Raw genomic sequence first — 72,089 nt, forward strand, 5'->3', positions numbered from 1 at the left:
TCTAAGTTACAAAAAAAAAAGAAAAAAAAACCGGGAACCCCAAATAGAACGGGTGTTCAAAGTTTAAACTCTATATAAACTCTATCTTTGCAAAAACACTAAAGATTTTAATGAGCAAGCCGTACCCCACGATCAGCAGCACCCCAAAGTGTAGCCGATTATAACCAATACAGAACGCAAGGGGCACGTCTTTGGATGCCCCATTTACACCCCTTAGACGGCTTGCTGTATATAGTTGTAGTCGAAAGTTTACATACCGCAATGGATATGTATAATTGATATTGGGCTTACTGTAAGTAAAAAAGCTACAGTAAAATTACATCATACTTTGATATATGAGAGAGATGTTTTGTACATATAACATATGTACAACACATCTGCAGTGCAATGAGGTCCAATGCACACACACACGCGCACACGCACACACTCGCACGCACGCACACACACACACGTTCTCGGTCAAATAGCAGCAAAAATGTCTGCTCTCAATAATTTAAACAATATAGAATCGTTCTTTGACTGTGTTACAATAAGCTATTAGTGAGATTTCTTTCATACTTATTAAATGTTACATTTGTCATTCTTTTTGAAAATGTATGAAAGTGTATACATTATTTCTCTATATTGTAACGGCCCTGAGTCTGCTGTAACTGTCTGTATATTTATGTAAATATCTCATTTAAATTATTGCAACGAACACAACACCGGGATAAAAAGCCTGAAACACGTGATTTGCCACGGATCTTTTATAGTTTGCATTGATGAAAACAAAAAATAGTTAGTGTATGATTTAAAGTCAACCACAGATAGAAAAGGTCCTGCAGTGATTTAATCAAATGTCTAAGGTCAATGTGATCCGGTTTATTTGCATGCCACGTATATCATATTTGAAGTATTTATATCTGTAATTTATACATTATAAGAATTGAACCATTAAAACGGGTTGTAGCGTGTAAAATAACACCGTGTAACACATTTTTTTTTTTTTTTTTGGTTCCTGGGTAGTAAGTGTTATTTCCTAATTGCTTATGCCTCAAAAGTATAGAAAATGGCTATTATTCCCCACAAACTTTGCTTTTGTGACCAGGACAGTGATATTTTGAAATTTACCTATTTTCCAGAACATTCCAGATAGATTCAGTGCTGAGTAAACTTGGAGTAACTTCTAGAACTTTCTAGAACTTTCCAGTAATATAAATAGTAGTATAAATACAGGGGCCTTAAGCCCACCAGTTCAGTTTAGTTCCAGCTGCCTAAGTGGATACATATCTGCATTTTTCTGAGATGGCATCAAGGTCATAGGAGACTTCAAAATGGTGGCATTCCTGATGGGTCTCCAAGGCGGTTTTACCAAGTTTCCCTGCTATCTTTGCCTTTGGGACAGCAGGGACACCAAGGCGCACTACCACAGGCGGGACTGGCCACAGCGGACCGAGTTCTCTGTGGGGAGGAACAACGTCAAGTGGGAGCCACTGGTGGACCCCCGGAAGGTACTGATGCCACCACTGCACATCAAATTGGGCCTTATGAAACAATTTGTCAGAGCTCTAGATAAGGAGTCGGCAGCCTTCAAGTACCTTCAAGACTTCTTCCCTAAGCTGTCTGAGGCAAAGGTCAAAGCCGGTGTCTTCGTCGGACCACAGATAAAGAAGATCCTGGAGTGCAATGAATTCCCCAAGAAGCTCACTAGTAAGGAGAAAGCGGCTTGGAACAGCTTTGTCGCAGTGGTTCGGGGCTTCCTGGGCAATCACAAGGCCGAAAACTATGTGGAGCTGGTTGAGACTGTGCTGAAGAACTACGACACAATGGGCTGTAGGATGTCCCTCAAAGTCCATATCCTTGATGCTCATCTTGATAAATTCAAGGAGAACATGGGAGCGTACTCGGAGGAGCAAGGCGAGCGCTTCCACCAGGACATACTGGACTTTGAATGCCGCTACCAAGGACAGTATAACGAGAACATGATGGGAGACTACATTTGGGGGCTGATTCGTGAAAGTGATTTACAGTATAATCGTAAATCTCGAAAAACTACTCACTTCTAAATCTTTTGTAGTCATTTTTGTATTACTTTAGTATAAATACATGTTAATTTGGATTCATATGTTGTTTTTTTCTGACTTTATGTGAACGAAAAGACACAAATTCTCATTGGAAATAGGTAAATTTCAAAATATCACTGTCCTGGTCACAAAAGCAAAGTTTGTGGGGAATAATAGCCATTTTCTATACTTTTGAGGCATAAGCAATTAGGAAATAACACTTACTACCCAGGAACAAAAATTGTGTTACATAGTGTAATTCCATGCACCCTCATAAGTTTACTACAGTAAATGTGCATTTTCCCCATGATTTTCTCTATTTTCTCTAATACTATGAAATTACCATACCATGGTTTGCCACGTTTTTTTTTAAAATATGTTTTACCATACCTCTCAGGGCTTTACAATGCGTGGCTGCGTTTTCATCGTGTTTTATTATGCTGTCACTATGATAAGCACATGAGTGAGGAAATGTATTTTCATTTTAAAATGATATCTGGTACTATGCCAGGTTTACAGTCAGGTAAACCCTTCTCCTTCCTCATGTCACCTCAGCAATGCTTTTGTGTCAAAGCATGTCACTGGCTGAAAAGCACGTCAGTCATTAGGGGGAAGTAGCTGGTTGGTTAATGAAGAGAAAGAACGGCATTGAAGGGGCGAAGGTGAAAATGAAAATATGTTTGTTATAACATGTGGTTCTTTCAAAACTGCACAGTGACCAGAAGCACACAATGGATAAGCCCTTTAACTAGCAACATATGCTGAGCCCTACATCAGAATGACTCAGGCAGTGCACATAAGATAGTGTTTTTTCCGCATTGCGTTACCAGCAGTATTTATCCTATTACTTAGTTTACATTGTCCTACTAGGAGAACAACAATGCTGAGTCACTCGTGGTGGTAAAGTAATTATGAGCACTGCTTCCCAGCACTTTGTGACAAGCTGCTGTGTACCCCTTCCATTGAGCTTCCATGATTACTGTGATTTTTGGATAACCCCATGGCCACAGCAATTGAAACAGATCTCAATCATACACCTGAAAAGGATCAGCCTGTGCTGGTTTGTGGTGCTGTAGGGTTTCCTGATTCATTTTCCAAGCTCAGTCCACTTGCTTATAAAATACCTTGCAATCTATGAATAGATAAGTGAGCTCTTCAAATCCATGACTCGTTCATCAACAAGCTGTCCCCCAGCACACTGGATCCCTCACATGCCATGACTGGGTGGAATGAAGAACGAATATAGTATGTCACTCAGTCCTTTTGCATTGAGAGTTAACTGGATAACATGTAAGGGCCAACACAGGGTTTGATGGACATCTTGTGGGTTCAAATATTCTTCTTATTTTTTGAAGAGGTGATCAATATCTGCTCAAGGGTACCCAGATATTTAGTGAACAGGGTTTTGATGGGGGAATACACTGGACAAATAAATAATATGGCTAAGTTGTTTTCTTTAATGGTGAACTAGGATAAGAAACGTTTTAGCATTTCCTAAAACAAAAATGCATCAACAGTACTGCTTTCTGACATTCACCTTGGCAGCTAATGACTGTTAATTTCGGTTTGTATCCAGCTTTAAACAGACGACTCCAGCTCCTCTGGTGGACAGGATGGTTCCTTAGAGGCCCCTATTTGTTTTTGAGCTAATGAGGTAACTGATGATAAGACAAGCTGGTTTATTGCAAACCCAACCAGGTGCCATATTCCACACACTGTCATGTGACGATCTGGCAGAAACAGGTGGGGAATTGACCCTGTATGTGCCATTCCAACTCCTTTTTGTCATTCTCCCTATGGGCCAGGTCAGATATTACGGTGTTGTGTGCATAGCTTTATAAGGTATTGTACAGATACTAATATGGTAATATGACAAGAATATATAAGGTCTAACAGAGTTTGGTTGATATACAAAGTAAGTACTGCATCATTCTAAAATTACGTGAGTTGTGTACAGGATCACAAACGACATTTGAACCAAAACAGAAACTAATAGTAAGATTTAAAAACAACCAAAAAACATCAGACTTTAAAGTCGTGCATCCAACCACTCTAATGTGCATCGTATGAAAAGGGGTTTTGTGAAACTTACTTATTTTTAACAAAACCGAATTCCAACAAATGGGCGTGAATACTTACAATCACGTTACTGTTCTAAAATAACCAAGTATTCAATCCATGTTCTAAACTTTTTTTTTTTTTTTTTACTGCTAACCTGTGATACGGCACATGCAGTGTGTTATGCCGTATATAAATTTATGTTGCTCTGTATTTAACACGTTTGGGTCGTGGTGTATTCTTATAGTGTAATTCCAAAAGCGTCTGAATGCCCTGAAAACACAGAGCGAAAGAATCCCGCCTCCTAAAACTTAAATAAAACCCTACGGTGACGTAAAAAGTCAAGTCTGCTTCCTTCATGAGCACTGGTACAAAGTGTAAACAGAAATCTGAGTGTGCCACGGAATAAAGTATCCCGTGTTTGTGTACTTCCCAAACATCTCTTGCTGCGCTGTTCCCTGTTACAGTTTCAAACCATGTATTTTAATATAGTTGTGCGTGGCGGTGTTTGGTAACTTAAGGTTGTTTTCTGTGGAAAACAGAAAAACTCTGTTAAACTCCGCTAGATGCTGTTCTTAAAAGTTGTGCTTGATAGAAACATGGAATATTTCAGCACTACGAAGTCTCGCATGGACATTTGGACGACTTCGTTAATTCTTTACATTATTTGCGGAATTCTGACAGCGGGTAAGATTGCATTTCTTTCTTTCTTTCTTCGTTTTTTAAATACATTTTTACTTTGCTTTGGTTTTCAAGTTTTCGGACTTCTCACATTTGCTGAGACAGCTGTTTAAAGTTCGAGCTAACGCCGGGAGCTGACAAACGTTGATCAAACGAAGTCAAATCGCTGGTTGTTTTACAGACAGGCATTTATTCAGTGCCAAAGTAATGCCAATATTATTTTTTTGTTTTGAACAGATTTGAATCGTACATATTTGCCAAACATGAATGATAATGCATCTGTGAACATTTATTGGGTATATGAATGCATTAATTTATTTTATGTTAACAACTTGCAAACTTTTTATATTTAGCAGTTTTGCAAAGTTTTACTGATTTATTCATTTTTATTGAAATTTTCACATAACTTGCAAAACGGTTCTATTACTAGTTGTTTACTAAATGTTACCAATTGTTAATTTTAGTTTAATACACACTGCTGAAGAAAGTTATTTGGTCATATTGAAACAATGTTGCATCTTGTTTGACTTGCCGTTGTCTCCATTTATTTAAACTCTGCTAAGTCACAAAATAAATAAGCGTTTGTCCTATCAGCAGCTGTTGATTCCATGATTAGACAAATGAGAATGCATTGACATGTTAAAGGATACAGTCTCCGTAACAAATCAAAACTCCAACCCCTATTTAATATGCACTGACTCTCAATGAATGAAACGTGTGTTCAAAAATAGAAATATGTAGGTATTTATGAGCAAAGTTTAGGCGTTTATTCAGTAGTTAAATGCCATTAAGACCAGGGACCAGTCTAGTGGGGAAGTGGGACTGATTCATTCCAGGTTAATATATGAGCCTAATTATACACATCTGTGCTTGTGACTGCTATGGCGTTTTCCTAATTAATCACAGGCCAGATGTGACAGAAGTTGATAGTAAAACAGCACAGCTGTGACAGGCATGTACAAGTCATTTACTCAAACCCCTTCCTGGGACCACATGTTCAGGACCAGCCTGCCCAGGGTTATTGCATTTAAAAACGTGAGACATATTTGATTGTGCAATGGACACTGATTTATGTGAAGAGGATTCCTATTAGTCTCCCTAAACATAGCTTTTGCATGTTGTGAGTCATTAAGGTATGATATATTTGAAAGTGGTACAGTAAAATAATTATCTCGGCTTCCAAGAGTTAATTAACAGTAGATGACTTTTTTAACAGAATTCTTTAAAGCTGCCGCAACATCATAATTCAAATTTAGCATTTTTTAAAAAAAGGTTCACATTCATCAAGGTACAGTTAAGCTGAATTAGTGTTTTGTCTAATTTTACTTTACCAACACAGTCTATAGAGCACACACTTCCAAGGCTGTAGCTTTCACAGCAATGTACTCTCAGAGTTGAAGTGAAATGTTAGGATCAACAGTGTTAAAGCCGCACTCAGATCCAATAGCAGTGAAGACAGGAAGGGAACCTGAATCAGAGTTGATTAGTTAGGGCTATGATTTGACTCCATGTGCACTAAAACAGTTTGGGACTGCTAGCGTACACTGAGTCAAATAGTAACCCTAGGTTCTTCACCTTCCTCACCAGGGCTGTCTCTATGCTATGATAAGCAAAAAAAAAAACAGATTGGAATTTTTCCAGTTAGTCGAGAATTCTGCAGCTGGTTGGCCACTACACGTTTTAATGATTTAAAAAGCGACAGTATTTAGATCTGCCACCATTCAGACCCCAGTGTCTTTACAGTGCGTTCACTGCTGTATTCTATGATTCTCAATAAAAGAAGTATCTGATATAGCATCCACTTTAGAGTATGCCATTTCTAGTTTAGTATAATTAGTGGAACACAAGTGTACATTCCTTTAACCAGTGACGTTGCCCGTCCGTCTCAGATTTTCCTAGAAAAATTCACCTGGGGGTTTTCAGACATGCTGAGTTCAGAAATGATAGCCCTTTTTTTTTTTTTTTTTAAATGTCCCCTTCGACCTGTGCCCTTGCAAAGGTCAACCTAAAGTGAGAAGGGGCCCTTTCCCAGAAAAATCACCCTGGGTGCAATTTAGATGCTACCATCATGTGTAGCACCTTGTTCTACTCGTATTGAATAGGGCTTTTCAGAAAAAAAAAATACTAGGATTGAACGGAATGATCCATTTGCCAAATAAAAATGGAAAGGCTATTAATAGCAACTAGATTTAAAAAGAGGAGGAAAATTAGGAAATCAAATGATTACACAGTTTTCTGCTTGGGAATTGAATGATTTTATCATCAGTACTTTTTGCTTTCGAAAACAAAGCATTTTGAAGGATGAACATATCTGATGGGCATTGTTTCCTGCACAAGCAATATGTTTCCTATGATAACGGTTTATTTTATTAAGTAAGAATTTGTAGAATTTCCATTATGTCCTGTTGTGCATTTTGAGATGACTGCAACAATGCAATACAATGGTTTGTAGGAATGGCTCTTGTCTTTAGTTATTAAGAATGTGGGGAGGGGTTGTGGAGTACTGCTTGGGCAGTGCTTGCTGTCGAGTAATTGTTTTAAATAAATGGACAAACTTCTCTTTCTGAAATCTGTTTGTCCTGTCATGTTGTAATAGTGTACCCTGTGTTTAATTGTTGGAGCAGTTTGTTTCCGCTTACACTAAGTTGTTTATTTTTATGAATGCTTGTGAGGTTTGTAACTTTTGAATGCCTTTCTTGATTGATCTGCAAATGTTTATAATGGTTTCATATTGATAGCGGAAGAAACCAGACTCAGTGTACTGATGTTTAATTCCCTTAAAATATAGACGGGCATTTCTCTATGTGAAATGCATATTTTAAATAATAATTTTACCTAATTTCTCACCTCGAATCCAAGCTATGCCATTGTTGACCGTGGACGGGAGTTCCCGGGGGCAACGCACAATTGGCCAAGCGCTGCCCGGGTGGGATAGGGGTTAGGTCGGTTGGGGAGTCCTTGGCTCACCGCACACCAGCGATCCCTGTGGCTGACCGGGTGCCTGCAGGCTGGCATGTACACAATTCAGAAGTTGGTGCGGGGGTTGCAGCGGTAAGCCAGGTTGAATAATAATTGGACATTCCAAAAATTGGGAGAAAATCAGGGAAAAATTAATAAAAAAAGAATAAAAATAATTGTTAAAAAAAGGAATAATAATAATAATTATAGTGACTGTCAACATGTATTCACTAATAGTTATTCTATTGATTGAGGACATCTTAGGATATGTTTATTTACACTGCAACAATACAAATTGTTTGAGCTGATCACAAGTTAAACCCTGTTGCATATCTCAGTACCCAGTGCAACGTGGACACAAGTACTAGTGGAAAGCTTGCAAAAAGCTTCACTGCTGAAATGGGAAGTGGGAAGACACTTCATGTGGGCTTCTTGAGAGTTATTGGGGGTATCGAGGCCAGGTCACGAGTTGTGGACTCAGCTTGTTGGACTAGTGAAGGCTGTGCTTTTGCTTTATCATGGAATACTACAGCAAACATTTATAGGGCTATTCAGGCAGAATGAAGCAATGCATGGTAATAATCTCAAGGCAGTAATTGGGAGTTTTTCTTATTTCCAGGTATTGCTGAGAAAACCGATGACCCAGCTCTATCGCAGGACATCTCCCATGCTCCTCATATCGAGCCACACCACACTACTGATGCCAATCAACTGGCCACAACCATCAAGCCACTAATAGTGTCCGGAAAGGTCCCAAAGGTTCACCTTAAGCAAGAGGATATCGAAAGACTGAAATTCAAGCCCACTGTGGGAAACATCCATCTCTCCGAGGGGATGGAAGTGAATTTTAATTGTTCCATCGATGTCTACGACGTCTCCTTGGATCTGTACATCCAGTGGTGGAAGGATGGGCAAGAACTGGTCGTCAGCCAGCAAACCAGATTAAATTACTTGCAAGCGATGGACAAAGGGGTGTTAACCACTCTGTCAACCTTAAGGTAATGTCCATCTGTGTTTCATGTAAAGCCAAGTCAGTGGTCAGTGATTGTTATTCTGGCACCCAAAAAAAACTGATGCTGTTACAGTTGGTCCAAACTAAATCTACAAGAAACTGGGTCAAGTAGACAAATGTTTATTTTGCTTACACTGACAAACACATAATTAGACCGATCCTATGCAATTTCTGTCAAGCTAATGCTTTATGAACAAAGTCTCTCTGTAAGTAAATGGCTAGAACAGTTTTTTGTTGTTTGATCTATTTTTCTGTAGCATGAAGAACGTGCAGCGTTCCGACGGTGGGGAATACCGATGCAGAATAAGGGTCAGCAGTACTCTTATAGAGTCCGATCCTATCCTGATCCGAGTCGAAGGTATGTGTCCCGCATGCAGTAAACTTCTAACACTGGAACAATGATTGAACCTGGCTGATCTGGTTTATTGGCACTGATTTCAATATCAGATGGTATCCCTGCTATTTAGGTGATAACATTGTTGCATAGACACCCAGTTGCCGTAGCTTAGTGTTTGTTTTTGCTTTCGCATTCCCTCCCAGTTTCTTGTTTTACTGTATGAATGCAAAGTAATGTAATAAACTCATCTTAAGACCATTTAAAAAGGGCAAGAAAGCATCATTTTCATACCTCTCACTAATCCCTTATCTCAGATAATTTAGTTTTCCATATTGTTTGGTATTTTTTTTACTTCCTGTTCAATGTGTCTTAGGATCAAGATTGGGGGTCCTACTGTAATTCCTGCTGTATAGTGAGTAGACAACTACAGACAAAGTGACAAAGTAACAAAGTAAGGGACTTGTAGAGATAGTTGTCATACTGAAGAAAGGTAAGAAAAAATGGGTAATTCTGGCATATTTATAATGTATGTTACGGGCAAACCCCAAAATATGGCAATCTGCGGATTGCCCGAGCAAAGTCCGAAACGAATCACAAATATCTTTCATTCTGGGTTTTGCCCGGGCAGATCTAGGAGTGCCCAACAATGCCCGGTCAGTCTGAAAAGAATCTGAAAGATCTTTAATTTTATATTTTCAAGGGACAGAGACAGAGCTACGATTGAAGAGCTTGTTTGACCCGTCTACCTGAGCAGCGTCATAGACTCACTCACTCATCTCATTCATAAAAACTACACGGGAAGTCTGGTTTCAGAAAATAGGCATATATTTAAAAATGTATTTAAAAAGTATTTTTATTGACGACATGACTATATAAAATTTGAATACTATATCAGACTAATTTATTTTAAACAAATTATTAAAATCTAGATATGTAAGTACAAACTGTCACTCCACTGAGTACGCTGTCCAACTCTTAGATCGCTTGCATTAACCCTGTCAGACGTGAATCAGCTAATCATTCATGTTCCACCCAGTAACTGCATCCATCTCTCTGATTAGACAGTTCAATACAACTTCTTATTATTAGGCTTCCAAGCTGGCTTGGGAAACCTATTGTTATTGTAAAGATTTTTTTTAATTTTATGTTTATTTATTTATTTATTTATTTATTTATGTATTTATTTATTTAATTTATTATTATTTTTTTATTATTGTCGTTTTTCCTCCCAAAACTTTAGACTGCTCCTGTTCGCACGCGGTGTAACCAATCAACATGAAGCTTGGCAGGTATCATCCTGTGTAGATTACAGTTCAGATGCAAAAAAAAAATTGTGCTCCTGCGTCAACCAAGATGGCGGCCTGATGCATTTTTTGGAAAAACCTTTAAAAATCTTCTTCTTGGGAACTGGTAAACTGATTGATCTGAAACTTTGCATATGTCATCAGCAACCAAACCCTTCTCAAATTGCATAGCATAAGTTGCAGCGATACATTTTACATCAAACTGCTTCTGTTTGAAAACCGTTTAACCAGCTAATTCTAAACTTGGTAGGCGTCATCCAGTGGACAATGGAGTAGGGCAAAATGGTGATTTTTAGTAAAACAAGATGGCGGCCAGACCTATGTTTTGTTCTTAAATTTAAAACCGCTTCAGTTGAACACAGTTTAGGTGATTAACTCCAAAGTTGACAAGCATCATCCTTGTGTCATACAATTGACTTTTTCAAAAATGGTGTTTGTGCGTAAACCAATATGGCCACCTGACGTATTTCTTTAAAAACCTTTCAAAATCTTCGGTCAAAAGTAAAACTAGCTTATAACTCCTTACAGATTGTATATAGGTTAATGGTTACTATAGAACATATTTAGGAACCCATGTATGCTCTCTTCAAAAATTGTCTTAATCGTGACCTTTCCTTAAGGTTAAATGTAAAATTAGCTTATAACTCCTTACAGTGTGTAGATAGGGTTATTGTTACTATGGTGTTTAAAGTTATAAAGCATTGTAAAATAATGAACTAATTTTAATTGAAACTGCTCCATAAAACTGATCTGTTGCTGACACTTGTGCCTTGAAGCCATAAAACTGGCTGCAGTTGTACTTATTATTATTATTATTATTATTATTATTATTATTATTATTATTATTATTATTATTATTATTATTATTTTTTGTTATTACATTATTAAAAATACCGTCCTTTTTATACGCAAGTGTCAATGGGGTTTCTCATGTTCATTTTTGTTCTGATGTTGCAGGTAATGTTGTTTCTAAGTGTGGCGTTGGTTTTATATATATATCTCAATTCCTATCCGGCTGTTGCCAATGGTACTACACAGGTGTCAATGGGGTTTCTCGTGTTAATTCTTTGTTCCGAAGGTCTGCCTGTTACTCAACAGGAATGAAAGAACAGAGGGAGTGATTCGGACTCTGAGAAGCAGTGGACAAAGCTTGAAATTAGCACTGGCAAAGCCTTAAATTATTATTTTTTATTTATTTATTTATTTTTTATTTAAGGCTTTGCCCAAAGTCAGTGGGCAATTTGCGAATTATATATATATATATATATATATATATATATATATATATATATATATATATATATATATATATATATATATATATATAATGAATATGATATATTGTATTTATATTTTTGTTGTTTGTCTGCAGGGCTCCCGGCATTTATCAAGGAACCAGAGTCCCTGAATGTCAGCAGGAACACCCCCTTTAACCTGACTTGCGAGGCCGTGGGTCCTCCTGAGCCAGTAATGATCATCTGGCTTCGCAACAACGTGAGGATCGAGCACAGTATCTCTGTATCTCTCTCATACCTGCCCGTGCAAGGTAAGAGTAGACATTGGAGTAATAGATTTAATACATATCTCATTCAGCTTGAGCATCAGTGGGATTCATAGCTGCTGCCCTTGTTGTCTACCTCACTGGTTGCAGGCTGTACTGGAGGAATGGGTCACACTCCCACCTTACACATCCCGTGGAGTCAGCCCTTCAGGCCATGTTGCTCAAAACAACAAAAAACTGATATTTGAGTCTGTTGTGAAGCATGGATGTATGAAAAGACACTTTCTAGATTGGGAGTCCATTCAGTAAAGTCACAAATGAGGAATTTTCTCCATTAAGGAGCACATTTCCCTTTTTCCCCATTGTTTGGCATTTCTTTTAACAGACCTAGGTTTAACTGTTTTGTGCTCAAGAAAATCTACAAGAGTCCCAACATATCTCCAAACACTTCATCATAAATGATAAGATATACAAGATTACAAGAAAGTGAAGTATGTTTGAATGTTTATGTGTGTTCTTCTAAGGTGAATTTGAAAGTGCTGTTCAGAGTTCAATTGTTGTGGCTTCCGCTCTGGTTGCAGCTGGGAATCATGGCTGCCCTTGATTGAAATGTTGTTGTTGCAGTGAGGGAACGAGCGTGTTTGGGTTTTCTGCATTTGTTGTTTCCATTCTTTGTGTTGTTTTAGTACGTACATTCCTAAGCAGTAAGATGAGTTGATTCTTAATTCAAGTTTTCAGCAGTGCAGATGCAGGCACAGCGAGTTTCCTGCCTTGTAACCTAGTCCTATGATGAGATAAGAGGGGGCCAGTGCCCCATAAATGTTAACACATGTTTGGGCCTGAGAGATCCAAATAGGGAGTGGTGGATCAAAGATGCTGCAGACAAGACTAAGTATTGTGGTAGCCCATTGTGAGATTCCGAATGCCCTTCTCGTTTCAATCTGACATAAAATTTTATACATATAGAGGTTGGTCAAAAAATAAGAAACGCCTTCCACAATACTGTCGGTAGAATCCTGGGCAGACCAGAGTCTGCAAGGTGCTTACGTTCTTCCAAGGGAGATATGTGACAAATTCAGTCCAATTCGAGCACGTGCTGTCAGTCCTCTGTGAGAGTCTCTCAGATCTGCTGTCTACTGATGGAAAAGTTTCTGTGTTTGTTCAGCCCCTGTATATTCATGCTGTAATTATAAGCAGAAGGAAATCAAAGCATTTCAAGCTACAATTTGTTTTGCTCTACAAATAGGTTAATCAGTGTACACCCCACCACCCCTCACCCACCCACTACCATAAAAACAGCTTCTGAACACATGGAACTTTTAGCAGCTCTGAACTTTGTTTATTTCCTCAGGTGTTGCAGGTTTTTGAGGAGGGTTGCAGTGCTGAATTCTGCTGCTCACAGCACTGTGCTGTGTGTGCCAGGGGGAATAGCAGGGAACAAAAACTTCATTCAGCTGCCTGCCCACAACACTGCTCCTTAATTCATGTGGCAGGAGTTATATTCAGTGGAAAATAGCCAAACGCACATAGAGAAACCTAAGGGTGTGTGATGGAAGATAGTGTGATACTCTAGGGTTACAATAATGTAATCAATGGCACTGTTGTCTCACATAGCAGCTATTAGAAATGGCCAAATAACAAAAACTATGATCATTGTTTGCACATTTTTTAATCCTAATGCTGGATAAAATACTAAAACCCACCAGTTGTCCTTGTATTAGCTGTGTTATGTTATGAAATAGCTCCTGTAAGGATAGTGGTGCTATTATTAATATGGGTGTACTTGACCAGTTTATCAAGTCCTTAATACTGAGGAGTCCAAAAGTTCCACACCAGGTCTTTATTTCTGTATTTTTCTTTCCACTAAACATAAATGACTGTCCCCACACTTCAGCTGTTTTATGTCTTCATCATTATAACACGTGGTTTCTTCTCAAAGTGTTTCTACGACCTGTATAACTATAATGCACCAGGTTTGACACACTGGCAGCAGTGTGGAGTAGTGGTTAGGGCTCTGGACTCTTGACCGGAGGGTTGTGGGTTCAATCCCCAGTGGGGGACACTGCTGTTGTACCCTTGAGCAAGGTACTTTACCTAGATTGCTCCAGTAAAAACCCAACTGTATAAATGGGTAATTGTATGTAAAAATAATGTGATATCTGTATAATGTGAAATAATGTATAATGTGATATCTTGTAACAATTGTAAGTCGCCCTGGATAAGGGCGTCTGCTAAGAAATAAATAATAATAATAATAATAAAGAATGAATTACGGTGGTATGTAACTTACCACTGTGCAGCTTGGGGGTGGGGGAGGTGGGGGTGGAATGTGATTCTTGATACAGGGAGGTACACTTGAGGTAAGAGAAATACATACAAGTAAAGGAAATGTGGTTCAATAATGCTGAACTAGGAAGGATTATGTGCTCCCCTGCCTTGGGGCTTCCAGTGAAGGATTGTAATAGATACTGGGACAGATTTACTAAGGTTTTTTTTTTTTTTTTCCAGTGCAAATAAGAAAACTGCTAATGTTTCAAAACTAGACCTGAAAACTCTGAATGTTATTTTAATGGTTTCTACACACACCAGTGTTGTGAAAGGTTCTGAAACTTGCAGGTTTTTAAAAAAAAATTCACTCACTTGTTTTTAGCATAGCAAAAGCTTAGTAAATTTGGCCTGTTGTTGTCTATTCCCTTGTACCTACCAAAACATGTTCCTGATAGCCACAAATCAGGCCTGAAGATTGAAATATAGACTTATTTCATGAAGAATCCAATATGATGCTTTAGTTAAGATTTATTGCTGATAAAAGTGATGAATGCTTTAAAAAAACAAATTGGCACGGAGCTGCTTAATACCTTTACAAAGTTCTTAAGAGTTGCTTACATAGTGGGAACTTTTCTTCAGGCCAGTTTACTTTTTGGCTGATTTTATAATGAAACCTTGTGAATCAACATCTTGTGGTTCCTCTGTGTTTATAGTGCAAATAAACAAACTCTGTTTTTATTTGTTTGCTAATGTGCTTCCAGAAACCAGAGGGTGGACTGAATCCAACTTGTGTAACAAAAGTTGCTTCCCAACTTCCATTTAAAAGGGAAACTGAAGCCTTGTTTCATACTTCAAAGTTGTCACTGCCAAGTCAAGTTCGTGATGCCAATAAGAGTGCACCACATTATTGGAGATCTGTGACGCAGCCCTGTATATTTGAACGGATCTCAAACCACAGGGCCTCATGCAGTTCTGGAGTAGAAGCTGTTGTTGATTTTGAGGCCAGCACCAGATTCAAACATGTGTCTTTATGACTGGGTAGCAATCCGGACCAGCTCCCAGTGTTTCATTTTGAAAGAAGACAAAATCATGTTAATGTTACAAAATGTGAAACAACCCCCCCTGAGTGCTGAAGAGAACTGGACTTATTTTATTGAGTTGTTTGGTTCTAATTTTTCAGAAGTTAATAGGTGTTTTACTGCTTTAAAAAAAAATAGCAGGGAACTAAAGACTGGAGTGAATGCACTGAAAGTATGGCCCTAATAGACTAAATGTTTGTCATTGAATTTTAGAATGTCTTTAGTATTACTACATTTACCACCATTGAGTGTTCTCTTGTGATTCAGAGCCATATAAAAAATAATTTTCTACAGTGCTAACTGTATGCTGTTTTTTTTCTCTAAAAGAATAAAACATAATTAATTTTGCGAGCTCCTATAATATATGCACCCTACTTGTTTTTTACTAGTTATGTAACATTATTATTATTATTATTATTATTATTATTATTATTATTATTATTATTATTATTAACAAGCCAGATGTTTTCCTAAATGACTGACATGCTTTTCCCCCTGACATATTATTATTTCCCCCTGATTTATTTATTTTTTTTACAAAAAAGTCATATTTTGGCCCTTTTTCTGTTGCTCTGAATTGTGGTATGAACTTTTTGTAGTACTGTAGAAAGATGTTTTCCTTAATGTCAAGCTAAAGATAAAGCCTTTCAATCTATATATAAAAAAAAAACAGAAAATGGCTATTATTATTATTATTATTATTATTATTATTATTATTATTATTATTATTATTATTATTATTATTATTAACAAGCCAGGTGTTTTCCTAAATGACTGACATGCTTTCCCCCTGATTTATTTATTTATTTTTTACAAAAAAGTCATATTTTGGCCCTTTTTCTGTTGCTCTGAATTGTGGTATGAACTTTTTGTAGTACTGTAGAAAGATGTTTTCCTTAATGTCAAGCTAAAGATAAAGCCTTTCAATCTATATATATATAAAAAAACAGAAAATGGCTATTATTATTATTATTATTATTATTATTATTATTATTATTATTATTATTATTATTATTAATCAAAACATACTTTTACAGTTCCTCCCAAAAGTTCCTGAAATCTCAACTCAGCATAAAGTACCAATTCCTATTTTCTGAAAAAAACAAACAAACAACCCAAAAAAACTGTTCACTAGCACTTCAGGGTGAAAAGTTCAAGTCCTTTTTGAGCATTCTTTTCTTTCTGTTTTTGTGTTCTGTCAGATTGAGCATTCCGGAAGAGGGTTATTTCAGAGGGGGAGGTGGGCTTGTTTACATAGGGCTTTAGAGATTTAGGGCACAGTGTATTTGATTGATCAGCAATGCTGGAAGGAGCAGCCAAAACTAAATGCAAAGATTCACATGCAAATACAGCACCACAGTAGACAACATCTGCTGCTGCTTCTTTATCTGCTTTTTAAAAAGAGAATAGTCATTATTGATAGCGCAGGTTTTCTTCTTACCTTGTGGGGTGTTGGCAAAGTGTTTGCTGTCCAGGGACAACTGTTGTCTTAAGTTACCAGTGATATCTGGTGTTCTTCAGGGGTCTGTTTTGGGCCCTTTGTTGTTTAATTTGTATGTTACTGATTTGGCAAATATATGAATGTACCAGCATTATTATGTTTGCAGTTTTATACATTATATATTTGTGTATTGTATGTATACGTGTGTGTATATGTGTGTTTTTATTGGTATTGCTTGGATGTATAATTGTTGTATTGTTTATTATTGAGTATGGTCTACTTAGGTCTCTCATTGTATTAGTGCTGTACTATTGAGATTTACCTGTGCTGGCCCTGTGGGCACAAAGTGAATAAACTAAAGTACATGGTTTTAGTAAAGCAAACTTGGTACACCATAATACACACATTTATACAGCTTGCATTGCTAATCTTTTCTCTCCATTGTAATGCTTAACGTGCATGCATTGTATTGTATTGTCTTGTATAACTGTGGAGATACATAAAGTCCCCCTATAACATTTAAATCCTGAATTTTAAGGTTTTACAATGAAGTTTACTCTTGATGCCACTGCATCGTGATATCAAACCTTCATTGATGCAAATGCCGCCTCTGCAAATGAGAGCTTCCAGTGTGGGATACATTTCTGTGTCTGGTAACGAGCAGAGAGGAGGCAGTTCAGTGAGAACAATAAGACCTGTATAATCTCTTTCTCGGAGCTGAGTGTTACGTACGACCTCATGTGAGCATCGAGGTGGAATGGAAGCAGCAGTCTGTGCTCCCCACAGTGAACTGGATGGGTTTGGATAGCCAAAAGAGGGGCATTCAGAAAAGGGAATCTGCTGCCCAAACTGTAGCTCAGCAGCCTCAAGGGAAACTCAAAGTATTGTGCAGCTGAAATACAAACAATTCATTTCATATTCTGTGGACTTAACATTCAAAGAGAATGGCTATCCAAGTATGTATTTGACATTACAAATCACATATCAGAAATCAACCAATCGCAGTGAAGTATTTGCCACAATTCCAGCCCTGTGTACTGATGTCATCCCGTACATAGAACATTCACAATTCAGTGCACTTGAGCTGCTGTGATTGTATAGTTTTTAAATAATATTCCAACACAATGCTGTTCTTTTTTTTTGTTTTCATTTGTTTTATTTCATCCTGCCCTCGTCAGCCAGGAGCTAATCCTCGACTGCAGTGAAAGGGTTTTGTACGTGTTTGTGACTCTGGCAGTGGCTTTGTGTCATGAACTTTACACTGAAAATAACTGAAATGATTAGAGCAGTCTCTGATTGGAGCATGCAGTTCTTGGTACTTAAAGGTGAATTTGTGCATGCAGTTCTAGGTTAGACAGACTAGGCAAATATAATAGGATTTTCTTGTAAATCAGATATGCGGTCAATTATATCAACTGCACATATAATAGAATGTTGTCTGCCCAAGTAGTTGTTAATGTCCCCCACAGTAAACGGTTTTACAGTGTTGGCATGTCGGAGAGGCACAATGGCTCCAGCACTCCAGTGGCTATTCTCCTCTTTACTAGACAGGGGGATTTTTGCTTTCAAAACTTCTTCAGGTTTGAAACTTTGGACATTTTAAAGGGTTTTAAAAGCAAGCACTAACTCCTCAGTGTTAGTTTTGCTAACCCTTCCTCACAAAAAGTATCCCGCCCTTGTGAATACCAGTGATTTGCAGAAGTGAAACAGCAAAGGGCATTTGAAGGTCTGTTCTATACATGCTGCTTTTTCCCATTCCTTATTTGCAGAGCGGCATTCTGATTGCAGAAGTTGCCATTAGGAACTGTTAAAACGAAAAAGTGCTTGATGTGGGCTCAGGGTTAAGTTTCATTGTTTGCTAAATTAGGATCATATATTTCTACCTATCATGTATAAACTTATAATAGTTTATTTTATGTCTAATTTGTAACCCAAGTTCCAACAAAAGTTCATCCTTGTGGTTCAATTTACAGTTTTGATCTGATCATGAATTGGCAGCAGTGTGGAGTAGTGGTTAGGGCTTTGGACTCTTGACCGGAGGGTTGTGGGTTCAATCCCCGGTGGGGGGACACTGCTGCTGTACCCTTGAGCATGGTACTTTACCTAAATTGCTCCAGTAAAAAAACTGAACTGTATAAATGGGTAATCGTATGTAAAAAAATAATATGATATCTTGTAACAATTGTAAGTCGCCCTGGATAAGGGCGTCTGCTAAGAAATAAATATATAATAATAATGAATTGTGACTGATTGACAGCTGTTGAATGTACTGGCAAACAGTCCCCTTTGCAAGCTGCATTAGAAAAAAAACGACAGAGTGGATTATTGACTTTGCTTTTGTCCCGTGACTGTACTGTAGGTTCGCTCAGTGGGTCTGTAATCTGAATTTACCTTGCTATGACCAAAAAAAGAAAATTCTGAGTAGGCTATACATTATTTTATATGCAGTCATTTACTGAGAGGTTCTGATAAATGATTTGGCTAATAAAGAAACAAGTTCTTCCTTAAAGACCAATGGGGGAATTCTGCCTACACATAAACACTTTCATTTGCTGCCAGATTTTAGTTTTTATTGAAACCGAGATTGAAACCTGCTGTAACAAGGTTACCAGTAAAATTCAAAATTCAGGCAGCCTAATGTTATCCAAGCAAAAAACACTTTTTTAAATAAATATATATATATATAATTTAAAATCCCAGTTCCATTAATGAGAAATGTGGAAAAATATTTTACTTTTAGCTGTTTTTAACATAATTCCAAAGCAGAAGTTGTTATTTTCAAATGTCAGCAAAATAGGGTGCAGGTTAAAGTTGTAGGATACAAATCTGTTCAGCGGGATAAATTACATAAGGTTTAGTGTTTGTAACTATGATATCATAATGCTTATGTCTGAATCATGAGCAGCGGTACTGTTTAAATATTATAACTAGGAACAAACCTGCCATTTTACTTTTTTTTTTCAAATATAAAAATACACTAAAAAGACTTGAACGCATTTAGAGATTCACAAAGTCCCCTTCCTTTAATCACACAAATGATGCAGCTATTCAGATCCGCCACTGTTAGGAATAGACTTCAGTATCTGATAATCACAGGGAGAGTGTCACACTCCTGCTGCTCATTGAAATGTGATTCTGCTTGTTCTTTCTGTGTAAACTGCAACATGTGATCGAAATCTTTCCCCTCTCTCTTTAGGTATAAACGAGCCTGTGAAGTATAGTTGTGAAGCCCATAATAATAAGGGAGTGTCCACATCCAATGAAGCACACATTAATATTAAAGGTTTGTGCGAGACAGTGTTTCTCTTGATAAGATCCACATGTTAATCAACTTCTGTTCGTCAATGAGAGATCTATAAACATTTTAATAGCGTGTCATTTAATGCAGAAGCTCCATCCCCACCGACTGATCTACACGTTACTAACCGATCAGCTCACAGCATATCTCTGATGTGGATTCCTGGGCATGATGGGTTTTCTCCTCTCAGCGTCTGCCAGATTTCTGTAAGTAAATGTGTTTGTATTAGTATTTGAAAGAAGATATTCTCCTTTTGCCTCCAGCTCGTTCTCTTATTCCTATTATTATCGAAGATATTTAAGATGAGTAAATCCAGTGGATCCAGTATCTGAATACCAGGAATGTCGTGCTCTGTTTCTAGGGATTATATTGACCTGTATTGGAATGGATTCATGCACACATGTGATTCATGAAGAATGCCGGTGAGATCTTTAAATCCACAGTGGACAAGCTAGCATAGCAGTCCTTTACTGGCACCATGCTGGAGTATGGTTTGAGCTCTGGTTTAGAACGAAGAGTGAATCCCTAGTTGGCCTCTTTCTTCAGTCTCTTATTTTCCATGGAATTCCCCCATCCAAGTATTAACCAGGCCCAGCCCTGCTTAGCTACTGAGATAGGACAATATCAAGCTTTGTATTTAACTTCAGTAGGCAGTAGGCCATAGGCTCTACTGCTCTGCACAGTTCTATTAAGGCAAAGTATCTCAATTTGTGCATGTGGTTTACTGTATTCCACTCAGCAGTATTTCCAATTGTATTACCTTGCAAGTAGGATTATTGTTCTTGTTGTTGTTTTTCCAGATGTATTTTATATTTTGTTTTAGCAAAGTGTATTGACAAGCAAGCAGAAAGTGAGAGAAACACAACAATTTAACTGTATAAATCACTTGGTTACATTAGTGTTCCAAGCAGTCTTCTTGGTATTTAAACTATAACAATGGACATTATGTAATAATTACACTTTAAAATTCCAACAAAAATATTTGCAGATATTTACATAGATTTAAACCCTGTCAATTCTATTCATTTTTTCTAGGTAATACAGAGTGTGATGGGCAAAACCAACAATGCCAGTTCCCAGGGTCGTTTCAACGTCACAGTGCCGCCTTATCAGAATGACATCACTCTGCTGAAAGCTATGACATCATACAACATAAGCATGTCTTGTATGAATGAGATTGGATGGTCTAGGCCCAGCTATTGGATACAAACTAATACCACTGAAGGGGGTAAGAATGCTGATCATTTTTTATGTTTGTTTAATGTCAGTAATATTACAACAGCTACTTTTGGTGCATTGAAATTTCCTGTAGTTCCAAAGAGTTTGTTTAACTGATATTGCTCTGCATAAAACGTTTCAAGAACCTTTGTATCCTGAAATAAAGGAAATAACACTGTGCTCAGAGCATGCCTCTCCTGGGTGTGCTGGGCTACAGCTTCCTTTATATTATTGAGAGGCCCAGTCTTTTAGTTTCGTTGTACTTATCATGTTCCCTTAGGTAAAATTTCAACACATGCCCTGTACATTTTGGTACATTTACCGTCATATTGCCACTAAATACTGGAAGTTATTAGAGGTTGCATTCACACAAAATTCTGTACCCAGCAAATTAATAAAATGCAAATGCAGCAATACATTTCCAAAAAGCAGATGCATCCAGCCAGTCAGTGGGTTATGTCATAATGGGGGACTTTTTGGTTTCTAGATGATAAAGACAACTTTGAGATATGGGCTTCATAGTCACTACGCAACTATTCACTGATTGTGTAGATCATGTTCAATCTTGGGTATATCGTACAAGGAGAAATAACTGTTTGTTTGTAATTTCACAAAGCTGCCACACTGTCAAAGCCTGTAGCTTGAAGACGTTTTTCAGTTCATATTTGCTGGGTTATATATAAACGCTCCATGGTAAATGTATTGGTGACTGTGACAATGACCTCTGACCTATGATGTCTGTCATATGGAAATCATGTGACTTTTTTTTTTTTAGGTTTCTGCTGTACGAAGACAGGACAGTTATTGCCTTTACATTTGGTACACTGCTGTATTCTATGACTGTCCAGTCATACATTAACCTAAATGGCTGCCAGTTGTGCAGAACTGTAGATTACAGAATACAACACTTTTTTTACATTGAGTTTCTTGCAAGTCTCTAAAAGGTATAAATAAGATTATAGCATCTTGAAAAAGTCTAAACAGTGTTTAGTATTGCATATACATCAATTTGGCCCAATAGTGATATAAAAAGTAGTGAGAGCGAGGAGATCCTGTAATCAGCCGCTGACTCTGACTCACTATCTCCTTTCCTCAGATTTAGATGTTCTGGCTCTGGCAGTGTAGTCAGCTTATACTGGCTGCTGTGGCACTGTACACTTCCTTCTCTTGAAAAAGCTACATTCTACCAAGGTTAATCCCAGTGACTTTAACCAAATAGAGACATCCCTGAATCACAATGGCAGCAAACATGAATACAGAAGTGTTTTCTTGTCTTATCCCATTAAATGCTGATGACCTAGGCCATTCCCTGCCTGGCACCACTTTTAAATCTGTCACCAAATCCTTGCTACATAATAGCTCCTAAACTTTTAGCTAATTTCCCAATATTGTCATCTTTGTTTCTTTATATATATACACAGTGCTCCGTCGCTATAACGCGGGTTCTGGGGGACACACGATATGAACGTTATAACTGAAGAGCGTTGTAAACGGGGGAGGGGGTGGGGGGCGCCGCATGACACATAATAACACATATCTGACTAAAATACAAAATAAAATGACTCCCTCTCTATAATGCACATATAGTGAAGCAACAATGTAACTTTCCGTGAATTAACCTTGCATAAAGCACCATGTAATCAATTCCCATTCGTGGATCATTTTAATTAGCAGTTTTTAAACTATAAATAGCCTGGCTAATTGGCGGTCGGGAGTTCAGTTCGAAGCGACAGACGAGCAAACCAAGTGCGAGAAGGAGAGCGGGTCGGGAGAGGGGAAGAGGGAATGGGCTCGCCCCAGGTTCGGCTGCCGGAGCGGGGCTGAAGTGAAGCTAAAGCGTCTCGTCTCCCGGAGAAAGCTGCAGCTCCTCTCGCGCAAAAAAGTAAATACATTAGGAAAGATAACCACATAATAGGCCTAATATTTATTTAGTTATAAAACAAATGCTGAATAAGATGTCTGTGTTATAAAGTGCCAGCACAGCTTTTCTTCAGTTCAGATACTGTATCAAAAGGGAGAGACAGAAACAGAAGTTAGACTGAGAAGTTACAGTTTGAACAACACCGGTACTGTATTTACTGTAAAAATATTGCATGAATCACTAGTATAGGGAATTGGGGAACATGCTGTAGGAGCGTTATATCCGAGGCGTGTTATAATCGAGAGCCTAATAGCGAGGGAGCACTGTATATAGACATACATACATACATACATACATACATACATACATACATACATACATACATATATATAAGTTGCAGACAGAAGTTTTTGGGCAATTAAGAAAAATGAGAAAAACCACAAAGTGATTTCTATCATTTGTAATTGTTCGTTGAAAGATATAAATTAATAATAAAACAACAAATTATTACATAACATGCATAAAATGAAAAATAACATGCAAAAACTAATTTCATACTTTGACAAAAGTATTTGGCAACCCTTACATTGGTATTTTGTGTGCCCACCCTTTGCTTCCTTTACAGCTTGCAGTCATTTTTTGTATTTTGAAACCAGTTCCTGGCATCTTTCCGGAGATATTTTTTGCCCATTCTTCAACACATACAGCTTTGAGTTCTGCAATCGACTTTGGTTTCCTTTTTGCAACAGCAGCCTTCAGGTCAATCCACAACATCTCGATGGGGACTGAGTCTGGGGACTGAGATGGCCAATCCATAACTGTAATCTTCTTTTTTTTTCAGAAATTCCTTTGTAGACTTTGCAGAATGCTTAGGGTCAGTATCCTGCTGGAATACAAACTTTCTAGCACTGGGTAACAAATGAGAGTGCAAAATGTCTCGATATTTTGCAGCATTCATTGATATTTCTACAATACAAAGGTCGCCAGTGCCTGAGGAAGACAAAACAAGCCCATACCATCACACAACCTGTATTTTAACATGCCATAACTCTCTGTTTTCCAGTCCCCTCTGCAGCCCCTGGGAGTGTTTCAGTTGCTCTTAACGGGTCCAGTTTGATAGTGAAATGGGAGAGCCCTGCAGAGGAGCAGATGAATGGCATTCTGAGTGAATACGAGGTGCTCATCAATGAGGAGGGACGAGAACACCCTGTAAGTACCAACACGCATCACACCGTCTCTGCTTTAATGCACCCAAGAAATCAACTAAAAGCCATGTTATTCCAGTGTTTGAGTGCAGGGTCTTGCTATTATACTCCACTAGGTGTGGGTGTTTTAAATATTAGCGTCTATACTGTCCCATACAATTAAGGAATATTCAGAATTGTGTATGTTGAGAGGATAAATCCCCACATTCTATTAAAATGCCTAACACTCCTTTAGTCATTGTAATGAAAACCAGGTATCACTTGAGGTTGGAATGTGTTTGAGTGCCTTTACACATGAATGGAGAAGTGTATTTACTGTCTAGTATGCTTCACCTCTGTTGTTGTTGTCGTGTTTTCTTTTGTGGTTTTTTTTTTGGTAGACTATTCTTCTGAGAATGTCTTCTTATGACTGCTGTCCTTCTCAGTATTGCAAGTGTGGAAAATAGAATTGCTGACTCATATGTTCCCCACATGCAGTGTCATAGTTCAACTTCCTTCTATTATTTGTACTGGTGTGACCAGTGATCACTTCTGAAAGCCTTACTAGACTGTAGGTTCTGGGAACAAATGTATCCAGTAGTTTACTTTCTGAGTCGGCGGTCCGCTTTGTATGGGATTCAAACCAATGCTGTTTGATTAGCATACTAGTAAATATTGGTCATTCTCATTTGGGTCCTTAATTTTCACAACTGTTTATTGAGATGTAGGGGAGTCAGAGTGTTTACTGCATAGTAGCTGCACCCATACATCTCGGATAACATTTAAAAATGATCACTTTATAGTTACTTACTTGCTGTATTGGACTTTCACCCTCTACGAGGGTGGAGGCTGTACATTACGGTCTATGTGAAAGGTTATTAAAACACACAAGCAACACTGCAGTTTTCTTATCTGTATCAAGTGAAGTAACCCTAGATCCATAAAATAGCATGATGCTCATAAATATTTATATAGTGAGTGTGCAACAATAAACTAGGAGCTAGCACTCTGAAATCTAACTTTAACCCTTTAGAATGATCTTATGGATTCCCAGAACAGGGATGGAAATGATGAAGCAGAAACTGGGAGCTTAATTGGACACACTCGGCTTGTTATCCACACACAGCGTTTATTGTAGCTCATAGGATAAACCTGGAATGGATCATAATGATCTGGTCTTTTTCATCCCTGTTTGACTGCGTGCCAGTGCTTGCGTCTTTTTTGCTGGTTACAAGCACAATGTTCAGGGAAGAAGAATCATGACCAGCACATGAATGAGCTGTTGTGGAAATGAGTCAGACCGCAAAATCAGCAAAGATAACTGCAATATTTAAAAAGTCAGACAAGTTAATCAATAAAACCCATTGGTGTTAAACAAAGTACAATATAGGCCCATTGCTTTAGAGGACTAATGTGTGAAATAACCTTTGTTAGGGAGTGCATGCTATTGGCAGAATGGGTAATTCTCATATTTCCCTGGCATTAGAGGTTGTTATTATTATTATTATTATTATTATTATTATTATTATTATTATTATTATTATTATTTATTTCTTAGCAGACGCCCTTATCCAGGGCGACTTACAATCGCAAGCAAATACATTTCAAGTGTTACAATACAAGTAATACAATAAGAGCAAGAAATACAATAATTTTTGTTCAAGTGTGACAAACCACAATTCAATAATACAGCAGATAATAGTGATAGTTACATCAGGATATGATTAAATAGTGATAGTTACATCAGGATATGATTGAGTACAAAATACTACAGGTTAAACACTTGGCAGATTACAGTATTCTGAAGTACAGGATTAAATGCAGTAAAATAGGGGGCAGATAAGAGCAAAATAAAGCACATTTAAGTGAAGGGTGATAGTGTCCCAGGATACAACAGGGGAGTTCTACAGGTGCTCTTTGAAGAGGTGGGTCTTAAGGAGGCGCGGGAATGTGGTCAGGGACTGGGCAGTCCTGACATCTGTAGGAAGGTCATTCCACCACTGCGGAGCAAGGGTGAAGAAGGAGCGGGCTCTGGAGGCAGTGGAGCATAGCGGAGGTAGAGCCAGTCTTCTAGTGCAGGCGGAGCGGAGAGGTCGAGTGGGGGTGTAGGGAGAGATGAGGGTCTGGAGGTAGCTGGGTGCAGTCTGGTCTGGTTATTGTATTACTATATTCCACCTGGATCACCCAATAAAAGGTATTCCATCTTGGGAGGCATTTCCTTATTTAAAAACAGTATGCAGTCCTGTGGGAGGGTGGGGGAATTCACAGGACACAACACAGTAAGTTGTGTTTTTAAACACCCCACAGGGGTGTACTTTATTAGTTCCGCCACAAGGTGGCGCTGGGCTGCTGGGTTACTCCAGTAACAACGATGATAAAGGAGTTACTGGGTGCATCAAAATAATATCACGAACAAAAGGTGAAAGCAAAAAGGAAAATAAAACACAATAACAAAACTACAAATAAAAGGTGCTGCTTTTGTAGCGTCCCCCACCGTCGCTAATCATACGGCTCGGGTCTTCAGCCTATGCTCTGTTATTCCTCTTCCATACAGTACTGGTGGGGTAGCCCAGGGTTTCCCCGCTAACTAATCGCATCCCCCTTGGGGCTGTCGATAACAATAAATATAATAATATTAATAATGTCCGTTCAGGCTGTTCTTAAGATATTTTAACATTTTGTAATTTCACTACCAGAGTAGCAGCAGAGAAACAACCTCACCCCCCCCCCCCCCCCCCCCCCCTTGTTGTGGTACAAAAGCTTCCCTCAGACCCTGTAGAAAGTAAATTGGAGAATTCAAAACCTGGGTTGTGCTTTGATTAGCAGTTTATAAAGCTTTTGTTCTAAAGATTATGGATGCCATTTCATGTTGAGCACTTGTTTTTGTCTGAAACACAGAAAACCTGGTGGGATGTACAAATTTTTTTTTTTCAGTAGAATCAAAGCCTTTAGTTCAGGTCATTTCAATGGCTGACTGTAAAGTCATCCTGCAGGCGCACTGAGCTGACTAAACATCATTTTTGTGTGTTTTTACATGCCTGCCAGCTGGCAGAATACGCGCCGATCGAAAAACAAATACATTATGCCAAAGTCGTCATGCACGACATAAAGGCCCAATGTTTTCATTTTTCTTACGCCAAAGGCTAGGGATACCCCCTCAGGCAATAACTGTGATACAATAGAATGTTGTCCAGCTTCCTTCTGAAGTGGTACATTTCCTTTTGCGGAAGCTGACCCCACCATGACAGTTTTTAGACAAGGTCAGCTGACTCCTATGCTACCGAATGGAAAATAAAAAAAACAATGGACTTGAGGAATGCGGCCCCAGTCGTCGCCTTCAGAAACTCCTAATCCTTCACCGTGTAAATTGTTAAATGCACTTGTGACTAACATGCCTTGGAACAACAGAATATCTGAGGGAATGTGTGTATGGTGACTAGCTATGATATGATTAGTCACTTGTAAGAACTTAGATCAAGAAAACAAAAACCTGATACAGCAGAAGAAATTCTTGAAAAATATTGATACAGTACATAGCTGTACGATTGACAACAAATGTATAGTTTTAAGAAAATTCACCTGCCCTTTCATATGACTGTATCATTAGTTGTTTCTTGCTCGTTTTATACAATTGTTTTATTCCTTGATATTTGGCAATCAAAATGAAGATTCTCCTGATAAAATAGCCTGCACTCCATTGCAGTAGAGTGTGCTGATGCTCCTGTCTCGGTTTTCTTTTTTTTCAGATGATCTTCAAGGAACTTGAGAATGTAGCTCGAATCCCCTTACACAAGTTACAGGCTTCCAACGTGACCTACAGAGTTCAAGTGGCAGCTGTCACCAAAGCTGGAAGAGGTCTTCTGAGTAAAGCAGTAGCGGTGTTTGTACCTGGAACTGGTGTGTTCAGCACAAGAAATCTATTACAGCGATAATCAAACACTGAGAGGCAAATAGAAGTGGGAGGCCATGTAGAGGATGGTGATACAATGTTCCTCCTCTTAATACTCACTTTTTTTTTCCAAATCATAATTTAGCGTTTGTGTGTCAGACATAACATTTATACTATAAATATAATTGTATGTAGATATTATTTTGTTCGCTTAGGGTACCCCCAAGGACTCCCCTGGTAAAGGCACAGCCTTGTAGTGTGCAGGGCAAGTCATACAGCCAGGCGAGTGAAGGTTTTGAGTCCTGACTGTGCAAAGTCACCAGAGGGAGTGTCTCATTGGCTTTGGCACCGCCTGTGGGCTGGCACTATAGTTTGTGACTTGCTTAACATTAACATCAGCACTACCCAGAGTATATTTAATGCTTTTTTATTTTTCACTTGGCTTGTCTGACATATAAATTTTGAAATCATTTTTTTGATTTCCATTTCAATGGCCACATGTATAAAAAGAGGAGAAAGCCTTTGTTTGAGTGGAGTTGTGGTGAGAGGAGTTGAGTTGTGGTGAGTGGAGTGGAGTTGTGGTGAGAGGAGTGGAGTGGAGTTGTGGTTAGTGGAGTTGTGGTGAGTGGAGTGGAGTTGTGGTGAGTGGAGTGGAGTGGAGTTGTGGTTAGTGGAGTTGTGGTGAGTGGAGTGGAGTTGTGGTGAGTGTTTATCCTGTGATTTTTGACCTTTAGCGAAGGCCACTGCCCAGCCTAAGTGGAAATATTTTTTTGGTTTGTTGCTGTGTTTTGTTTTAACCTTTTATTTTGGCCATCATGCCCTGTTGGTTTAGTGTATTTTTGTATAATAAACATGCGCACCACTGCTTTCACTGCAGCTTTCCAATGAGTCTCATTCCTGACACTATCCTGCTGCAATATACTTTGGATGTAATCTGCTCATGCAAACCGTCGTGCACGTATGCAAGCTATTACTAACATGCCGTGTTCATTTTATCAATCATTTACCATTCAGGTGTAACATTTGTTCCATCCACCACCCCTGTGACCCAAAGCCCGGATTCTTTCTATATCATCCTGGGGACCTTGTGCTTCGTCATTGTAATGGCACTTCTTGTGTGCGTATTTGTAACCGTCAGGAAAAGAATGACTGAGACCCGGTTTGGGTAAGTTCAGCTGCCTGATTTTGTTTAGCATCGAGACCAAATCTATGCAAGCACCCTTAGAAACAAGGAGAGGCTGTGCAGCTTGGAAATGCCATGACATCAAAGCAGATACTGTAAAACAGCCGCACTGTGACATAGTGGAACCCTGCACAGAAATGTGCCTTTATAAGGTTATTGCCTTTCCAGTGCCTCTGCTTTCCTGTATGAGAATGCTAGGATTGTAAGGAAAGCTGAGGGGTGTGAATGGGCAGGCAATGAGTAGGTAGGCATGGGCAGGGAGATTAAAGGGAAGCCTCTGCCTAGTCAGGGGGGAGAGAGGAGAAGGAGCAGTGACCAAGCTCCTGAGTGCTGGTGATTTGCTATCAGTGAACTGTTAACTGTTTGTGTCAACCTGATTTTGTTGTTATTTCTATGCCTGCTGATTGAGGCTAATTTTCTTTGTGGTTTATAATGGGGGTTTTGTTTTGTATTTACACTTATTTTGTTGCAATTAATAGACATGTGCTCCCAAACATTTAACCTGTAGTTCTGTTTACATCATATGTACTCTCACCAGCGCCCTCTCGCAACTCCTGTTCGGAACTCCCTCATCCAGTAATACAGGTCTCTAAATTAGAACATAAGAACATAAGAAAGTTTACAAACGAGAGGAGGCCATTCAGCCCATCTTGCTCGTTTGGTTGTTAGTAGTTATTGATCCCAGAATCTCATCAAGCAGCTTGAAGGATCCCAGGGTGTCAGCTTCAACAGCATTACGTAAGGGTTGTTATTGCCAAGTAGATGAGTATAGTGTTAAAGTAACTGCTGCAGTTTAGACGTGCTGTTAATAAAGACAAGGCCTACAATTGTGAAGCAGCACTGGCAGTTTATTCAGCTGAACGTTTTTTCTGGAACTAATTAGTTCAAGCTTGGCAATCTGCGTCACAACAGTATTCAAGATTACTGATAATTTTACTATGCCAGGAAAATAAATCACAACACCATATACCAGATTTGTTTGTGCCAAGTTTAATTTGGAACTGATCCGAAAATGCATGAAATTGATGCTAAGGGTTTTTTTTTTGTTTGTTTGTTTTTTTAACATTAGGCTGCATAGTATCTGTTTAGTTTTGTGTTTTTTCCTTCAATGGTTTTATGTGACTAAATCTTTCTCCTGACAGGTATGCTTTTAGTGGGGGAGAGGCATTGCTACCTGCTGTACAGTACAGAGCCAAGAGCTACAACAGAAAACCCACTGAAGTTACATGTATGTGTGCGTTTATATTTCGTACATGCATGTCCAATTTCTGATGAAGCTGTATTTGTTAGGAGATTACACATGTAGTAGATGTAGGTCATAGTGACTTACTTTTTTTATGGTTCTGAATTCTACAATGTGTTGTCATTTATTATTTCTATAGAACATATTTTCTTTGCATACATTTTATGAGCCAAATGGGCATTATAGAATTGTAAAAAAAGAGCTGACAATGCATTTAGTAAGAAGAATTGTCAGAATGTTATTTAGTCATTAGTAAGACATAGTAGACAGATGGCTTTTTTTGTCATATGATATAGAAACCTGGTATTTAGCTAATGGTTTAATAGATGGAATCTTTTTTTCTTCAGTAAGCAATTTGGGAATAAGTGAAGGCCTGCAAACCAAACTCCAGGATGTAATGACTGATAGGAAGTTGCTTTCAATTGGCAAGATACTTGGAGAAGGTAAGAGTGTGTTATGATTGTTCCTGGTTGGGTGCTGCAGCTGCTGCCCTCTAAGCCCCCCTTAAGTTTGAGATGCAAACCACAATCAGGCTGGCAAAACAATGGAGAATTCAATTAGATCAAGATTATAGCTCACCAAGATCCCGGGAATGATTTAAATATACAATCTGTCCTGAAAATAGCATTGCAAAGGAACTGAAGCCATTGAATCGGGAAGCTCTGAATGCTCAGCCATCAGCATGCCATTGAACACTGGGCAGCAAAACCTTTATCTGGGAGAGCATGTGCAGAATAAATGTGAATTATGTAAGAAATGATCTGTTGGGGAAAGTTTAGGTGTTGTTTTTATATACAATATATTAAGTGAGAGAATATAACAACTTCTGTTCTATATGTAACATGTTTCATGTTTGAACCAAAAAAAACATAGAATGTTTATATTTGTAAGAGGACAGCATCGTAATAGTGCAGTAGTAATGTCATTGTTAATAATTTATGTAATTATATTATATATGCATAATTCATCTCTGTTAACAGGAGAGTTTGGTTCAGTGATGGAAGGCCACCTGAAGCAGGCAGATGGAAGCAGTCAGAAAGTCGCAGTGAAAACCATGAAATGTAAGCATTGCTTTTCTCCTTTAAACAAGACCCTATAGTTTTTCCTGTTCTGCATGATTGCCATGCCCTTTTACCTTTGGGCAGCCAGTTCACTTTTTCAGCCCAGGTTCAGTTCTGTTGCAGCAGAAGCCTGGCCGATGTGAAATGTTTGTGTTGTCATGGAAGCAGGTCAGCTGCTTTTTTAAGATGAATTTGTTGAAACAGATTGGGCCTTTTTCACAAAGCTTTAAATAATGATTTTCAATCAGTTTTCAATTCCATAAGGATTTATAGTCCCACAGGATAAGTTTGTTTGCGAGCTTGTGTGTAATTTCTGGTCATGTGTTTCAGTGGATAACTTCTCTCAGAGAGAGATTGAAGAATTCCTCGGTGAAGCAGCATGCATGAAGGACTTCTGTCACCCCAACGTCATCAAGCTTCTAGGTAAGGGACTGACATGTGCTTACTGTACAAGTCTTAAAGTATGATACTTGAAACTTGAAACCAGGCAATGAAGTCTATCTACCCATGTGATATTTGAGATAAGTGTGTGTTTAGAGTAATGTTTCTGAATAAATAAATACATATTCCATTTGTAACGTGATATCCAGACATGGATATTAAATAGATTGTTTTTGGTTTTTTTTTGTACTGTAGGCGTGTGCTTAGAAGTTAGTTCCAGGGAGAATTTCCCCAAGCCAATGGTCATTTTACCTTTTATGAAACATGGGGATCTTCATAGCTTTCTGCTTCGCTCCAGACTCCATGAAAGCCCACAAGTAAGATACATACATTTTTATATATAATATGTTGTATATTATAGCATATGTATTATTTATTAAGAAGATTAGAAATGCATCATTAGACTTAGTAATACCAACAAAAAAAACCTTGAGATTTGGTAAGCAATAATTGGAACAAAAAGCTATTGCCCGTCCCATTGACAGCACTGTGATTGGTTATGAAGAAACATGCGTTGCTTTTTAAAACCATGTATTGTGTCTGTATATTGTATTCATATATCACACAGTGCTAAGACTAATCAAACGGCCTTTTTCTATTTGTGGAAAGCTCGGTTAACATTCATTGTAAATGTTGAATGCCTTCTCCATTTTCTTTCAGTTCTTGCCGCTGCAGACCCTGCTGAGGTTTATGATAGACATTGCATTGGGAATGGAATACCTCAGCAGCAGGAATTTCCTTCACCGGGATTTAGCAGCGAGGAACTGCATGTAAGTGCGTGCTGTTGAAAACAAATACAGGGTGTGCTCTATGTTTTGATTCTAACAGCAGCTCAGGTTCAAGCCAAGCTTTAGTTTTTCTAGCTCGGGATTTGCCATGTATTGGCAATGTTGATCTTTATCAGCAAAAACATCCTCAGTGCTGCTGAGAAATCCATTTTAGAGTGGAAGAAAGCCTGGATGGTGGGAGTGTTGACACACAAGGAGAGCTGTTGCTTCCAATTTTGAGTTCCTCTGCTCCTGTGTTTGAATTGGTCTTACTGATCTTATGTTCCAGGTTACGCAATGATATGACTGTCTGTGTAGCAGACTTCGGATTATCAAAGAAGATTTACAGTGGAGATTATTACAGGCAAGGACGGATAGCAAAAATGCCTGTCAAATGGATTGCAATCGAGAGTCTGGCAGACCGAGTCTTCACTACCAAGAGTGATGTGGTATACATTATTTAATATATATACATATATTAGTCATGCCATTCGAACAGTCCTAATACAGGGCATGAAGTTAAGGTCATGAAGGGCAAGGAAATGTTGCCTTCGTTGACCGTGAAAAGTCAGGGGCATCAAAGCAGTTCTAGGGGGCAAAAAGGCAAAACATTAATCCAACCCAAGGGCACCAAGGCGATTTCATACTCATTCATAAAACACCAACAAATAAATACAGAGAGCCTATTATGCTGATGAAATGTTAATTCAAACAAACACACATCAGTGTTTTCTGAGTGATTCACACACTAATTGTTACAAAAATAAAAAAAAAGGTTACTTTTTCCATTGTAAAAATAAAATGGTATAAAAATATCCAATTTAAAAACAACAAACTTTCATAACGAAAAAAATACAAAGATTAAATTTGGCAAAAAAATGAATATTCAGTATTATTTTTACTAAACTCAGTCAGCCTGAGAGCTAAATATAGCGCTTGCCTGAGTCTTGTAATTACAGCTTTTTTTAAAAAAAAAAAACCCTCTATGCCATGTGTTTCATAATTTAGCAAGTTCAACTGGATTTCATATAACATGTTGTCCACTGGTGAGGCAAATGTTTCATCAATGCATTTTTAAATGCTAAAAATAGTATTATTTCATAAACTTTTTTAAATGTGTTCGTTTCTGCACTTTTTAATGCCCTGGCCTTTTTAATGAAATATTATTATTTTTTGTTTTATGTTTGCAGTGGGCTTTCGGTGTTACAATGTGGGAAATAGCCACACGAGGCATGACTCCTTATCCAGGTGTTCAGAATCATGAAATCTACGACTATCTCCTTCAAGGGCACAGGCTACAGCAGCCTACAGATTGCCTGGATGAGCTGTGAGTGTCTCAATACACGGGACATGTTGAGAATGGGTGGGGTTTTCAGTAGGCTCTGAATGTTACCGACGCTGCAGCCATTACCACATGCAGAAGAGCCACTTAATGCTGGGACGCTCAACTATAGCACAACAATATTCAGTATCACTTAATTTGGCCAAAAAACTTTCTTAAAGCCAACAAGGTGTTATTAGCCAGTTATGTTTATGGAAATCTAAAGGTGGGGGAGGAATACAAAGAATGAATTGTCCATGTCACTCCTTCTTCTTCTTCTTCTTCTTCTTCTTCTTCTTCTTCTTCTTCTTCTTCTTCTTCTTCTTCTTCTTCTTCTTCTTCTTCTTCTTCTTCTTCTTCTTCTTCTTCTTCTTCTTCTTCTTCTTCTTCTTCTTCTTCTTCTTCTTCTTCTTCTTCTTCTTCTTCTTCTTCTTCTTCTTCATAATAATAATAATAACGTATATTAAAAATCCACTTTCTATATCCTCCCCAGGTATGAAATTAAGTCCTCCTGCTGGAGAAGTGACCCTGCAGACCGACCTGGATTCCCTGAGGTCAGGATGCGACTCGAGAAGCTGGCAGAGAGGTTACCCGAGGTGTCCAGCAAGGAGGACATCATCTACATCAACACCAGCCTGCCTGAGGAGAGCGAGGAGCTGGAACAGCGGACAGACCCCCAACACATTGTGGAGCCCTTCTCACAGGCAGCTGCGGCAGACCGGTCTGTCGTGACGGTAGCAATCCATGATTCCACGGACAGCGAGGACAGATACGTTCTTGCTATTGCACCCGAGGAGTCGGCTACCTTTTCAGGAGATGCAAAAACTCCATTGTTACTTAACGGGGAATCCCAGCATCCTACCAATGGACTAGCCTGTGACCTGCCGTATGCAGACCAGTCTTCCAAGGATTCTGTTATCTTTCTGTAAGGAAAGAAAAACTGAAGTGTCTTTTGACACATGTAAACATGCCCTAGCTTGGACATGTTCATGTATGACTGACTGCATTTGTTGCTGTGTTTGTATGTTTTTTTCTCTTCTCATTAACTGCTGTATTGTGATGTGTCATACATGTTTTCAGGTGTTATTAACATGTGCTGTTGAAAAACGTAATAATCCTGCCAGGGGATTGTTCATAGCTAAGATTCCTAGACTTCCTCTGTTTTTTTTTAAATTTTTTTTTTTTTTTTTTTTTTTCAAATACTGTTTGCTCCAGACATTGCAGTGCACTAGCCTGTCTTATCTCACCTTGACAAAGCAAACAGGGACTGCTCTCAGAATATCCTTGATCATATCCACGGCTCCAATCAAACAAATCAGACAGTCAGAGATGGGTATATATCAACACCTAATATACACTATATATCTCATAATATCCCTTACTTGTTTGGAGCAGTGCATTACTGGAGATGTATACAGTATTTGATTATATGGAAGTTTTATTTTTAAGGACCTCTCCAGTATAAACATATTTTTAAAGTATTACAGATATAATGTATTCGTGTCTGGAGGTATTTATTGATTTTAAAGAAATGTCTTACTTATAAACGGCCAGAGGCAATATTTTTTGCAATCTCCCATTGAGTTGTGGTACAGTACAGTCACAAAGACTATGATTTCCCAGTGTTATTTCTGTATGGCCAGTCTTCGGGGAGAATTTGTCATGTGCTTAGTGATGTCATTGCCCATGTCATTGATGATGTCATATGTGATGTCAAGTGTGACAGGAAACATATACATAAGGGTGCAGAGTTAAGGTTGCGTGGCTACCTTAACTTGCAATTTCCTAACCTTTTGGACTTTTGCAACCAAACATTAACCTTACTTTAACAAAGTTTTTGCCACTGAATATATGTATGTATGTGTGGCTCCTGGGTTATACTATTGTGTTTCAAAATATATCCAAGGCCCCTTGAGCATAAAAACCTGTAAAGAATCCTGATATGTAGTTTAATTTGTATATTACTGTACATTTAATAGTCAAAATATTGGACTCATTATCACGTTGACTAAGCATGTGTAAAATATGTGCAATTGTGTTGTGGAGAAAATGGATATGCATTTGTTTTTTTACTAAATGTTTTCCTCGATTTGTTATGTTTTTAAAACTTGTACTGTTTGTGAGATGCATTTATTTCTTGATGTCCACGTTTTTTGTTTTTCATTTACTCAATTCCTTTGTCTCTCTTGTTTGTACATACATTTTCCATGATACTGTAAAAGAAAAAAAATGGAATTAAATCATCTCTATTTGTTTTACAATCAGTTCTTTTGGTTGAATTAATATAACGTTTAGAATTTTGTTTTTTTACCATCTAGTGAGACAGACATCTGTCACAATCATGTCTCTTGTGTATATTCAGTGCAATATACCTACCTACCTAACCTCCCCCCCCACCCCCCCACCCCCCCACCCCCCCACCCCCATTCAATTCTAGTTGCCAGCTATAAACATATGCAATCTGCTTCATGTCTTTTACTAGTAAGAACCAGTCCCATTTGAACAACAATTCTGCCACCTACTGGACAAATTATGCAATGATTTCCCCTGAAAAAGTTTAGGAATTAACTCCCTAATAAAAACAAATAACACCTGCATTTGAATAGGATATGGTGTCTACCTACCAGCATTAAAACTAAGATACTGGTCAGTCTCATTGTTTCACGCGGTTCATATCCATTACTTCTTCAATATGATTATTGGAGAAATATTATATAATAGGTTATTTTTATAAGAAAATAAGTGTGGAACGGATTATTTTTTGGAGTCAGTAACCAGTATTATATTACTTTTGGATCCACTATCTTTTCTATTTTATTTTTTCACATCATAACGCATTTCAACAAAATCTTTTGCAACAAATACATTTTACCAGGAATAAAATAAGTGTAACATAAAAGGTGAGGGGGGCGGTTCCCAGAGAGAATACACGACTCGTGTTTTTTTCCCCTATCATTAATTGCTTCATTCTACTCAACTGCACCTGTTAGAAATGATATGAAGGTAGTGCGTTGTGCACTTTTTGATGGCGCTGTATTTTACTGTCATTACATTACTTTGTCTTTGTTGCTGATTCTAGTACACTAGTTGAGTTTACTGTACAGCCTCAGTATTTCTTCAATAGGCTGAGGCTAGCATCAGCCCAGATTGCAGGTGAGCCCTTGACGTTGCTGGACGTGAGCTGGCATTGGATTGTAAACATGGTTGCTGTGGTGTATTGGCTTTTACTTTTATGGACGCTTTGCTCGAATATCTGTCCTAGAGTGCAAGCGGCTCCGGAACCGGGTCAGTGGACATTCACAGTCGTCAATGTAAGTGTGCGGATAGGTTTGGGGCGAGGGTCCCGTGGAAGAGAGTGGAAAGGTATCTGTGCGGTCGGGGATTACTCGGCCGCCTTCAAAATACCCTACACCGCTGCTGTAATCCTAGACAGGCCCAGGTTAAGCGACACGCTTTATAATATTAGCAGCGGAATACAGTCTGGACTGTAGCTTTTAAATTGTGTCATCTATTCTAAATTACGAAGTACTTTTGTCATAAACTATTCCCTGTCCAAAGTTAAATATCCGGTGTTGTTTGTTTTTATTATTTTAATACTGTTAGAATAACTGACTTAATAAAAAAAAAAACTACATTGTTAGAATGATGGTGTTGCATTTAACATTATGCTTTTGCGAATGCATACATGTTGCTTTTTGTTTGGAAAAGTAAAGACAAGATACCATTAGTACAGCACGTTACCCTGCCTTATGTAAATACGAACTACAGAAATAAGAACACAACGTCATGCTTAGACACACTAACTCGTTTTCAACTCGACTTACACATTTAGCATAATACAGTGCACACATTTAAAAATATCACCAGAGAGAGCATTGTGTTTTTTTTTTCTTTTTAACTGACGAATTTTTTATTTAAATTTTTTTTTATTGTCCAACGAAGCATTCTGAGTTGATGCATACAGGCTTTGTCACATTTCAGTTTTATTTGCCTTCTCAAAAATGGAATTACACATAAAGTTAAGTAAACTGATTATAACTGTATCTGCAGGCAGAAGCAACAATATTAGGAGACACGGAGCAAGAAATGTACAGTCAGAAACTTCACAAGAAGGACCACTTGTCTATAATGGGATGGGGAGGGTTGTGGTGGGATAGATTGAATTTTAATGTGTATATCTGTAGAAAAAACATTAATAGGATTCTTTCACCTTAAATAACAAAGCTCACGTCTATAAATAATTTAAGTAAGGATACTCTTTTTCCACTTAGGTGATACAGTGGCAACATATCCTGTATCAAATTGTGTAAACAGAGATGCACAGCTTTAGATGTAAAGTCAAATGGCTCAATTTTAAACATAGCATTTAGGTCTTGTATTGAAGTAAAGCAGCTTGCGTAAATAAACATTCGAAAAGAAGGCATTGCTTCATTCCATTCACATCAACCAATTTTCTGGCAGAAACCCATCTGTGAAAAAAACACAACGATGTAGTCTTTATGCTGATTTACTGAGTAATACCAGAATACCTGTAGAATACCTGTACTGTTTGTTTTTGCTACATTACATGCCTGTTTAGTGTAGTCCTGTGTTTTTTTCAGACCTCAAGACCACTTTTACTGAGAAAAGCCATGTTCACCAACACAAATATTTTTCTTAAAAGTAAGTACAATTTAAAGAGAACATTACCAGGTTAATTACACCGCGATATCTAGAAGTTTAAATCTGCCACTTTAATTCTTAAAACGTACTTGTTTTGTTTTCAGTTCAAACATTTAGCTGTCCGGAGTTAGTAACATTAACCATCAAGTGGTATCTAAAATACTACCCCTGCCATAACGAATTTAACAACATTGATGTAAGTAATTTTTTTTTTCATATCTTTTTTCAGATATCTCAGAACTGGATTAAACCCCTTCTGTTATGTTCTGCTGTAGTGTATGAAAAAAATGTATTACTCCAGGTTTTACTATGAGCTTGTTACCTATACATTGGGGCTAATCTAGCACATATTAAAACCTGAAATTATTTGTTTTAATGTATTTATTTTATGCTTATAAAAGGTGCCATAGTCGTTCTCTGCAATTTCCAGATAGAGGCTATGGTTTGTAGAGTCGTTCTTTCATGAAAGATGGAAACATGTAATGTACTATAATCAGCATCATTAAAATTGTAATATTTATTAATAGTACTTTTGTTTTTAAAGTAGGTTATTGACATAACAGGTCAAGTTTCATATTTTGGTGAAATTCGCAGCATTTTTTTTTTGTTTTGTACAGGAGATGTATGAAAAAACGTTCAGTAGTCGAGGAGAAAGTCTTGACCCAAACCCTTTAGGTCGAGGAGAGTACATTAAACACACATATGACAATATTGTTTGCCACAAAGACCTTCATACCTTTCCGACATTAAACGTAAGTATGATAAATTAGACATGGTGCAGTAAGTTAAAGAAATAAAGAAATTGCAAAACAATGTTCATGCTAGCCACATTTATTTAGTTCAATTAATATGTCCTCCTGGTTAATTCCCACAAATTCCTATCCTCCTCTCAAACCCCTTAACATTTTATAGATTTTGTTTTTAATTTGAAAAACCGTATTATAGACAGTGAAGTGGCAGAGAGACCAAGTGGGTTATTGGAGAACATGTTTTAAAACGTGACAACATTTTTAGTACATGATGGTGAAATGCTTGTGCTTATTCTGTGTTGTCTGTGTTTCAGATGAGTACTTCATTGCCTTGTTCAGTATTACCTCCTTCTGCAGACATGGAAGAGGTAAAATAATGCAGTAACTTTCCCAGAGATTCATCTGTAGGGCTTAAATCATGTTGGGAGGGACTAGGCGCTGCTAGCTATCACTTGTGGATTTTGTAGTAGAAAAAGCCACTTGGAGTAAAGAAATTACTAACATGCAACCATTTTTTGTGTGGGTGGGTCAGAGGAGAGAGGAGGTTAAAGGTAGAACAGTTAAAAAGGCAAGCTCTTTAGGAGATTAATAGTGTTTAGCTTTTAATTTAATTAAATAAATGTGATCACATTACTCTGAAATTCTGAAATTCATTTTTGTTTTATAGAAAAAAGAACCTGAGGAAATTCAAGATGCTAAGAATACCCAAAGCTCTGCTGTAGTATTGGTATGTTTGAATAAATTACTGAAGGTGGGCAAGGAAACACCAGTTATTGTACCCCTGAGGTAATAGTTAGTGACGTGTCATAAACTGAAGCTTGTTTTTCCTATTAAAAGAAACAAAGAAAGTAGTGTTCTTTAAAAATAATAGCGTGATTTAAAATATTTAAACAGTGGCACAGTGTATCCTCATTCTTATCAAATAATAAAACCTTAGCAATAATACAATTTTTTAAATTTGTTTTTAATGGTAAAGCAAATAACACAAATGGTTCAAAAAAGCAGTTAAAAACAACAAAAAAAGTCCTTATAATGATAAAAAAAAGCAGTGCATGTGACAATTATATATAATGCCTAATATGTAGTGCTGTGAATATGGTGTAAGAAAAAAAAAAAAAAAAAAAATATATATATATATATATATATATATATATATATGAAACTTGTAAGTCAACATTTTTTTTGAAAGTTGTAACCTCAGTATATTAGAAAACTCTTTTATTAGTTTTACATGTATATAATCCTTTTACTTATTATTATAATTTGTTATTATTATTTTAAAATAAAAAGGAGGATTATTTATGCAGCACTATTTAAATATTGTAGTTATTTGTTCCCATTCATCTTCTTTTACTGTGTGAGCTGTTTCATAATTGGTCATTTTACTTGGTATTGTAGCATGAACAAAGTTCACATAGCACCCGACTGATTTTTTGTTTTTGTATTTTTATTTGTATTTTGTTTTGTACTAATTTGATCTTTTTCGTTTTAGCAGGATGTTATAGCTAAGACTTGGAGAGATGGACCGTATCTGTTCGTAGTTTCTTTTAAAACACATAATGAGAAAGCTTATTGGAATTTGACAGGTATTTGTTATTTTTGTTTGTCAACTGCATGTTTAATGCTTAATGTGGCACAAGGGATTATTTTTATGGGCTGTGTCAAAAACAAAAAAAGAAGTGAACTGAGCTTTGAAATAGTACATAGGTTTACTACTTGCATTACAAATTCTGATAAGTTTCTATATTGTGTCTTTTAAAGTTTATGTAATTCAAATACTGTGTCTCGTTTTCTGTTTAAAAATGACACTCACAATATTGCTGGTTTTCTTTCCTCTTAGTGCGTGTCGTTATGAAAGACTCTCATGGATATATCTCTGCCACCGATTGGCCTCTGATGATTGTAAGGATTGTCATGATTTGTGTTTGTTTTTATATTTTTACATGTGTTTTATTTTTTTTTGTATGTGTCTGCTGCTGTCATGTCAATGCTTGTAGTATACCGCAGGAAATCCTTATTCCCCCTCTGCTAGAAACTGAAAACATTGCCACGCACTCTCTGAAAGTAAATACTGTAATTACTAAAACGACTGCAAGTGGCTGGCCAACAAATTAGCAACACTTGTGTAGTTTACTTGAGCAAATCCTGCAAAACTGTAAACTGGACATTGGCGTTGTGTTTTGTTCATTTTTTTTATATACCTTTTAATATATGTTGGAAGTAGCAAATATGAAATGCCTGTACGGAATGATATGAAGTATATACTGTACAGTCATGTAACATTTTAGTTCGAATTATTACTACTCTGTAATATTGCCTTTGTGTTAACATATCGTTCCATTGCAGTTTTATATGGTTATGTGCATTGTGTACATCCTCTATGGAATGCTTTGGTTTCTGTGGTCGGCATGCTACTGGAAAGACCTGCTGAGAATCCAGTTCTGGATCGCTGGTGTCATATTCCTTGGAATGTTGGAGAAAGCAGTGTTCTGTGCAGAATACCAGAATACCAACATCATAGGATCAGCCTGTAAGTTAGCCTTGTTATTGTGAATGTAACTGTACTGGGCTATCTTCAATAAACCACGTATTTCAGATTGTATATATTTTTGCAGCTGAAGGGTTGTTGATCTTCGGCGAACTTATTTCTGCACTGAAAAGGACATTGGCACGACTGCTTGTGATCATTGTTAGTTTGGGATATGGAATAGTCAAGTAAGTACATAGCTAAATCTCTGTAATTTTATAGTTTAAAAATTTTAACCGTAGACATTTAATGTAAATAGGATGCTTAATTATTGATTCATAATAAAACATCAATGTTTTTCTTCAACAGGCCTCGTTTGGGTACAGTCATGCACAGAGTTGTTGGGTTGGGAGTCCTCTATTTTCTGTTTGCAGCTATAGAAGGCATTTTGAGAATAACTGGGGTAAAATGAGTTCTCCTTCCTGTATAATTTCAGTTTACAGTACATGATCATTACAGAACCTACTCAGGAAATATACTTAACACATTTTTAACATGCCTCTTTGAAAATCAGGCCCATAGTGTTTGTCAGGCAGTGTTTAAGTGTCATTCAGATTAGCTTTAATAACATTCGTCCTCAAAAGGATCTGGATTTTGATACAGAACAGAAATAAATACATATTTTAAGTTTAATATTGAAGCAATACTCGCGGTAAAATAGAACCAGGGTGTTTTTAATTCTTTTTCTTGTTAATCCCAACTCAATAGGTTTATATAAATGTTGCTGCCCTAATATCAGAAATGCTGTAATTGATTCCTCGTTTTTGTGGTGCATATCCTTTTACAAATGATATTTCCCCCAGGAACAATGGAGCTCAGTTATAGACCGAAAATAAATGTCATTAAAATACTTTCATATAGTACAGTATATATTTTCTTGTATGCACAGCTTTGGCCAAAAGTTCTGCATCACCAAAAATTTTAGGATTAAGACAAAAAAAAAACAACTATATGAGCATAATTTAGATCTTTCATTTAACGTCATGTAGTCAAAGAAACTACAAAATGATATCGCAAGCCATAATAGTAGTACAGAATTTCATGTTCAATTTCATGTTCGATTTCAAAATGTCACATAATTCAATATAATAACGTAACGTTATTCAGCATGTTTCATTCAACTTTATGAAGCAAGATTTGTTAATTCTCTCGGGTGATGCAAAACCTTTGGCCATAGCTGTATGTTAAATGTATTAACAAATTACAAAAAAATAGATGAAGAAATACACAAGGTGTTGAACAGAGTAACAGAAAATATTACTGTAGTCGGTTATTAATCTGCCCCTCAGCAGTTTCTCTTACAAAAATGATTATTTTACTTGGAATGATCACTTGCAGCCCCTGATTACTTTGACTTTTCTTTCCCAGGCAAAAGACCCTGATCTAGCCCTTCTGGCCAGTATTCCCTTGGCCTTGCTTGACTCTGGCTTATGCTGGTGGATATCCTTTTTACTGTTCTTTTGGTTTTTACTTGTTTTTTCTCAACGCTCGCATTAATCACTTAATGATCTTGTACTTGTAGTATCGGTGTCAAATTACTAACGAAAGCTTTTATTTATACCCTTTTATGGTATAATGTGTGATATGGGGTTTATTAGCCTAATTAATGGGTCCTTACTGCAGTGAGTAATTAAACTAATAATAGTAATACTAATTATTTTACTTGCCTTGCTTGGTTAAATATATGGTAATTTGCTGTTATGGTAAGTATTGTTGGCATCATAGTTCAGTAGATTATTTTGCTGGTCTGACTTTCTGTATTCTCATTTTTTAAATGTCCATAATCATTTTTCCTTAATGGTTTCTACATTTTTGTCAGTCTGGCACAAACAATTCAGACTCTAAAATTAAGGAGAAACCCAGTGAAGTTATCACTTTACAGACACTTTACAAATACTTTAATATTTGCAATAATCGGTGAGTATAATGTATTATTTATTTATGTTTTGTTTTTTTTGTTTTGTTTAAATACTTAAATGATTATTTAGCCTACTGTTACATGTCATAGATTGTTTCTAATTCCAGCTTCCATGATATTTATGATATGGACAACAAAGAAGTTCAGATTAGCAGAGTGCCAGTCAGTAAGTATCGTTTATTTTGGGCAGAGGGGAAAGTGAGAAATTGTTTTTGCATTTGAAGCGAGTGGGAGAGGTGAAACAGGTATTTATTCATGCGGTTGAAGGCTGTTGTTGGGATGTTTATGGTATTTTGATTCAGCAGCTGTATGTTTTATTGTCTTTAGGACTGGATGGAGCTGTGGGTCGATGATGCGTTCTGGAGATTCCTATTCTCTGTTATTCTGCTGGTCATTATGTTTCTGTGGAGGCCGTCTGCAAATAATCAGAGGTTGGGAACTTCAATCTCATTCGAAACTAAATACATTGTTTTTAATGATCTAAACAGAGAACTGGGATTTTTATTTGTACCTGTTTTATTTTATGTCATCTGTCAGGTATGCATTCACACCTCTAATGGATGACTCCGACGATGAAGAAGTTGAAGAATTGTTCGTATCAGAAAATTTAGGTAAAAAAAATCTGCAAACTGCTAATATTTGAACCTACTGGTATTCACCAAACAGTATCACTAGCTAATGGTCAAGTACAATTACAATCATTTGTACATTTATTTTTAGGCATGAAACAACACGTTCAAAGCTGCAAACCCTTTTCGGTTGTGGTGTCTCTGTGTTTTTAATAGACATTTTATAATTGTTGCCAGTTATATATTTAAAATATTTTTTTCATATTTAGCTGACGGCATAAAGTTAAGATCATCTAAGACAGAATCCAATGGGACATCGAAACCTGTTGCTGGCAATCTAGTAAGTTTCAATATGGATTTTTACACTTTGATGTGAACATTTGATGTGTATTTTTTGGCCTTAGTCAGTTATATTTGGAGGACAAGCATAATTAGTTTGCTTTACAGATTTTGAGTAAATACAAGCAATAACTATTGCAAAGCATTTAGAAAGTTTATTTATTTTAACAATAGTTTTGAGGATTAAATTATTAGGATATATAAAACATGTTTTTCTTATCAGAAGGAAAATGCTTTTTTTTGTTTTTTCAGGATGACGATTTGAAATGGGTTGAAGAAAACATTCCTTCGTCTCTCTCGGACATGTAATTATCAAATGTCCTTTCTAACATTCAAAGTTTCAGTGCGAAGATTAATTTTACTGCAGTTACGGAGCAGTTTGAGGTTTGAATTGATCTAATAATATTAGCAGCAACTCGTCTTAATACCGCATCCCTAAAATGTATTTTAACACCAGCTGGATTAAAAAAAGAGTTGAAATATATTAAGCATTGAAATATATTAAGCATTAAAGACCAGAAGGCTGGCAGTGCATCTGCATAGACTGCTTTAGTGAGTTGTGCCAGGTTTAAACTGGAATAATGCCAAATGTGTTTCTCTTGAATTCCAGTGCGCTTCCAGTACTATTGGATTCTGATGAGGTAATTGTATTGCTTATTGCTTTAGATTGTATGTTGATATGTTCTTTAAATGTTTTCTTAATGTGTCCAAAGTGTGTTTCCATCTACCTGGAAATAACTAGACACAGGACTTATTACTCTTGGTTAGTTATAAGTCTATTGTGTTGTGCCTGTGGCAGTTTAAAAGAGTAACAGTACAGATAATTGTGTTGGACGAAACTAGGAAATATAACTATATTACTTTAGGGTAGTTCAATTTTGCTTCATAAGATACCTGAATGAGTAGGACTGTCATGTTAACCAGTGTAGCTAATTTCAGTGGTCTCATGTTTATGTTCATACTAGGAAATAATGACGACCAGATATGAGATGTCGAAGATGGAGTGACTCACTAAATTTCCTGCTGTGAACGTGTGTATATTTCATTTCCTGCTCATCTGGGCCTAAAACCAGCATCCATTTTGCAGACCTCTTTGTGTGTAAAAAAAAACCTGTACATTTTATTTATTTATTTATTTTTTTAAAGACAATTTCCATTATCTTGGCACAGTGGGAATTTCACATTTGTCAAAGTAAAACTGAGGAAACAGTAAGTCATCCAAATGTGTTGGACTCTTCAAAACTAAAGTAGGACCTTACTTTACCCTCAGTATTATGGATAAACAAATAATAAAGGAAACATTAATTAGCTGGTTTGCCATTTGCTGTACACGGGTAATCATTTGATTACATTTCTCATTTCCATATTAAATTAAATACAGTATATATCTTTAGAATGCAGAATTCATGTCCATTGCCTTCTACTTCTTTGACATGTATAACAATCACTGCCTGTTTGGTATCTCCATCTCTTTGCTCCTACACCACCAGTGCTTACAGTAGAAAAAAGGCCTTTTTTTGTGAGAGCACAAATGACTGGCTGTAAGAAGCAGCTTACAGTGTATGATATACTGCACAGAGAAGGAACAAGTCGACCACTTAAACAGGGATCAATTTCAATAAAATAAGCCAGCATCTTTACAAGAACAGCTCCATTGTAGTTTGTAGGTGCATATTTGGTTTGTAAGATGGCATAAAAATGTGAGAAACTGGAGACTGACACACAAAGTCTGTATGTGCATAGTCTGAAAATAATGTTGGTGATACTGGGTCCTTATTGCTGAGAGGATTTTTTCTGCTGGTCATTCTAGAAGTCTGGTATACAGTATTTGTATGTATTCATGGCATACCTTAAAGTATTCAGCTTTTTCTTAAAAAGCATTGTAAATATAAACTTTGAAACATGTGATTTTTACAGACTGTTACCATTAAATCAAACCAGTCATACAAAATGAATACCTTTTTGCTGTTGAGTGATAATTTGGCATACCAGAGTTTGAACATGATTGCAAATGTAAGAAAGATTCCTTGAAAGTCCTTGAAATTTACATGACTGCACACTAGATAAACCCAGCTAAAGCCTTAAAGCATTTTTTTTTTTAGTAATTTAACTTGTATGTAGTTATAATCCCTACTGGAGAAGTTTCATCATACATGACTTGTGGTTTTTTGTTTTACAAGTTTGCAACTGTAGCTGGATTTGTATAGTCACGTGCCAGTTAATGAATATGTCTTACTAAGCTTTGCTTAAAGAGAATTTGTGACAGGACCTTTATATTACAGCAATATGCCGTCAGTAATTGCTTCCAATGACTTTATGAAGTTTACATTTTTCACTTTATTCCTTAATTTATTATTTTATTTATTTCTTAGCAGACGCCCTTATCCAGGGCGACTTACATATATATCACATTATATATTATTTCACATTATACCGCTATCACATTATTTTTACATACAATTACCCATTTATACAGTTGGGTTTTTACAGGAGCAATCTAGATAAAGTACCTTGCTCAAGGGTACAACAGCAGTGTCCCCCACTGGGGATTGAACCCACGACCCTCCGGGCAAGAGTCCAGAGCCCTAACCACTACTCCACACTGCTGTGAAGTGTATTTAATGCCTTTGTTTATTTATTGAACACACCTTCCTTAAGACAAAAGAGCACTGCCACCTCTTCAGGAGCTAATGAGAACTTTGTTTCCATTGGAATATACAATTCAGACCATGTATGCTGAACTATTTAGTAGAGAAACTGATCAGCATTGCTGAAAGGTAGGACCAAGGCTGAATGCAATGTTTTATATTTCAGTGGAACTTCCACAGTAAGCATGACTCAGCATTGTTTATTTTTATTATTTCCATTAGTAATCATCCATATTGTCATCAATCTTTAATGATTAATCGATATGCATGAAAGAAAAGGAGAATGTGCTTTCAATATCCTTTCACAATGTGTTAAAAAGAGAGTGCATTAAAATGAGTAGGGCAGCTAATCATGGCAGTACAGTGGAGTACCGATACTGTAATATGTGGTTTACAGTGGCCATACATTAATGCTGGAGCACTATAATATTCCTTCTAACGAGTGAGATTTTTTTGTATGTGTTTTTAGTGTGAAATGTTTAATACTGAAAATAAAGGGCTGCCTGCCTGTAAGGTTAAAACCATTACCTAACAAAATTAACATCAAAGATATTCATACATGGTTTAAGACATTAACGTGATTTTGTATTCATGCTTTGTTTTCAGAAAACTCTTAAAACTGTAAAGTATTATTTAGATATATACTTGCATTTGGAAGTGTTAGCATATGTTTATCTTCTTATCAATAGCATCCCAGAAATACATGGTCCTGTAATTATCTCTTCCATATACTTGTTTCTTGTTTAAAAAAAACAACAAAAAACACTTTAATTTATAGCTGTTAAAACATAAAAATGAAACAATTGTTTTGTTTTTTTTAAAGAAAATAATTAAATTATTTATGAAGATTGTTGATTATTAGACTTTTTGATTCATTGAAGTGTAAAATTGATTACAAAATAAAACTGCTTATTTTAATTGATGTGTCTTTCTAGCTGGTTACTTTAATGTGTTTCTTGGTCACTGATATTCTTCTTTGGGTATTTCTGTTGCATCCATAATGATTTTGAGGAATACAGGTGTATATAGGTGACCCCCCTGTTGCTGGCTCATTCCACTGCTGTTGGAGGACGCCATCCTTCAAACCCAGCCCCGTACACTGCGACCACAGCCCCTGTGTGGCTGTAAAGTGTCTCGCTACCTCTTCCCAGGGTGGTCTCCACTGGTCCTCCAGCCACTGCAGCACAGGACAAAGACCTGGGTCAGCCTCCTGGTGCCTCCTCCACTTCGTCCTCTCCACTGGCACCAGCGCACAGCACTGCTCTGTACTTCCTGAGGACAGCCCTGCACAAACCTCCTATAGTAAGACGCGAGTCGAAGGAAGCCTCTCGGCTGGCAGGGACTGATGGGGGTAGGCCAGTCCAGGGCTCCGTACTGATGCCAGGAAGGTAACCTTGCGCAAGAACTGATACTTTTCAGGGTGTAGCTTCAGTCCTGCCTCTGTGACTCGTCGGAGCACTTCTCGCAAGGAGCGCAGGGCCGCCTGGAAGGCCCTCCCATGGACCAGCAGGCCGTCCAAGTACACCAGGCACTGTGTAGGGGGCATGCTGACCAGCACCTTTTCCATGAGCTGCTTGAATGTTGCAGGGGCATTGCAAAGTCCGAACGGCATCACGGTGAACTGCCAGAGCCCGCGGCCAGTGGAGAAGTCAATCTTGAGTCGGGCAGCCGGGGACAGGGCCACCTGCCAGTAGCCACTCCTTAAGTCAAGGGAGGAGAACCACTTCAACCCAGCCACCAGATCCAGGGACTCATCGATGCGGGGGACGGGGTAGGAGTACTTCTCCGTGACATCACTCAGGCGCCTGTAGTCGACACAGAAGCACCACTTTTCATCTTTCTTCTGAACCATGACCACTGGGATGTCCAGGGGCTGTCTGAGGGCTCAATGATTCTGGCCTCCCTCATTTCCTTCAGCTTAATGGGCCAGGCCTCCCTTGCATCTATTGTTGGACCATGTGTGTCCAGACAACGTCTTCAGGGTTGGTAGCAAAGCTATGGTGGTAGGTCAGTAACAGCTCCCACAGCTGCGCCTGTTGCTGCGGGCAAAGCCCCTCTCTATTCTGGTGCCAGACTGCGATCACCGTGGCAACAGTGTGGTCCTCCATAGGACCTGGGACTGGGGCAGACAAGGTAGGGGCTGGTGCGGTCGTCTTCGCTATTGATGGGGGCTTGGAAGAGGAGGGCCCCCGTCCCTGAGGATGGAGGGCTGCGGGGGTCGAAGTCTCCGGCGCTGGGCCCGTCGGATGACTGCGTTGTCTGTGGGGGCGGGGGTAGGCGACGGGGTCAGTGTGCGCTGGTGTGGTGGGGCTCGGGAGAGGGTTGAGGTTCCCCAGCCCGGCCTGCACGCTGAGGTGGGATTCGGAAGGGCTGAGGTCCCCCAGCCCAGCGTGTAGTGGTGTGGGCCATGGCAGTGTAACGGTAGTTATGGCTTGCTCATTGGCTCCCCTCTTTTAGCGGTCTGGCCCTGATGAGCAAAGGGGTCCCGCTCATGGCCCAGCTGCCCCGGTAGAAAGGCTGGCCCCTCTGGGTACGCCAGGGCCGGGCCCCCTTATAAGTGCAATGTCCTGGTTCGGAGGTCCAGTTGCCCACCTGTGTAGCGCAGGAAGTCCAGACCCAGTATGCAGGGGTCCTGAACAACTGCTACCCAGACAGGGTCATCTACTGTCTGTCCAGCCACTTGTATGGCCAGATTGACCCCCCCCCCTTTTCATAAGTGTCAGCTCCCCGGTGACTGTGTGGAGTTGGGCAGTTGTGGGTTCCAGCCGACCCCTTCTGGGAGCACATCGGGGCAGACCAGGGTCACCGTGGAGCCGGTGTCCACTAGGGCGGTGCAGGGGATCCCCTCAATCCTGGGGTCCATGGCCAAGTCCCCTTGCGTGGCTGGCGGGTAGTCGGGATATCCCTGCTGGGTCAAGTACAGGACATCTGCTGCAAGCACATCCAGCTTCTCTCTGGAGCCTCTGGTTCGTGTGGTCAGGCATTGGCGCAGGCCGACAGCAGGCTCTACCCTCCCAAAGCGGCAGTCCAGGGCTCTGGCGAGAACTGTCCAGCTCGTCTGGGCCCAGGTCTAGCAGCATCTGCAGCACTTTCCCCTCCAAGGCTGTCACTAGCTGGCCAGCTTTCTCTGTCATGCTCCAGGCATTGTTGAGCACCGCAATCTTGAATTTGGCCTGGTACACCTCTCATGGCGATGTCCCGTCATAGAGGCCTGCTTTTACCGTACTTTGGCCTGCTCCCTCATCCCATCACTCACACTCACTCCGTTTCCCTTCCTGTGGTCGGCGCAGGGCCCATCTCCCACAAAACAGTCAACACACTTTCATAGTTGTCACCATGAGCTACATCAATAAACCAGAGGTAGGGTAAGGCCTCACCGGTCAGGCTGGTGATAATGTCTAAGGTATTTTCCTTATCAGTCCATTCCTCTAATTTTGCCATTAATTCAAACAGTATCATGAACATTTGCCTGCCTGTCGTCACTACTGAGCCTCGTGATGACATTCACTACAGCTTCTGAATCCTCCTCTTCATCCAGCAAATGAAGTGTCTGCACATCTGACAGAAGTTGCTCATCTAAAAATGCCAATTTAGTTCCCAGTTCAGAGATTTTACTGAGACATGATTTACTAAGGTACGACTGGAATGGAATTGTCTCTGATAAATCCTTTAACTGAATCCCATAAAATGAAGGGGTCATCAACAGAGCCAAGATTGTTGCCAGAATCTACAGACACTTTAAGGCAGGTCAGTGTTTTTAACTTGCCACTAAACCACAAATTAATTGATGTTAAATCGAACAAGTGGGTGTGAATTGCGTGAGTGGCTTCAATGAATGTGTTTAATTGTGGTGGCAATTCTATCTGGAGAGCATCATAACATGTATTAAAATCATATTGCTTGAAATGTTATGTGGTAAACAATACATATCAAAATAGTGCACTTCCGTCAGTATATATAATTATGCCTCACCCGCACTCTTTCTTGTTTAACCTTGGGGTTAAGTTTCTATTAATGCAATACTTATTTCTGCTTCGCACAGTCTCGCCTCAATCAGACAAATACAGCAAATCAGCAAGCTGGATAGGTCAGACTGATGGAAACGATCCTCACAGGAAGTAATTCCCGCATCCAGACAGGTGTGTGCTTTTAGTAATAGTTAGCAAAACAAAGACATTGCTTTAGCGACTGCTCACGCAATTTACACTTATGTTACATGTTCAATAAAATCAATTACTTTGCGGTTAGAGAGGCGGGTTAAAAAACTTGACCTGGCTTAGTGTCTGTAAATTCTGTAGCCTGTTGGCAACCCTGCCAAGATTAAACTGAAGAAATTAAATCGAGTTTAAGTTGAAATGCGCTTCTTTAGTGTGATGTCACATCCGCGATGATCGTTGCTCAGTGGTTCCAAATAAACAGATGAGTCTATAGTAACAGTAATCAGTGCATTTTAAAACATCTGTAAAAGTGTATAAGAAGTCGCTTTTTAAAATACAAATCAAAGTATAGCTAGTAGACAGCATGGTGCAGTGTTCTGCGGCAGACTGCAACACCATTCAAAAAGAAAAAAATGAAAAATGTAGTCTGAACACCCTTGTCATCGGTCAACCATATCTGTAAAGCATTCAACAATTCAAGGATGGAAATAAGATGCCCGTTTCATAGCAATTTGAGCCATTAAATCATTCAGACACAATTAAGCTTGTTACTAATTAATGTATATATTATTTCAGGACTCTTCTTCACAGTAGACTATTGTAAATCTGCTTCACGATAACAAGAATATCAATTTAACAAGCCGGTCAATCTTGGTCTCATGAGTCGCTATAGCCCTCTTGTTGCCATCACACTGGGGCGAAATGCAAACGGTGTGAGGCTTACCTTCTCTGGAGGAATTAACAAACGTGACATATGCTGGCAGTCCTTATCAGAAACAAGAGCAACAATGAACACAGCTTTTATAAGGTGGTACATTGGATACAATTAACACAATTAAACAGTTAGCAGTAGTCCTACCTGCTACAGTAGCAAAATCAGATTTAAGAGTCTTAAATTCCTGAGAAAATGAGAGAAATAAGTATGCAAAGCGGCCATTGCAGCAGCAGTCTCAATCGCTGTATTTTCAACCTGAGAAAACAAGTGTTCCAAGTATTTGCGAGGGTGTGACATGCAGGCCTCACTAATGGCGGACAGGTCCAGATCTGGTTTACTTTTTTCCCCTTTAAGGAGTAGAAGAGTCAGAGCTAGGTCTCTTTTTCGATGAAGACAACATTCTTGGACAGTTCAAATATCAAATAGTATAGAAAACAGAAAGGTAGCAAAGGATTAAACCGTTTATTTTTCTCAAGTTTTGAAGCAGCCTTGTGTTGTGCTGACATCCTGCAAGTGGAGGTACTTTTTTGCACAGAGAATTGTGGGAGTCTGGAACCAACACCCCAGTAATGTTGTTGAAGCTGACACCCTGGGATCCTTCAAGAAGCTGCTTGATGAGATTCTGGGATCAATAAGCTACTAACAACCAAATGAGCAAGATGGGCCGAATGGCCTCCTCTCGTTTAAGAACATAAGAATGTTTACAATTACAAAAGTCTTACACAGCTACTTTTAGGGGTGTAATTTCACTGAAACCTAAGACGTCATACAATGGCTGAATGCTAAACTGTTTAGAAACAACATTTCAGCAGTGGTAACCCTCAACAAGATAGTACACTTAACATACACTGTAGTACCAGTGATTATTACTTTAATTCTGTTAATTAAAATAGTATATGTCACTTTTAAAACAAGTAGTAATTCAAATGGTATTTACTTATGTTTATAACCCCTCTCCCTCTTTCATTTGATTAATATTGTACAGTACATACCAGATGCCAGGGTTTCCTGTCTTGTGTCAACCAGTGCCAGTCTGAAGGTTTCCCCTTTAACTCTGTAAGAAGCCCAACTAGCCCAACTGAAATTGTTGTACATAAACTGTAGTGGCAAGTAATTGGCCCATCATATTCAGGGCACATTATGCTACAGATCTTCAAATGACCACTTGATGGGGCTGTGTTCCTGGCAAATGTATTCAACATCACCAAATATCTGGCAGTCATTTGTATCGCACCCTTTGAACTTTCATCCAGGGTTCCTAGATTAGACAAACTCTTTCTTGAAACACTTATAATTTATGTCATTCTTGCATTATTTTCCATTACAATGATACCTTTCAATTAGCTATCCTAGAATCTGAACAAAAACTATTATGGTCCATTGGCTTTGAGCTTATGCTTTTATTATATGTCATATATCACATGCTTGATGATATTTTGCAGATTAAATGCTTTCTACAACCTTCCTCTACTGAAAACTGTAATATATCACCACACGGATATGTGGTGTAGTGGTGGTGCAGATACGAATCATCTCAGTTGAAGCTGTATGGTTGCTGTTTTTCATGTAATCCTCTCCAGTCAGTTACTCGCTTGTTTCTGTTATAGGGCACACAAAGCACTTCCATGTCAAGCATTCTAAAACTTTGTAAAAAACTTAGGAAATGGTGGCATTATTTTGTGAAGACACCACAATAGGCTGCGTTAGGCGATGAAGGCGATTTGCTTGCTCTTAACTGTATTATTACTTGTACTGTGATACTTGAAATGTATTTGCTTACGATTGTAAGTCGCCCTGGATAAGGGCGTCTGCTAAGAAATAAATAATAATAATAATAATAATAATAATAATAATAATAATAATAATAATAACAACACCAGAACAAGAATAGCCTTGATTGCAGAAACCTGTCAAGATAATGGATGTGTTTGGGAGGTTACAGCCTTAGTGGCCCTAGTTCATACAGTCCAGGTGTTTCCAGGTTTAAAAGACATTCACAGTAAATCACACATATACACAAGAAAAGGAAGTCAACAACTGTCTTGGATGAATGGATATATTGTAGCACCCTAAAGGATTGTAGTTTTAGGGTCCTCGTTTACAAAACGGGGACCCTTGTGTGCTGATTGTTTCTGATCGTCTGTTCATCCGTCCATCTGTCTATCTATCACACTCAGCTGAACACAGTAACTGCCTTAATTTTACACCAGTCTTCACACACTCCTACACTCAGGTATTGTGTGATTATATTGTGATTATGAGGACCCTTTGTATGTGTGTACACTGGTTAAATGTACTACCAACCTTTTTAGTTCTGAAAGTACATGTTTTGTTTTTTTTTGCAGTTTAAGATTTTGGAGTTGGAGAGACTGAGATTAATGAAGTACTTAATGAACCAATCATTAAAATAGTTTTTATTTATCAGAAATGTAATATCATTTAAAAATCTTTCTCACAAAATAGAGTAAAGTCATTTAATATGCAGTAAGTATACAGCACCAGCATTTAGGTAGCAGGCACTGGGTGCCTAGACTTTTGAGTATAAAACATATATGATTTGTAGTTAGGAACTCATACTGGAGACAAACCTTTTTTTATAGGCCTATTCCAACACCAAACATAAGAACATAAGAAAGTTTAAGTTGCTTGTTTTGTTGTTAGTAGCTTATTGATCCCAGAATCTCATCAAGCAGCTTCTTGAAGGATCCCAGGGTGTCAGCTTCAAAAACATTACTGGGGAGTTGGTTCCAGACCCTCACAATTCTCTGTGTAAAAAAGTGCCTCCTATTTTCTGTTTTGAATGACCCTTTATTTAATCTCCATTTGTGACCCCTGGTCCTTGTTTCTTTTTTCAGGTCGAAAAAGTCCCCTGGGTCGACATTGTCAATACCTTTTAGAATGTTGAATGCTTGAATCAGATTGCTGTGTAGTCTTCTTTGTTCAAGACTGAATAGATTCAATTCATTTAGCCTGTCTGCATATGACATGCCTTTTAAACCAGGAATAATTCAGGTCGCTCTTCTTTGCACTCTTTCTAGAGCAGCAATATCCTTTTTGTAGCAAGGTGACCAGAACTGAACACAATATTCTAGATGAGATCTTACTAATGCATTGTAAATTTTTAACATTACTTCCCTTGATTTTAAATTCAACACTTTTCACTATATATCCGAGCATTTTGTTGGCCTTTTTTATAGCTTCTCCACATTGTCTAGATGAAGTCAACATAAACTCCTAGATCTTTTTCATAGATTCCTTCTTCAATTTCAGTATCTCCCATATGGCATTTATAATGAACATTTTTATTGCCTGCGTGCAGTACCTTACACTTTTCTATATTAAATGTAATTTGCCATGTGTCTGCCCAGTTCTGAACGCTGTCTAGATCATTTTGAATGACCTTTGCTGCTGCAGCGGTGTTTGCCACTTCTATTTTTGTGTTGTCTGCAAATTTAACAAGTTTGCTTACTATACCAGAATCTAACCATTACCAAATGGGTGAGTATATAAACTCTGCATGCTTCTGAACTGACAAAGAGGGCTGGGTTTGTGTTGGTCTAAAATGTTGGACAAAACTTTAATTAAAAAAAAAAAAACTGACATGCTTTGTCTGTGATCGCTATGGAAATGTTAGCATGTCACCGGTGGCCAGGTGGTCTATCCTTACATTAAGGTAAGTATAAATTAAATAAATGACTCCAGATCTGAGACAATGCTCTCTTTAATGGCATCTGGCCCTGACATGCCACGTTCCTAGCATCACAACATTACAAAATCTGTAATGAATGGGGCATGTTACCATGTTGTTCTCAATGTCTTTCTTTCTTTCTTTGCCAGACAGAGGTCGTTGAGATTTGCAATCACATCTTATGGAAAGATCCAGCAGAATTAATAGAGTTAAAGTGTGGCAGCATTTATGTACACCACTGTTTAGATCGTTAACACATACCCCCATGTTGTTCAACTCCTTTGCATGATGTAGCCTCATGATTGAGTTTAGTGGATCAGTGCGAAGGCTGTGCATGAACCTGCGACCATGCACACAGCAAGGGAGTGTTTTAACCACTATGCAAAAACATGGGAATTCTTAAAAGGGCTCCAGTATATATCTCAGTCCAAAGGCTGTAGGTCAGTGGATGATCAGTGCCACTGCTTCCTCAGCATTGCTGCCTCACAGCTGTACAATATACATATTGTTCTCATATGGAAATATGCTTTGTAATTCGACAATAAGTGATCATGCTGATCCTCTTCTATTCATCCATGAAACGGCTTCAAAACAATAATATACAAGTCTCAAGATATTGAAAGAATTCATTTTTAAACTCCTGCCAGTAAAAACACAGCATTTAGTGTCAGGCCTGCTGAAAAAGAGTGCCTCTCAATGTTACAGTGGCAGTGATTTGTAGCACACAGGCATCATGTGAAGAAATGAAACGTTAGGTTATTATCATAACCCATTTACCTCCTAAAGACCCGAATCCTGAATACTGGATGTCAAAGCTGCTCTGTGAGCCCGTGACACAGTCATGACCCCACCCCGAGGGATCAAAAGTGCTGCAGTCACAGATCTCAGCGTCATTTTTCCTTCAGGTCTGCTGCAATCATGGACGCAACGACATTTCTATTTCAGGGAACCAGTGTTATGATAATAACCTAACGTTCCCTTTCAAGTACAAAATGTAATCATTACTGAATGGGTGAGTATACCCAAGCCATCGCAAGGGCATGATTGCAGAAGAAGCCGAGAGGCTGCCCTGTGTGTTACCATTCAGAGACCCAGTAACAAGTAGCTAGGGTGAAAAAACTGAGGGAGAGTTTCATCTCGATGCCTGTGTTGTAAGGGTCAACTGGGAAGCCGACCTTAACACTCTAGTTCCAAAACCAGGGTTTTCAGGATTCACGACATTTAGCCTGTAGAACCTAGTGAAGGTATGGGGAGTAGCCCATACCGCCGGATTGTATATGTCCTTGACAGACACACCCTGGAATAAAGCCCACAAATTTGCAATGTCCCTGGAGGGGACAAGTTGGCCAGCTCATAGGCAGTCCTGATCGTGTCTGCTATCCACATGGACAGCCACTGCTTAGACCGGGCTTGACCATGGGATTTTGCCCCATAGCAGACAAATAATTGTTCAGACTGCCTCCAACTTTTTGCATAATATGGGCAGAGCGTTTGGAGCAGTCGCTCTCAGGGCCATGGGCCTGTGGCACGAAATTCCTACGGCTGCTGCTTCGCCTGTTGCTTGGCCTGCACTTTCTGTCTCTGTGCAGGGTGGCGGAACGTATTATAGCCTCTGTGGTGAGCATCCGCGGGCTGGTCCCGAAAATCGCCTCTGGCAGTGGGCGCAGATGGCTGTGCCGGTCTTTGAGGCTGCTGGGCCCTAGAATGCCAGTTTGCAGCTGGTTTACATACCGGCGGTGGTTGCTTGGGAAGCAGGTCAACCAGCTCCTTAGTGGATTCCCGCATGTGGCGCTGCAGCATCTCATCCACTGCGGGACCAGAGAGTCCAACATACGGGAAACAACTGTATAGGGTGTCCATCATACGGGAAAGAGCAATCAGCCAATCTGCACTTACAGCCTCATGGGGCCACAAGGGGGCAGGCAGGGCTGGTGGCGCACAGCGCTCCTGCAGCAACTGCATGAGGATTGCTCCCTGTTGGGAAACAACCGGATTGGTACTGTGTCGGAACCGGGTCAGTACTGGGTTGGTTCGGTGACTTCAGTACCGGGTCGGTTTTATAACTGTTTGGTGGATTTAGCACCGGTTCGGTACCGATACTGGTGCAGTAACCTTGTACCGGTTTGGTACCGGTCGGGACGGGATCGCAAGCTGCTGACTGGTCGCAGTTACCAACGGTGGCAATGTACAGGCAAAGTAAAGTTGAAGCCACTGGTAAAACCACTCAGTCAGTACCAACATGAGACTGAGGGAAGCCTGCTTGTCAGAATAAACTAACAGCCTTCGCAATGGTGATGCTAATAGCTATTCACCAAAGTGGCATTGAGATATTGTGTAAAAGCAGCTGTACGCATGTCAAGCACCACGTTACAGAAAGGCCTGTGCGTGATATCTGTAAAACAGAAATAACATTTTTTCTCTGTTTCAAAAAACAATTATAAATATATAAAAATATATAACCATCTCGTATTGGCAAAAGCAACAACAACAAGAAAAATAATAAGCTCTAGCCGGAGCTAAGCAGCCTGAGGGGAGAGCACAAAGTCAGCCGGCTTAAGGTGCTGGGTCCCTGGGAAGCAGCGACGCAAGCCAAGCAGGATGTAGTGCACACAAATACACGTAACAGATTTTATATTTGAGTGATTTGTAAAACACATACAATGCGAATAAAGCAGATATAAGCAACAGTGTACTTATCTCCAGCAAGGCTCTCCGATCAGGTTGGTCTTGAAAGGTAAAATGGTGCTGAGATTTGTGAGCCCTGCAGATCCCTCGGGGGCAGGGTCACGACTGTGAGCAGCTTTGATATACAGTATTCAGGGTTCAGGTCTTTAGGAGGTAAATACCCATTCGGTAATGGTTACATTTCATACTTGAAAGGGAACTACAATAAGAATCATGATGACTGGCCTGTAAAAAACTACAGGATGCATTTTACAGTTTATTTTTCTAACGTTTTATATTTTCAGGAATGTCTGCTGAACTGTCTATTGTTTTCAATATTATGAAAACAAGGGTACATTTACAAAGGAATTTCAGAAAAAAACGTTTAGCAGGTCCATATTGAAGGATTGGTGTTTCATACATTCCAGAATACAGGAATCATTTCTCCTGGAGGAGGTACATATCTCCACCAGGAGATTAAGATCCAAATCTTCCTTCTCCTCAAACAAAATATTCAGCTTGGAATCTTTCCAAAAATATTAACATGTGGCAAATGATACCTTTCTGCCAAACTGTTTAAAACTTAAACCATCGGGGAGTCCAATATTCAATTCACATTTTTTTAAATTTAAACTTTTTTTTTTTTACTGTGGCAATGCATTACATTAAGTTTAGTTGTAAAATTAAACCGTGGATGTACTGCACTGTTAATTTCCAGTTTTTTTTTTTTTTTAATTTAGCACTTAACCCAGCTTTATTTACCTTTCTTCGACTTTAGACACAACAACATACTTCGGAAAGAAGTTTTGCAGTGAGTCGTGCAGCTGGGCAGCGAGTGAACTTTTTCCAAGGAATGGAAACTGTGGTCTGAGAACAATTAGACTTTAGGACATACCAGATGGTGTTCAAATACAGTATAATGTTGCATATCCGACTGCAATGGGACCAGAGATATAAAAAGTCAGATGAATGAATCCAGTTTTAAATCCCATTATACACAGCTGTAACAATTACTATATTCACACAATTATTGTTTTGAGATTCAGCTTTTATTAATGAGCTCCCCTAAATCCCTTGTTTAGAAAGATGCAGGGTATTAATGCTTGTGACAGGGTAGCCGTCTGCTGTGTGGATGCGTGCATTCGCTGCTGAGTGACAGGCAGGAGATTGAGACGGAGATTGAAGTTGATACACCCCGCAGGCGAACAGGATTTATTTACACACATTCAACACACTGAACAGCTCACGTGACACTACCAGCAATGACAGCGCACGGAGCACATACAACACAGTGTACAAAAACTTTAGTAAGATCTACAATATCTGAACTAATCTCTGTTTAGTAATAAAGTAACTGAAGAGGGTGATCATGGCAGATGTGACGGATAACTGTATGTGTTAAAATAGACTAAGTAAAATAGTTATAAGGTAAAAGTTAGTACAATGGTATCTTAAATATTTAAGGGAACCCATAATTCTGGGCAAGTGGGTACTTTTTTAGGCTGTAAGGGGCCAGTTATTCAGGACTTATATTCTCGGCTGGCTCCATTTCATGGGTGTCCACTGCAGACTTCTACAGCAGACCTAGTCAAGGGCAGTCTGGTGATACGGCTGCAACAAGATCATCAGCACCTTAACATTCAAGGAAAATGGCAGGGTAAGTCAGACATGTACAACTATGGCCAAAAGTTGTGCATCACCTAATTTTAGTAAACATAATCTAATTTTTTTTTTTTTTTAACATCATGTAATCCAAGAAACTACAAAATGATATCGCAAAAAAGTCTACCGGCAATAGTACAGTATTTCATGTTAGATTTCGAAATGTCACAATTTTTGTCAGTTTTTAGTTAAGTATATGGAAAACTACAAAGCGACACGTTATTTCAATATGTCATCTTAATATTATTCAGCAGGTTTCATTGGACTTTATGAAGCAGAATGTGTTAATTTGGTAGAGTGATGCAAACCGTTTGGCCACAGCTGTATGTGTTGAGGGTTATTCCTTCTCCTTTTTCAAAACTCCATTCTTTTTCTGAACCTTGATTCAATTACATCTCTGCCATCTTACTTGCTGACTTGTTAATCTTATTATTATTTTTTTTGCTTGTATTGGAGAAGTCATGTGATATCATGACCTTTTAACTACTTCATGGTGCATTATGGAAGCAGGCGGAGTCAACAGAGTTGAAAGGTCACAGCATTGCATGATTTCTCAAGTGCAGGAAAGTCCATGAAAAAATAAGAAAACCATGCAGGACTGCAAGAAAGATGGCAGTCATTGAGATTGAATTGGGATTTGTAGCTGTATGTATGTTAAAGGTGTTACCAATGAAGACAAGCCATTCTACCCCTGGGTGGGGAATATACTTTCTTCACATTTACTCTCATGCACATCCCCCATCACCTGCAGTTTATAATGGATCGTTTCATTCCAATACAAGGACAGACTTTCAGACTCTGAGATAATAAAAAATTCACGAGCATGGCTTCGGCCTTCCTGCATGCTAAAATGAGCATGTTATGTGCACTTGGCTAGAATAAGTAGCTTTACTGTTTATCATTGGGTTTACTTAACCAGCTTCGGCACTGGAAGGAAGTTTACCTTGGCCTGAACTCTGCAGACGTTTGTATAGCTGGTTTATGTGTTATGGAGTTTGAATCTGTCATCTTTCTTAAAAAAATTCTAATGCAGCTCTTTTGGCTTTAAACTACCTTATTTTTATCTGTTATAATTAGAAACTTGGGATACCCTGTTTGCAGCAATATGTGGCCAAATTTAATATAAGTAGAGCGAGCCAAAAATGGACAGAAAAGACATTTTGTACAGTAGACCAATTTGAGGCAGAAACTTTGCTCGTAAAAATGTGGGCTGGTGGTGCTTTCCCTGTGTTAAAATAAAACTAAACAAGGTATGAAGTAGCAGTGTCCATCTCACCAACCAATGACGTCAACCTCATGGCAGCATCCCTAACACATGTCCATGAACACCTTGAAGTCTTTGAGCCTAAAACCTGATCATCAGAATGACCATCAACTAGTAATACCTCTTTAAATAATCAATTAGCAGCTAGAAACTGGAGCTGAAATGTATCGGGAAGTAAAACTTTTAAAATAATGCTTCTAGATACAACTGTATAATGAAAGTGCACAGTCCCTGAATTAACAATTAGAGCACGTTACCAGTTATTATGCTTGTTACACAAATATGTAATACTTCTTCTATACAGATATCTTCCTGTCCAGGAGTCTGTGGTTCTTTTGATCTACTTTTCGAGCCTGAGAGCCCGAGACAAACAACAGACACATATGGTCTAAATTACACTTCATTTCCACAAATACATAATTGAAAAATACATCAAGTTACGTTTCCATTTCCTGCTGCTTATTGTTCCAGTTAGTGTTATATACTGCAGACATTCCTTTGTATTTTTAAAGGAGGTATTAGGCTGTGCAAAAAGACCCTTGCTCTATAGATCTGAGGTCCAGTGTGAGCCCCTTCTCAAACCTTGTGATGAGAATCTGAGACTCTTATTCAGCCTTCTGATTGGTGGCGTTTCCATGAGTGTATCCAATCACAGTCGCTCGGCAGCATCTGTCACGTGCGGCCACCTACAGCCAATCATTTTACAACACAAGCAGAACCAATATAAGGATGGCAGCAGCGACTTTGGAAATCATTCCAGTTTTTTCCTCATTTGACCGACACTCAGAGATCCAGAATGTGTGATAGCAGAGGCTGCACTATGAAGCTATTGTTATGAACATAGCTGAGCTTCCAGACCTTGGGCAGTATGCACACCTTACTGACTGGAAATGCAAATGACTTAAGCATATGTGTTTTATGGCTTGTGTCTTCCGAGATACCACCACGTCAGAATGCAAGTCTTACAGAGATGATATATTTAAAGGTGTTTATGGTTATTTAAAAACATGTAATGTGAATTATACAAACAGAACTACTCTGACATTGACCTCAATAAGAGTCGGAGTGAAGTGGCTACCAGCATTTTAACCACTGTACACAAGAGTCAGGTTCCTTTGCAGTTATAGAGCTTTCGAACTGTAGGACTTGGAGTGACCATTTCTATACTAAAAGTGTCTGAATTTCTTCTGTATGTGTGTTGTACATATTCATGTCACAGTGTAGAACAGTAATGAACATAAAACAGTCTCAGAATGGGTGTGATTTCACTAAAGCAATTTTATGGGCAATACGTTATGAACACTATAAGTGGTATGATTATGTTGGATATTTTTAATTACCCGCAGGTGCTATTCATGGCTGTTCTTATGGAGTAATAACATAACATAACACTATAAATAACATCTGATTGGTCTAATATTTACAGATAACATTCTCCAAAAAGTTAGAAACATCATTTCAATGTATAATGCTGTTACTTTACCATTCCTATGACTACCAATTCAAATAGCTTTTATGATCAGATTACTGTTAATACATTGAGACAAAAATCTAACATATGTTAATAATAAGGTATCCAAGCACATATGTAAATAAAATTAAACAATGACCTCATTTTAATGAAAATTGTTTTCAAAGATTCCTTTGGCACCAAGTCCATATAAAAGAGCAACAACTTGGAGTTTTTTACTTTTACAAATTTCCTTAAAGGAAATCTCCTGTACTCCGACAGTGGCTGACCAGTCCAAGAAAACAGAACCATGACACATAGGTTAGGTCAGTAAGAATCACCTCGGACCATTCAATGAGTGTATGTGCAGTTTTCATAGGGTTAGTGGAGGGTTTATCGATTCAGTGTCCATTAAATGGCATTCTTGGTCTTGAAGATTATGAAGAATCTAACTCCAGGTGTGGCCCCCTCCAATCAGCTTCTAGTATTTCTACAGTAGACTCAATAACATCAATGACGGCAGAAAATAAAGACGGACATTCAATACTGCACCTCGCTTTTAAACCCTGTTGTCAGTCTTGGCGATGGTTTCCATTGCCATTTCTTATAATGCTTGCTTATAAACTAAACTTTGACCGCACATTTTTTTTAAGAAGCGGGGAACCCCTCAATCAATCAACTGAAATGATACTGAAAGAGGAATGGGCTTTAGGAAAAAAAAAGTTTGAGGTCAGGAACTGAGGTCTCTCAGAATTCATTGGGAGACACAAAGACCGTGACCTTTGACACGTGCTTGGCCTGGAACATGCGGTCCAGGTATTCTGACATGTCCATGTCCACTTCTATGCTCTGGGGCCCACGGAGGCTCTGAACCAGGATGAGCTCTCCGGTCTGCCGGTCGGAGCGCTGCATCACAAAGTGGCCCTTGCTGTTTCCGCCCACGATCCCGAAACGCAGGCTGTCAGGGCCAGGCCTCCCCGGGGCCGCCGCGGTCGCCATGCGGAACAGAGTGAGCGGGGTCTTCAGGTTGGAGGGCAGGGAGAGGTAATGGAACGAGACCGTCTTGGGAGCCAGGTGACACGATCGGCTGTCCATTGGGCAGGGGTTGCGTTCACATTGGCTTTTGGAATCAAGGAAACAAGATTTATTTTTTTAGAAATCAGTATATAAAGATAAATAAGGGATTGAATTACGACGTTGGCCTTTCAAGAAAGTAATCTAAAAATGATAAACTAAACTCTTTATTACTCTAACCTTTAATAATAAGTGTTTCTGGATGAAAAAGAAAATGATTAATTTATCAGAAAGTAATTCTGAAATAAATTCAGCAGGATGGCTTTACAAGAAACATTTTGTTTTTAATGGCCGCTGGCTAGCGCACTATTGTATACGATTGTATAATCCAGAAATAAAGCATTGGATGATCACAGTACCAGTACTTGTGTTGAATATCTTTAGCACACTGTAATGCACTGCTAAGTGATAATGTGATTCTCTTACAATGGAGATGTCTTCACGTAGCTGACGTTCCCATGAGCCTTTGGGCACTCTGGGTTGACACACTGAAAGCCCTCCCCAGTGTTAATGCAGGTGGTTCCCCTGGTGCAGTTGTGCTGCAAGGCAAGGCACTCGTCTATATCTGCAAAACAAGGAAGGACAATTGAAGATATTAGGTATAAATCAGGGCTTGCGAGTTCCACATCAGAATTGATACTCCACCAGCACTTTCATGAGACATACTATCATGCATTAGAGGTGCACTGGTAGTTAACTGAATTGCACTAGCAATGCACACCTGTTGGTCAAATGTACCGCTTAGACAATTATGGTGCAAAATTGAAGCACAATAGAAGAACTTACACCATGAAAAAGTAAAACATTCAGAAACTGAGTAATTAATTTCAATAACCTATTCAAGAAACATGAATTAATAACTGTAATGTCACAACCAAGTTTAACATGGTTAGATAAGCAGTTTACCAGATAGAAGTAAACATAGTTGACATAGGTTCATTCATAAAGACAGGCAGGCATCTCATTCTCTCCGGATTGTGACACACTCAATAACTCGTGAAAAACAGCAGCTCTCTAGATATAGTCTGCTAAGAAATAAATAATAATAATAATAATAATAATAATAATAATAATAATAATAAATATATGTTAAACACACCCATTTGCAAAGCCTGTGTTCTATAAAAAATCCTAATTACATTTAAATAAAAGCACTATTAAAAAGAGGAACGCATGTCAGGTATACTATTTGCGCACATCAGGTCACAGCATGAACTTCTTTATTGTACTATTTTTTTAATGCCAGTCCAAACAGGAACGTTCCTACTTGTTCCAAAAACATTCCATAGTGTACAGAGGATGAACTGGGAATGTGGGAAATCAGGGCTAACAAAAAATAAATATCTATAAAGATGAAATCGCACTACGGCTCCTACCACTATACTACAACACACTGGCTGGGTTATGTTTATCTATTACTTTAATGCCACAGATTCTCATTAGCACTGCACTTTAAAGATCCTCTTTATTTTAAAAGCAGGAGCTGCCCCAACTCTTGTGACCATGTGAGTCCCATGGCAAATAAATCATAATAAGCTTCTGCAGCTAGAAAGGCAGTAGTCCATGAATGAGGCTTTTTAAGGTACTGTGTTAAACTGGGCTTGGGTGTGGAGTACTTACCCTCGCAGCTCCTTCCATCGCCAAGAAGCTTGTATCCAGCCGGGCAGGAGCAGCGATAGGAGCCAGGGATGTTGACACAGGCATGCATGCAGAGTCTGGGAGCTCCTTCCAGCTTGTACACCTCGCATTCGTTCACGTCTGCGTGCAAACAAGCAAAGTTTCAGAACACGCCATCTGACCCTAAGCAGGGACTCGTGCCAAGAGCTTAGTCAAAGGGAATCGGCTTCCAAGCAGCCCGGGGTTTGAATCTGCCTGTCCAGTGAGGCAGCATGTTAAGTGTTTTATTGGAGGTCAGGGAGATAAAGCAACCCTCCAGTAATTTAACAGCAAACATACAAACCGCCAACAAGTAGCTTTTTCCATTTGACTTTATTACATACATTTGTACCTGGCAAGCAAACTCTCCTGTGTTTGGCTCAGAGTTAATCTGCCTCCTGAAATGAAGTGGCTAATTTCTCCCTTGTCTTTGTAACACTCTAGCTCTGAACTGTAAAGTATAATAATAATAAAAAAAATCTATATCTTTATCAGGTACCTGAATCTAAATGCAGATGTAGATGTTGTTGATTGTAATGTACAGTATTAATTGTCCAGCTGATAGCGCTGGTGTATATACTAGGTCTGGGAGAGTTTACAATTAAGGACTAAAAATTATTCCAGACTCGAATCCCAGCTCATGGGCACATACTCCAATGCTGAGTATTCATTTTGATGGCTGCGGATCCGGAAGTCTTAACTGTACAAGACAGCACTGGATCTGCCACTGTAGAGACCCCTAACTGGAAAAAAAATAGTCAAAGAGAGACCATTTAAGACTGAACACCAGGGCTCCATAGTGAGCTCAAAAGGGAGATTCTAGTATCCTAAACTAATGCAGTATTCAACCAGCATGCACAGTTTACTTACTGTATTTAGATTTGCATTTAGGCATCAATGCCACACCCACCCCATTCAAACCTGTGAGGTTTTTGTCTGGTGATGCACCAGCGCCTGTGATGATTACACGGCAGGGCACTTCCGGTTCCCTCTGACCTCATTTCCTCATACCTTGACAGATGCTGTTGTCCGAAGTGCCGCTCATGTGGAAGCCGGCGTCACAGCTGCAGTGCTGGGTCCGGTCGATCTTGGCACAACGGGGCTTGCGGCTGAAGGCTGGGTCGTTCATGACACTCCATTCAGGGGGCGCTGCATGTCAGAGAGGAAAGATGTGCAAGCTGATTTATCAAGTATCTCAAACTGCACTGCACGTTCATTTCAATCTCAGGAGAGAATAGTTCATAGCGTATCATTTAATTGCATATCAGTTTGTGTCTAGCTATTTTCTGTGAGCCCTGATTGTACGTAGCTGCTAAAGATGCACTGTGTGCCTAATTAAACTCCATCCCAGCTAAAAGCTGGTATGGATCAACATGCTTAAATTGAGCCGAGGCTAGTAAAGCAGTTCAGATAATGCTAACCCCCTGGGGGAACTGCAAGTTTTCATTCAGCTTCGAGATGGATATGCTTTTTGAGAATGGTGGTAATTGAATGCGAGTTTAAGCATGCAAGCCCATCAGCAGAGTAACATCAATCTGTGTTGAGACAATGCTACGATATGTCCATTCACTGTTGATCTATAACAGCATGTTGCTGTATTCCTGTTGAACAAATGTGTCTTGGTTCTATAGAGTAGTGATGGTAAAATACTTTCCCAAAAACAAAATTAAACATGCACTTTATAACTTTGAAGGTTAGCCAGGGACAATTGTGGGGCGGTCTATGCAGCAAAGACAGGACTTGATATTTTAATAAGAAACAATCCTTAAGATCACAGACATGGAAAGGTTATATAGAAAATGCCATAAAAACCTATTGCTGCATTGTTTTGCTTTCAAGAAAAACACTGTACAATAACATGTAAAAATATACATTTACAGTATAAATAAAGTCAATTTGTGTCTAAGAATGTGTTACAGGGCCCAACACTAATATAAGCTCTCACATCATTTTTTGGAGCAAACCAATTCCATTTCTAGTTCTATTTAATCTGTTACACATGTATACCAAACTACATTCATCTTTTTTAAAAAGTATATTCACATTTTTGTTTTAAGTTATGGTACTGATGTGATCAACAAGGATGTTATTAGAGCCTTTTACAGCACTGGTAAATCCAGATTACTTAACCTAGCCTACAATTACTTTTAGCACTATGATTACCCTGGAATAAGCACAGATAGGTGGTTGATACAAACCAGGATGGATTCCCCGGTGCTGTAAAATGTTCTAATGAAAATCTAGTGGTGGCTTATCACTGTGAGGTATAGGAAGCACTGACCATACAGACCTGTCAAAACCTGATGTTGGCAGTGGCTGCCGCTCCAGTTCTGTTGGCATGAACATCTGTAGTGGTTCATACCTTCAATACATGTTCCTCCGTTCTGGCACGGGTTACTGGAGCACTCACTGATGTCTAGGGAGAGAAAAAGGTCAATCCTCGCCGCCAAATATCCAGATCTGCTTTTGGAATCTAGAAATCAGCAGTTCGTTAAGAGAGAAATGCTGTTTACATTCATTACTGTTATGAATGCCTGCAGTTTTTGAGATCATGTTGGCAAGATCCAATAGTTCATAAGTGAGTCCTGCTGATCATGTGAGGGAGGGGTTTACATTGTGCTGCCATATTAACAGCATCTCTACCACTTTGATTTAGCAACAGGTTAAAAGGGGTCACTCAAGTACATGTTACTGCTGTAGCTTAACCTGCACAGGATCATTTGTGCCACCAGCTTGCAATGGAAAGAAAAGCATACTGTACATACATGAACTACAATGGACCCTTGTATAGAGTGTGGGGAATATTGCCTTAGACAAGAGGTTGTCAACCAGGGACACATTTGTCAGACATATTGGGTCATGAGAAAAATCAACGCAAGAATAAAATAATATTACAGAAAAAAGACATTACATAGCTCATTAAATAGCTACAATTATTTATCTACCGTTTTTTCACACAAATTTAGAATGTCCCTTATGTTTCCCCAGTGCCAGTAGGGGGTGCTGTAGTGCAGCGAGGGTTCTCAGTCCCTGCCGATTTTGCCTCCCTAACGCACAGGAGCGCCAAAGCAATGCTCCCTGTGGAATCCCCAGCAAAGATCAGCAACTTTGCACAGCCAGGACGCAATAGCGAGCCCATAGCTACATCTTGAGATCCTGTTTTGTTGAAATAAAAGTTATGTGCGTTTGTGAGCAACAGCTGTTTTTAATAAAATAATAGGAAGGAAAAAGCACAAATGCAAAACATGGTAATGGTTAAATGTTTAACATGCTTAGGAAAAGCAAGCTGACAACCGGTGCTGGTAGCTGGAATTCCTGTTTATTTAACACTTGAACGAACGTATGCTTTATTAATTGAACCTTTACGTGTTAAATTGCTTGATGAACGTCATTAGTGATGCATTCCAAAATACGGTTTATTTTATGGCTTACCTTACAGTAACAACATGCTTCCCATACGAACATCCAAAGAAACAAATACTTACCAACAGCCTAAAGCAGAAGTAATTGAATTGCTTAATTGTAGTAATTTTCCCCATTAATTATGGATAACTTCTAGATTAGTAATGAGATTGGGATATTTATTAAATTGTTCTTTACTTATCACTATATTAACAAATGTTTCTTCCAGACAACAGTCCCTTTCAGTTCATTTTTTCTTATTTTATTTTGTTGTAACCTGGTAGTTGTGACACCAATGTAAATACATATTTGAAGAATGTATGAATGAGGGTGTTGCCTGAAAACACTTCTTGTCAATATATGGTTTAATATAACAAACGAACAAACACAAAAACAAATAAATGACTAATTACCATTACCACAAAAAGAGATTTGTTTTTGCTGAGTTTGCTGAGTTGTGCTTGTTGTTGAAGCCGACACCCTGGGATCCTTCAAGAAGCTGCTTGATGAGATTCTGGGATCAATAAGCTACGAACAACCAAACGAGCAAGATGGGCTGAATGGCCTCCTCTAGTTTGTAAACTTTCTTATGTTCTAGGTAATAGTGGTAATTGATGTGAACAGTTGATACCATTTATTGTATTAACTGTGATATACAAGCAAACAAAGAACTCAAGGTGTAAGTGGAAATTTAGAGAGACAGAAGTTACTAATGACAGAAATGTTTAAATGTACAGTTAAATTCAAAGCCAGAGCTGTGTTAAACGCCTTACAATATCAAAATATATCCCCCAATTACATGAATAATAATAATAATAATAATAATAATAATAATAATAATAATAATAATAATAATAATAACATACGTACCTTTGATTTTTTTCAAATGTCCAACTGCCTCGTTCTCTTTCTTTTTTCCTGCAGCATGATTTGAATAATGTGTTTTCAAAAATGTATGACAACAAATTTGACTTTAATGAGTACTGTAAAAGCAAAGCTGGGAATCCTAGTGTGTCACAGCAAGTTTGTGGGTAAAATTCTCCCTCACTGACTCTGAAAAGCGAAAGTTAGCTGTGTTGTATGATGAGCAATATTCACACAGACTCGATTATACATCTTCCAAATGCCCTTAACCAATCAGAGTATTACAGTTAATCACAATCTTTATAATTCAGCGCATACAACCAGAAAGTCTATTGTATAATAAAACAGTGGGAGAGGAGGGACAATATTGCTACATCCTACATTCAATTTTACTGATACAACAGCAGAGCCAGTGAAAGTATGGTATAAAACCACAGTGAATCTCAGGGAGATATATAGCTTGATCACTGGAAAAGCACGGTGAACTGCAGCATTTCTAGAAATATTTACAATGATAAACTTTCATCAGAATTACATTTTTAATAAGTATGAATACCCACTACCAGCACCAAAATGTAAGCATACACTTTCATTGTCATATGTATTATAAACAGCACAATAGAAGGGCTGCAGTGGGAGGAGATTGTGCAATTTGTGTTACGCATAATGGCGAGAATGCAGTTGTTAGTGTAATGGCAATATGCAGTACTGTATACCGAAACCAACATGTATATTAAAATTACAACAAATGCATCAAATTGCGTTACGGATGTGGGGACGGGACGACAACGACACTGAAATAAAGAAATACAAACAACTTCAAAGCAAAGACACTGTGGAATATAAAGTATGTTCAGTCTATTTATCTATCTGAGCTGATGTTCACTTCATGGCATTTAATGACAAATGACTGGATGCTATCTTAGCAGCTAATGATACTTCTTGAAAAAAGGCTATAGAGTTGAAAAGTCAACTGCTAACCTCATTTTCAGCATGGGACCTCACCTTGTGCTGTATTCGTAAAGCATTACCGTACCAAATAGCACATTTACTGGCACATAAGAGCTTTATGGTCATGACCCCTTGCGAGTTATTCATATTAATTCCCTTATCAAATTACATTTAGCATAAAAAGACACATTTGAATGTACTGTAAAATAAACGTAGCCAGCGTTGACATAACAACAAACTCCACAAATGTATTTTTAATAGCTGTATTTATTGAGTTTATGGAGGCTGCACACATCTGTGCAGATATAAATAGTACACTTAAAACCTACTTCATCTTTTCAAATCAGTATCTATTTTAACACATTGCTCTTGTTTCAATGGTTCTTTGACCATGGCTCTCAAAGTGGAATGGTTCTGTGTTTTCCCCCTGAGAACCTGAACAGACAGCATACTGTACCCTGTGAGGGGTAGACATTATGGGAACGCAATCTCATGAAAACCATACCACTAGGAATTTCTCAGCCCTTGCCAGGAACTCGGGGGACATCAATAGCATGCTCTGCATACTTCCAGGCCATTAGACCATGAACCTATTCAATGAAACGTATACTGAATTAACTCATGCATCCTTGAACTTGCTGTACAGCCTTTCACGTTCAGTGTTATGAATGCTGGGACATGCGAGCAGAGGCAGGCTCACTTACATTAGCTACTAGATGGGAGAGATAATTTGTTTCTGTGGACTGGAATGCGGACTGAATATCACAGTACAGATGTTCTCTTCTCATATGAGGGAATTTAATGCCTCTAGTCAAAGCTTCTTTCAATGCAGTTTCATGTCATGAAAACGCCAAAGAAAGATCCCCCGCTAATCCCCACCTTATTTGTGTGAGAACCCCACTGTGTGGTTGACAATCCCACAGCAAACTGAGTTATTTTATTCGCTCAGGCATTCAGAGAACATTGTCAAGATCAGAATGGAT

At 38.5% G+C, this 72,089-nt stretch overlaps 3 protein-coding genes across 9 annotated transcripts in view; 2 read left to right on the top strand and 1 right to left on the bottom strand.

Moving 5' to 3' along the window:
- Nucleotides 1–3,700: 3,700 nt before the first annotated feature.
- On the top strand, nt 3,701–36,408 carry LOC117410659 (tyrosine-protein kinase Mer-like). 3 transcript variants are annotated; one of them, XM_059024853.1, is made up of 19 exons: nt 3,701–3,785; nt 8,359–8,737; nt 9,009–9,109; nt 11,765–11,938; nt 19,878–19,964; nt 20,070–20,185; nt 21,015–21,207; nt 24,122–24,267; nt 27,989–28,139; nt 29,146–29,296; nt 30,457–30,542; nt 30,905–31,000; nt 31,538–31,618; nt 31,949–32,041; nt 32,255–32,376; nt 32,720–32,829; nt 33,116–33,275; nt 34,017–34,153; nt 34,641–36,408. In XM_059024853.1, the coding sequence occupies exons 1-19, from the start codon at nt 3,704–3,706 to the stop codon at nt 35,074–35,076; spliced, it is 2,901 nt and encodes a 966-aa protein (XP_058880836.1). In that variant the 5' UTR covers nt 3,701–3,703; the 3' UTR covers nt 35,077–36,408. The 3 variants fall into 3 exon arrangements, with proteins under 3 accessions (XP_058880836.1, XP_033873266.3, XP_058880837.1); XM_034017375.3 differs by lacking the exon at nt 3,701–3,785 and adding an exon at nt 4,414–4,787; XM_059024854.1 differs by lacking the exon at nt 3,701–3,785 and adding an exon at nt 7,689–7,832.
- A 708-nt stretch (nt 36,409–37,116) lies between these two features.
- On the top strand, nt 37,117–46,866 carry LOC117410693 (transmembrane protein 87A-like). 3 transcript variants are annotated; one of them, XM_034017431.3, is made up of 20 exons: nt 37,117–37,458; nt 38,749–38,809; nt 38,914–39,005; nt 39,427–39,561; nt 39,873–39,926; nt 40,226–40,285; nt 41,051–41,144; nt 41,399–41,460; nt 41,905–42,088; nt 42,174–42,273; nt 42,395–42,488; nt 43,454–43,525; nt 43,894–44,002; nt 44,111–44,169; nt 44,331–44,434; nt 44,541–44,614; nt 44,842–44,912; nt 45,164–45,216; nt 45,522–45,552; nt 45,877–46,866. In XM_034017431.3, exons 1-20 carry the CDS (start codon nt 37,348–37,350, stop codon nt 45,916–45,918), a joined length of 1,662 nt encoding a protein of 553 aa, XP_033873322.1. In that variant the 5' UTR covers nt 37,117–37,347; the 3' UTR covers nt 45,919–46,866. The 3 variants fall into 3 exon arrangements, with proteins under 3 accessions (XP_033873322.1, XP_033873323.1, XP_058880838.1); XM_034017432.3 differs by having other exon boundaries at nt 41,054–41,144; XM_059024855.1 differs by having other exon boundaries at nt 37,117–37,300.
- A 16,097-nt stretch (nt 46,867–62,963) lies between these two features.
- Nucleotides 62,964–72,089, bottom strand: part of LOC117410703 (fibulin-7-like) — a 21,921-nt gene continuing 12,795 nt past the window's right edge. For 2 of the 3 annotated variants that reach the window (XM_059024856.1, XM_034017450.3), the window contains exons 4-9: nt 70,162–70,209; nt 68,180–68,305; nt 66,901–67,038; nt 65,854–65,991; nt 64,660–64,798; nt 62,964–64,279 (exon numbers count right to left, since the gene is read on the bottom strand). In XM_059024856.1, coding sequence (XP_058880839.1) covers nt 63,907–64,279; nt 64,660–64,798; nt 65,854–65,991; nt 66,901–67,038; nt 68,180–68,305; nt 70,162–70,209 — 962 coding nt within the window. In that variant the 3' untranslated portion in view covers nt 62,964–63,906. The remainder of the gene's footprint in view (nt 64,280–64,659; nt 64,799–65,853; nt 65,992–66,900; nt 67,039–68,179; nt 68,306–70,161; nt 70,210–72,089) is intronic. The other variant, XM_034017451.3, reaches the window with a different exon arrangement.

This window comes from Acipenser ruthenus, chromosome 6 (genome assembly GCF_902713425.1).
Source record: "Acipenser ruthenus chromosome 6, fAciRut3.2 maternal haplotype, whole genome shotgun sequence".
Lineage (NCBI taxonomy): Eukaryota > Metazoa > Chordata > Actinopteri > Acipenseriformes > Acipenseridae > Acipenser > Acipenser ruthenus.

Bases quoted from the DNA above. Each gene is read 5' to 3' on its own strand.
- LOC117410659 (XM_034017375.3), top strand. From the start codon at position 4,667: ATGCTGTTCTTAAAAGTTGTGCTTGATAGAAACATGGAATATTTCAGC. The intron at 32,830-33,115 runs GTAAGTGCGTGC...CTTATGTTCCAG, and splicing joins TTAGCAGCGAGGAACTGCAT to GTTACGCAATGATATGACTG. The intron at 33,276-34,016 runs GTATACATTATT...TTATGTTTGCAG, and splicing joins TCACTACCAAGAGTGATGTG to TGGGCTTTCGGTGTTACAAT.
- LOC117410693 (XM_034017431.3), top strand. From the start codon at position 37,348: ATGGTTGCTGTGGTGTATTGGCTTTTACTTTTATGGACGCTTTGCTCG. The intron at 40,286-41,050 runs GTATGTTTGAAT...TTTTCGTTTTAG, and splicing joins AAAGCTCTGCTGTAGTATTG to CAGGATGTTATAGCTAAGAC. The intron at 45,217-45,521 runs GTAATTATCAAA...CTTGAATTCCAG, and splicing joins CCTTCGTCTCTCTCGGACAT to TGCGCTTCCAGTACTATTGG.